The sequence below is a fragment of the Lagopus leucura genome, unplaced genomic scaffold (genome assembly GCF_019238085.1).
Source record: "Lagopus leucura isolate 7727_CA_CO unplaced genomic scaffold, USGS_WTPT01 Super-Scaffold_100001, whole genome shotgun sequence".
NCBI classification, from domain to species: domain Eukaryota; kingdom Metazoa; phylum Chordata; class Aves; order Galliformes; family Phasianidae; genus Lagopus; species Lagopus leucura.
In genome coordinates, this window is record NW_024962262.1 from 86459715 (window position 1) to 86522117 (window position 62403).

The following is a 62403-nucleotide window of genomic DNA, read 5'->3' on the forward strand; positions in this document are numbered from 1 at the left end:
TTTTTTTTTTTTTTTTTTTTTTTTTTTTTTTTTTTTTTTAATTCAGACATTCAGGACTTCTCAAAGGTTAGAAGTCTTAGCTACATTCAGAAGGACTGATAATTTAAAAATTGTTTCACATTCATATAACAGATTTCAAACAGTTTTATCAAAATTCCTACCTATTATACTTGGTTTTGAATTTATTTAATTATATTGGAATCTTTTAACTTGATGTTAAGTCACCTAGATGCTGAACTTCAATCAGAAAATCCAGAAGCTTTGTTAAGACACTGAAGAAGAAGAGGACCTACCAGAAGGCTATACTTACATTTCCACAAAGTATCTCAAAAATACACCTTTGCCAATTGCTTCTTCTGTCACATACTGCAAGAATTATGCTACTTGCTTAGGTTATAGATGAATTAGATTCTATCAGCCGAAATCACTCAAGTTGTAACTCTGTTGAAGTCAGTGGACTACAGGGAGGAAAGTTTTCACTAGCAATTAATAGGGTCAATTACATTGGAGCTAAGGAGCAGCAAGTTGATACTTTGGTGAAGTACAATTATAATAAATAGGGGGAAAAGTTTCAGAGTTTTAAAACATTCTGAAAATGACAGCAATTACAGTATATTTGATAAGTTTGTGTCCTGTTTTGAACACAGTAGTGTTAGTACCTAAGCACATCTTGTTGAATTAAACTACATTCTGCTATTATAGATAGGGTTAATATAGCAAAACTCAGCAGATTCCATATTGAAAGGCTTAGCTGATAAGCATTCCAATTTGGGATTTCATTCAGTGTAATGCAGTGATTCTAACCAGTAGCTTAATGAATTGCTGCACTGCATAAGTCATGACTTTATCTGAAGTACTAGAGCATTAATTAAAAGCTCTACTCATCACCGTGTATGGAATCATTCTGGAGTAGTTATTTCATCTTAACTGCTTTATTGTAATAATGCTTAGAAACTTGTCTTATACTGAAGAAACTTAGAGTGGTAAGTAGTCCTTTCACTAAAGAGCTTTCAGTATAAATAGGCAAAATGAATACTTTGGAAAAAAAAGTATTTTGGAAAATAACTGTGGTACTGGTTAACTTGACAAACTGTAGCTGTTTAGACCCTTTCAGAAACTGGTTCAGCTATTCCAGGCAATTGGAATCCATTTGTGTAAGAATTTAACAGTTTATATCTTCTATCAGATGTCCTTTCATTTGTGATTAAGCATCTCTGAAAATACTTCAGCAAATAGTTGTTTTATCTTACTCATACATTTAGGTAACACATAGGAAAGGTTGAAGGGTTGCTTTTGTTTTTGTACTTTTTCTTCCAAGTTGTATCTGAATCAGAGCAAATAGTAAATCAAATATCTTACCTAGATTTTGAAAGATTATCACCGGGAAATAACATTCATTCATCCAGAAGAGCAGCTTTGCACCTTTACATACCAGCTTCCATCTCTAGAGGAAAGTACAGGAAAAAATAAAAATTAAAAATTAAAAACAACTTTACATTGATTTGAAGAAACTCTGTACTCTCTTCATTTTCTTGGTAGCCTCTGGAATAGAAGGGCAATGTCAAGAATTCTTGTAGCTGGATTACTATGGACATTTGTGCTGTGCACACAGTGTTCCATAGCCTATCAGAAGCTAGAGAAAAAGTGCCACAGTTTACCAGTTTCTCCCATAGAAAGTCAAAATTTTGCAAAATATTGAGAAGATGCACATTCTGCAGCTTATTTTCTGATGTAACTATGAAAACCCAAAACATGGAGAAGAAAAAGAATACAATAAAGTTTAGTAGAGACTTTTTGTACCTTGAACTCAATTGAAGTGCTGAGATAACTTGCAGACTTTGGCATCTCGTTCAGTTGTTCACTCACGAGATGCACACACAGAATGACTCATGTTAAGTGACAGCTTTTATAGTTCGATGTGGTGTGAGTTCTGGTACAGCAGTGTTATAATTACGATGACCCTCCATCTCATTCTCAATTTAAGAAAGGCAGAGATAAAAGCAGAAAAAAGTGGAACAAATGATGATGCTGCAGGATGGAAATGCTTGAAATCACTGGCTAACCACACTACTGAAACCATCACTAAATGAAAAACTGTAACTTTTCTCAGCTGTGCAGCAGCAAGTTGCATATGACACTTTTGAGTTCTCGACTATAACTGCTTCTTTTTCCATAATTAAGACAGTGACAATGGATTCAGTCTGCCATCAGCCCAAGCCAAACACCATTTGTATGCTGCAGACCAAGTCAACGAGGGAGAAGAAAAAACATTTCAGCCTGGTTCTCCAAGGTTAAAAGCACTCTTTGAATCTATTAACCACCTGGCACAAGCTTCCCAGCTTCACTGCAAGTATCCTACAACACTAAATCAAATGTTGTTTGTGTTGTCTTTTAAATTTCACTACAGTGAACCAACGGAGATAAGATTTTTTCATGTCACCACCCAGGTTCCTTTCAGGGACAGCCAACCAATATGCTGGCTCTCGGTCAGACCTTTGTCAAGGCCTGAAGCAGAGTCATGTCAGGGCACTACTGTTGAAAATGGCTTCAAAGTTCAAAGACAGAGACAGAGACTGCACACATTTTTCCATGAATCTGTCACCATCCTTTTTCAATCTCTTTCTATTGTTGACTGCTTCAGTGACAATAAATACTGCAATCTTAACAACTCCATAGCCTCATCTATTCTGCAACAGGACTCATCCTTAGTTACTAAAACTCTGCTTGTAGATACCTCCAGCACTTCCAGTGGAATTTCTCTACAATTTTACTAGCATAGCTAAAGCACAAACTTGTTATTTTGGGCCTCAAAAACTGAGTATGCCTTATAATAGAATGCAAAATCTAGATTTAGAGAATTTTGCTTGTGTATCTCAATTCTAAACAGGCCTAAATGAAATGATTTATCTTCATACATAATCAAATTAGCAGTGGAAATTAAAATTCATGGACTTTATCAAGTTTAGGATTCTCCTTCCCTGTGATAAACCTCTGGGAGCAGCCAGTACAATTGTAGCAATGAAAATTACACATAAAACATGTATCTAATATTTTAAGCACAAGTCTGTCACAACAATATGAATTTTACTTGAGAAAGCATGAATTTTGAAATCTCATCCTTCGACTACCTTCACAGGCACTTGAACATCGACCAAAAAATAACAACCAGATAAAGAGCAACAACAACAAATGCATACTACCACTTGGTTACGCTTTTTTTTTTAAAAAAAAAAAAAAAAAGGCATTCCTAAAAGAGCTTTTAGAATGTTTAGAAAGAGATCAGAAAACCAGCGCTTACATAAATTCATTATCCATTTCAAAATTACTTTTTCAGAAGTAACAGAACAGAAACAAATCAAATGTCCCATTAGATTTCACTCTAGGGATTATATTCTCTTATATGTTTTTGACTCTAACCTTTTGACAGCTAAAATTAGAGTTGCATTACTGAAACAGATAATGAACCCTGAGTATTGTTTTCAGATATGATACAGGAAGTATTGATTTATGCATGAGGTTTACAGCAGAAACATTATTGAATATAGATTATTTTGTGTCCATGAACATTGCCAAGCTGTCCCTTAAGCTTCACTGTTTCCAGTTGCCATTTAAAATTAACTTTTTTAGCAGGGGGGTTGTAACTAGATAATCTCCAGAGATCATACCGTACTGTTCTGACTGTGCAATTTTTCTCACTGGCAGCATAAGAGTTGAAATCAATAAGCTTTGCTGGTTTGAACCCTGGGCCAATCTCCTTTGATGTGTTTCCCACATGTGAAGAGTATTCCTTTCTACTTGAAAGCAGACATCAGTATGAACAGTGACAGACTTAGCACCTGTAGTACCTGTTTCTTTCCCCATTTGTGTAGGGGAAAATGCTGGAGCCATGATACAAGGCCGAAGAAATCTTCCATTTGAGCCTGTATGCCCTCCCTGACGTTTTCAGGCTATTAGCCCTTGTGGTACTGGGAAAAGCTGTATATATACTTTCAGGTAAAAGAATGTGAAAAGCCATGTCCCAGCCAGCCATACTACAACTACAATGCTCACATTACATAACTTTCCTATAGCACAGCATGTAAAAATTTGAACAAGGACTACTATCAAAGGGGCACAAACAGTGCTGCCTCCTGTCATTACTGCTCATTTGGAGCCAGCTTGGGCTTAAAACTGTCCAGGCTTTGATATTTGGCTTTTCCCTATTAGAAATTGAAATTAGAAATTGACTGGTTCTGTATGGGAGCCAAAAGTGCATGCATGCTCTTACAACTTGCGGCAAATATCAAACCCCACCCCCAGTGCATTACATGATGTTATGGTGTGGAATACTGATGACCAAAAATCATAAAACCATGACACACAGCATCAATTCTAAGAGGATCAGAGACCTAAAGTAAAACAGGAAGCTAAAAGACAATGTAGTCACAGCATAAGGGCAGCACATCCTCAGGACAAAAGGTGAAAGGGGGAAAAGAAAGAGTAAAAACATGACAGGATAATCTGTATGATGCATACTAGTTCACAGCCTCCTGAAGGTTTTTCCAAGGTCTCCTACCAAAGGGAGAATAATTGAAGCTGACCTTATAAATTGCTCACTGGGAACAGAATTTGGGAAAGGCACGGGAGAGGCAACACATAGTTCAGAGGAAAGAAAATTGTCTAAAATTGCCTAAAAATGTAAAATAAACAACACTAAACATCCAAAGTGCAGATTTAGAAGGAAATCCATGGAAACTGAAAATATTCCTCGCAAGTCCTAATTCAGCACAGTAAGTTTTTGCATAATTCTTTTTGCTGCTCAGCCTCAAATCAAAATCATCACATTGCAAAAACACACTGGTTAAACAAGCAAAAATCCTAGACTTCTGGGAGAAGATAAGTAGACTATTGGTTTACATGCACACATGTACCTAGTAAGCATACAATAATGACCCTGCAAGGCCCAAAATACCCCCCATACACTCTACAAAGTAACGTATTGTTTATAAGAGATCAAAAATTAGGAAAAACAAACAAGATTAAAATGGCCATGCAACTAGAATTCATCTCTCCTCATTTGCTTTCAGTGGGGCATCCTTTGTTATTCTCCCCACAGAATCCTGCTACACTTTTTGGTCAAAGGGATCATGCACACTGAACAAGCAGATAGTATTGCTTTTTCTTGACTAATATTCTTTCCCCAATGCTTCATTCATCATAATTACTCACTTTCTTATGGTCCTTTTTAATGATGTTCAGAACTGTAGACTTCTTCAGAAACACAGTGAAAGCCTCTTCCCAAAACTTCATGAGCTTGTAGCACTGTTCTCGTTTTGAAGATGGAAAACACTGTCATCAGTAACTACTAACTGCATGATCTCAGCATAAGAGCGTGGCCTCAGTTGCCAGAATTTGACGGAATGCACACCACTTTATTTTCACTTAAAGAATACAGTTCCTGGATATCAGTTTTTCAAAGCAACTTTCCACTTCTGTCAATCAGACACAGCCTCTCACAAGTCAAGCATGGAAGATGACTGAGAGTGAGACAAGTTTCGCTGAACTGACTTCAGAGAGATCATCAACCTCTTTCTGACCCAGTACCACTTAAAATTCTTTTAGGACCAGCGGCAAATGTCTCATCTTGAAACCTTTATTTTCTTTTCTCTTTCTTTATATGCACTTTGATTCTACAACAAAGTAGGCAGTAGTCTGCCAAACTTCCCTTCTCTATAAAATTCTTACTTACACCCTGAACATCATCTCAAGGTTGTACAACCAAGTTTACTCTCAGTGTCTTCTCTTGATAAAGTTACTTTGCAGAACCTTCTTCCTTTCAAAAACAGCACCAATTAGAGCCCTTGGAGCCATTATCACCTCAACACACAGGTTTAATATTCTTGAACCACTAACACCACCATCTTTCACTGAGCTAATGGTATGGAAGAAAGCACCGTACAATGTAAATTGCCCCTGGGCCTATTTCTAGTAGAATATTGTTACACATTTTGTCACTGAGTGTCACAGGTGTTGGTTGATAAGTGAAAAACCTAGGGATGGTGGACACTGGGATTACTCTCCCACTTGCACGTATTCAGCATGACACATTTTTTGCACACAGCCACAAGATGTCAAAAATCATATCATACAATATAAAGCATGGGGATAATTTTGGACATTATCTTCTGAGCATAACCACTCTGAAATTCATTCGTCTCCAAGGTATTAAGTAGCAAGTCTATTTTTCTTCTTCTTACAAACTTAGAGATACAATAACTTAAAACATCATACTGCAGTATGACAGCAGTGCTGGTCCTATAAAAGCCGTCATCTTAGGAGTGGGATGTTATTTCCATGTACTCAACACTTCAAAATGTTTTCCTAAATTAGACTTTTTATCTTCTGTTACACAAACCAAGATTCCTTACAGGGGAATTTAAGTTAAATGGAGACATTAGCAACGCTAATAGATTGCAGGAAATGAAAGGGCTCATGAAAATCAACAGGATGCAAAGATACTAAATTTGCTTGACTGTATATTACTATATATTTATATAAATGCTAGTTTGACTACTTTTTTTTAATTAGTTATTGAATAGTAACACTATTGTGGTAAACAGAGTAGTACTCATTCAGAGATCTGCACACTCCTTGCAGAATACTTGCACATGTATATGTATATACATATATGTACATACATGTATATGTATATATAATATTGCACATACTCCCACAAAATACTTGCTCTGTTTGCATGACAAATATCACTGCAATGTGGGTAACAGAAGGAATATATAAAAAAGATATAAATTTTAACTTCAAAGTTAATCTTAGATTTGCAGTGAAGTTGTATACAATTCACTTAACACTGTTATTTTAAAGACTTTCTCCAAATGCATGTAATGAATAATGTTGAGGGTCTGAACAATTCCAAGAAGCAATAATATTGTGCATGATTCACTCATTCCTGACCAAAACAGGGCAGTATCAGAAGCACATAACTGTAGTACTTTTACATGTTTCTAAATTAGTTCTTACAAGTGATTTCATACTTTAGACATGTCAACAGCCAGGATTAAAATGATTACAGGAGTCATTTTGGAACATAAAATAATGAAGAAAGTACTGCATAGTTTCTAGTATAGCATTTACCTCATGTTAACTTGCTGAACTGCAATCTATTAGTAGATGATTCTAAAAAAAGATTCATTATTTTGTTTCCTTAATTTTTGTGCAGTTTGGTTTTTTATTTTCTTTCTCAAGCAATTGCCATTAATCCTTGGTGTGGAATCAGGCCATTTTGCTTGCACTCAACATACTTGAAAGTTGCCATAACTTGTAGAACAGCAGAAAATTACTACTAGTAAAGACATTAAAGCAAGAAACTACTCTTTTAGAACTATGAGTTTCCTGCTTTCCTTAGGAGATTCCTAATTTTTAAGACTTCTTTGAAGGTCCAAGGTATCAGTATCTACTAATTGAGATTTAATTCCTCTTCTTGAACTGTGGTCCAAGCACAGAAAGATGTTTTCCTCTACTAGGGGGTACCAGATTGTGGCTCATCTCTGGCAGCAAGGCTCTGAGTAAAGAGTGTATGTGGCAAAGCTGGATAAATAATTAATTTGGAAAGATATTGATATTGTTCTTATTGAATTTCAGAGCATTACATATCTTTAGGTAGGAATAAAAACCTGCATAAGGCAGGGTGGCAAAGGACTAGCTGAAGTGTGTAGAGAAGGACCCAAGGGGTCACAAGCTGAACACGAGTTAGCAATGAGCACAGTGTTAAAGAAAAAGAAATTATACTGTAATACATGAAAGAGGGGTATAAGAAAGAATTAAAAAAAAAAAAAGCCCTCTGCTGAGCTAGACTCTAATATAGTGTAACCCAGACTACTCCATTCATCTTTGAGTGCTATATTTGAGAGACAACGGCTAATTGAAAAGCACCAATGAATGAACACGGAAAAAGTCCCAAGAGCTAGAAGAAATATCAAAGAAATTACATAGAGAGTGTGAGGTGCCAGAATAGGCTGCCCGGAGAGGCTGTGGATGCCCCATCCCTGGAAGTGTTCAAGGCCAGGCTGGATGGAGCCCTGGGGCCCTTAGTATTAGATATGGAGGTTGGTGGCCCTGCCTTGGCAGGGGGGTTGGAGCTTGATGATCCTTGAGGTTCCTTCCAACCAGGCTATTCTATGATTCTATGATTCTTTAGTCTAAACAGAGAAAGCAGAGAAGAAGCACAACTGAAAGCCTAGAAGCTAATGCAGTGAGATAGGGAATACAACAGCCTCCATGTCCATCCAGAAAGCAGCATGAATGCATACATTCCAACGATGAAGTTTTAGCTAACATTTTGTGGCTGCATTGGAAGATCATGCCTAAGGCTTGCTTAATTTCTGTCACATGTGGCAAATAGAGTAGTGTAGTAGGTTAAACAAATTACTGCTCTAAACAGGTTTTCAAACATGTCACCTTGCACATATAATTTCCATATAGACAGTTTCCCCTTCACAGAAGCCTACAAGTACAACTGATATAACTGAATTCATGGCTAGTCTAAACAAGAGGATTTAAGGATTAACAAGTCTTTGAACTTTATCACCAGCAGAGACTGTCTCTCAGTAGTTATTTTCCAACTTATTTAAAATCAGCATTTTTTAATAGTCTAAAATAAAAAACAGCAAAACATAAGCTTTTCATCCTTAGAAACCTATTATCATTATTTTTCTACAAACTCAACAAATACCCAGATCTTTTATGTAATCATTTGTTCAAAAAATACTTATCAAGAATACTTACACTTCTATTTTGTCTACTTCATATCTTTCTTTTGATCCTCTCTCTAAGACTATTTGCATTTCAGCAGATTGTCTGGAGGACAAAACATCCTCAGCACATCACGCAGAGTAATAAACTACCTACCTATCTAGAGTATGCTAATGAAGTAAGCTTGGGATGCTTCAGATTAAGGGCTCATTACTGGTTTTTAGAGAATATAATTGTGCACTTGGGAAGCAGTAACTTCTTAATTACAGTCCTCTGGGGAGTGGGAGGAATCAAAGTGCTGGCATGTCTGGAAGGGACTAGACATAAGTAGCCAAAGTGGTCTAATCCTATCAGGGGAGAGAACACTTGATCTGCACTCCAGAAAGCTCATAGTCTAATTTAGGCACTCTCTAATTAAGTATTTAAAAATTGCTCTCCTCAGTGCACTACTCAGCTTCTGCTCTTCCATCAGCTCCCTCACTTAAATCATCAGCAAGGTTAACCAGCATTGATTTTTTACTCTGTACCTCATGCATGTTCTAGTTTCAGTGAAGATGGATGGGATCACAGTGAAGACATGTGGCTGGGGGTAAGAGGTGATGAATCTTGGGATTCAGTGAGACACATGCCAGGCACACATCAGGTTCTGCGTGTCTCCCATTAGGTACCACAGCTGTATGTATGTGGAAATAATGAATGCATTGTATGATTCTATAAATGCTTTATTTTTTAGAAATTAGGGTCTGAACCCTGGAAAGGTCTTATACTTGAGAACACTGTTGAAGCATATCCTGATTTTATTTCATTCAAAACCTTATTTGATTTTAAAAAAACCTAAAACATTGTCCAGCATGATGGACAAGATTGAGGGGGAAAAAAAAAAAAAAAAAAAAAAAAGGAACAGCCACACAACATCTAAAGTGTATCATTTAAAAAGCAAGTGAAATATGGATCTAGGATTTGGAGAAGAAAAAAAAAAAAACACTGATAAAACCTTTACAAAGTAGTCCAAAGTAGCTACTTATTGCAGCTGAGCGCTGCCGAGTCATACAACCACCAACAATCTGGAGACTGTTTTGTGAAGGTCTGTTCTTTCACTCACACCACACATTTCACACTGAGGAATAACTCCAGAAGTTTTCAGGGTGACTAACTGCAAGTTCATTTTCTGTCAATCCAGAAGAGCACCGTATTCATGATAGCTCACAATACCAGGCAATGTCATCCCTGGTATTGTTGTATCATCTGAATTCTTACTTGAACTTACCCTCAGCTGGAACAAGGTAGCAGATCATCATGTGGCATATCTAGGCATCTCTCTGCGGTGAACATTTTAAAGTGACCCATTTTTTATAAAGAAAAGAAATAAACAAGGATGATACACCATATAATGAATGAAGCAATCTTAAATTGCAACCCATTATTTTAATGTAAACTAAGCACCTGCAGGCAGGATCACCAAACTTCCACTGAACTTTAGCAGTAGAAAGAAACTGTATGAGGTTGGCAGCCACGGCACAGCAATTCATGAAGGAAGAAAAGGGAGAGGATGAGCTGGATCCTACTGACAAGAATATCACACTCGCTCCCCCTCAGCAGTGGGCTTTTCATGCAGCTGCACATAGGGTGGTGAGTGGCTGAACAGAGAAATTGCTGCTGCTGAGACTGAGCAAGCCACTCACTCATCAGTCTTGTGCCTTTTTGCTGCTATTCCTCTTGGTAGTAGCACACTTTTTCACTTATTAAAATATCTTCCTTTTAACCTAGTCTGGCTTGAGATGATGGAATGTATTTGTTTTGAAGGAGAAAAGATTAAATAAAATACATTGTAAATTTTGTTTGAAGAGCTGTACCAAAGTGAAATCTTATGGTTTAAAAAATATATATATATATATAAATATATAAAATATATAAATATATATATATATAAATATATAAATATTTAGCAAAGCTAGTTAAATACATGTTTCAAAGCAAATCCTACAGGTAACACTATCCAGAATATATTGCATATGCTTATCACATGCTGCACTGTCTACAGTAAGCAATAGCTTAAGGGCACTGCTTGTCCACTTTCCTATCATATAAAACAACCATTTTCACATTGGGATCTGTAAAAACTTATACAAACGACTTCTAGGAGACCCACTCAAAACAACTGGAGAGGCAAAAAACAAAAGCAACACACTATTGGAGCAGAACAGTGGAGTTGCTATATGCTATATATATTACATTTCTACTGCAAGATTCTTGACAGTCTAGAAATAAGCTGGGGAGAAAAATGTTGAGAACCACTGCAGCTGATAAATAAATCCAAGTGATATCTGTGAGGTCAATAGCAAAATACATTTTTGAGAGAGGCCACTGGAACACAGAAAGGGATGGGAATATTCACATAAAGGTATCCACTGGGGTTTTACTATCTAAGAATATTAAAATGGAAGGTCTGATGAAAATCTGAGAAGAATTGCAAGTACTTGTAGTTAGCCTTCCCTCTATATCACATTAACAAGACAAACGCAGCATAGGGTAACTAGGCAGGTACGCTATTTACAAATAGCGAAAGCTTAGTAGAGAAAAAAGACACGAAAACAAGCCAACATTTTATGCTGAGCAATTATTAATGCACCAACAGTCTGAACATTAAGTTAAGATTCTATAATGAAGCTAGCAGTCTGTGGAGCTGGTTCAGTCATAAGATTGTTCTCTGCTTAATGTGTGCCATAACCATTAAAGATGAAATAGAATATTTGGAAGACAGAAACAGACACAAAGCAGAAGAACGTCTTAACGAACAAAAGGCTAGAGTTCTATTCACACCTGAGCATTGCATAGTAAGGTAAAAAGAAAAGAAAGTTGCAGTCTTTTTCTATGTCCCACAGTCAAAACTTCTAAAAGCTACAGCAGATACACACTCTTTGCAGGGATGATCTGCAAAAGCCAGTCTTAGATTAGAGAATAAATATTTCATGGTTCTTTCTACAGTTACTGGATAGATAAATCTTCCTCACAAGAATAAATCTGACTGAAACTTGCCTGTAATTTTTCTGAATTACCTTGTAGGATACTAGATTGGAAGTGACTGTTATGACAAAAGACAGAATGTCAATCCAAAGTAGTTTGGCCATAAATTTGAGTAGTGGGCAAACATCACATGTTCAACACAGAAAAGTGAAAAGTTTTCACATGGGGAAGAGTAACCCCATGCACCTATAAAGGTCAGAAATGACATAGGCTGATTAGCTTGAAAAGATCCTGAGGTTGCACTGGATGCCAGATTAATATCATTCAATCAGTGTACTCTTGTCACAAATAAAGCGAAGGACCACATATGTCCACCACACAGGGAGGTTATCCCTCTCTAGTCAGCATTGATAACGCTACACTTCATTCACTTTTGGGATCAGGGATGTGTTCAAGAGGGATGTAGAGAATTTGCTGAGACTGTCAGGGCACAAGGCTTGCAAGGCTACGATGAGGTTAGGGTTTGCTTAGGATGGATGGGATGATCCACTTAGTGGCAGCAACTACCCGGAGAGATGTATCAAAGGCAACAGAGTCAAATGGTTTTTGAGAGTGGCAGACAATATAACAAAGGCCAACATCCACAAACAGCATACTGAGAGGTTCAGGCTAGAGACAAGAAAAAACTTCACTAAGAGTATAGCGCAGGACTCTCACCCAGAGAGGTTGTAACATATCAGCTGTGTTTTCAGAACCAGCTTACCTGGTCACCAATTTACACAGAACAGGCTGGACAGCCATTACCCCTATGATTCTTCAGCTCCCCAGAGGATTCTCACTAATAATCTGTTTAAGGAAGCAAGTGCCTCCATGCAGAATGAAACTGCATAAATTAATCTATCTTTCTGAACCTGCAAGAGCTTACAAAGCCGCATACTTCAGCCTTTCAAACAACTGTAAAAGTTAGAAAGAAAAGCACGCTGTACTTTTTCCTATTTCCCATAACCAATTAATATTACAAACGCTTCAAGGTAAGCATCTGTAGGATCACCCTCAGATTTTGCAACAGGAACAAAAAGCCTCTTACATTAACAACCTTCAGAAATTAAGCAAGTAGTTAATGGTGAAAGTAAGATAAAGCAGTAAATTTCAAAGAGCTTATTACAGGCTGGGAAAGAAACTAAGCATAGAGGTACAGTAAGAAAATAGATCAAGGCACTACATGATTAGTAACTGTAGGTCTCAAATAAGTTTTTGGCAGGCTTTTTGTTGTTTGTTGTTTTGGTTTTTTTTTAAGTCATTTTCAGTAGTGAAGTAATTTACACAAACAAGATGGGATTCTAACTGGCAAACAATCTGTTTAAGTGTCAAAAATTAAGAAAAAAATTGTAAGAATTCTGCTGATGTTTTGTTTTATCTTAAACATAGATATACACACACACAACCTTCTCTCTCCTATGGTTGCAGTTTTACATTGAGTTTGTTGAATAACATCAGAATTAAGAATGTTGCAAAATCAGTAAGAAAAAGTATTTCAAGGTATTTGACTAATCCCAAAGCAGGAATCACAATATTTGACATTCCGTAGAGAGCTTGTTATTTCGGAAAGTTTCACAAGTTCAAGAGACTTGCATACTATTCACTGGATAAACATCCAAAATTGCCAAGACTTATCTCAATAGAACTGTTTTGTGAATAGCTCAGAACTAACCACCTATACCACGTCTGAAGACTAGCTCAAGCATGGAAAAAGCCACAGATGAAATAATACATATCCCTCTCTTTGTTTCCATTTCTTTGGAGCAGTGCGGATGAAGATTTTATCAAAAAGACTGCAATAGTTTCAAAGGCAAAAAAAGGAACAAGTTGCTGTTGGTTAACCCAGCAGGCAGCTCAGCTCCACAGTCTTTCATGCACTCCTCTCCCAGTGGGATAGGGGAGATAATAGGAAAAAAAGAAGGTAAAACTTGTGCGTTGTGATAGAGACAGTTTAATAGGAAAGAAAAGGAAGGGAAAATAATAATTGTAGAATTTCTCAGGTTAGAAAAGACCTTCAAGACCATCAAGTGTAACTACAACCTAACCATACTACCCTAACAACCTTCCACTAAGTCATGTCCCTGAGCTCCACATCCAAATGTTTCTTAAACACATTCAGGGATGGTAATGATGAAAAATCATAGAAAGGGCTGGGTTGAAAAGGACCACAACCACCATCCAGTTTCAACCCCTCTGCTATGTGCAGGGTTGCCAACCAGCAGACCAGGCTGCCCAGAACCCACATCCAGCCTGGCCTTGAATGCCTCCAGGGATGGGGCATCCACAGCCTCCTTGGGCAACCTGTTTCAGTGTGTCACCAACCTCTGTGTGAAAAATTTCCTCCTAACATCTAACCTAAACCTCCCCTGTGTCTCAGTTTAAAACTATTCCCCCCTATCCTATCCCTATCCACCCATAAACAGCCGTTCCCCCTCCTGCTTATAAGCTCCCTTCAAGTACTGGAAGGCCACAATGAGTTCTCCCCAGAGCCTTCTCCAAGCTAAATAGGCCCAGTTCCCTCAACCTTTCTTCATAGGAGAGATGCTCCAGCCCTCTGATCATCTTAGTGGCCCTCCTCTGGACCCTCTCTAAGAGCTCCACGTCCTTCCTATACTGGAAGCACCCCAGGCCTGGACACAGCACTCCAGATGGGGCCTCACAGGAGCAGAGTACAGGGGCACAATCACCTCCCTCTCCCTGCTGGCCACCCCTTTTTTAATGCAGCCCAGAACATAGTTGGCCTTCTGGGCTGCAAGTGCACACTGCTGGATCATTTCCAGTGTCTTGTCCACCAGGACCCCCAAATCCTTCTGTGCAGGACTGTGGAGACTCAACCACCTTCCTGAGGAGCCTATTCCGGTGGTTAATAACCCTTTCTGTTAAGAAATTTTTCCTGCTCTCCAACCTAAACATCCCATGGCGCAACTTGAGGCCATTTCCCCTTGTCCTGTCACTGGTGGTAATGATAAAAAATAAACAAGTGATGCACAATGCAATTTCTCATCACACACTCAGAAAATGCCCAGCCAGACACCAAGCAGCAGCTGTCCTCCAAAGACAATTCTCCCCAGCTTTACTGTTGAGAATAATGCCATAGGGTATAAGACATCCCATTTGCCAGTCTGGGTCAGATGTACTGGTTCTGTCCCCACCAGCAGCTCCTTATGCACCCCCAGTCTCCTTACTGTTGAGGTAGCAAGAGAAGCTGAAAAATTCTTGATTTAGGGTAAGTATGACTCAACAACAACTGAAAAATCTATGCATTATCAACATTATTCTCATTCTAAATACAAAACACAGCACCATACCAGCTACTAGAAAGAAAGTTAATTCTATCCCAGCTGAAACCAGGACAGTTGTAAAGACCATTCCATACCACCACTGCTAAAAACCATTCTGGCATCGTCAAAAGGATCAACAGTCATTTCTAAAATTCAGAACCTCTCCCAAGAGCACATTCTGCTGAGGGGCTAGTTTGTAGCACAGTTTCCACATTCATGAGCGCCTCAGAGTAGATAGTATTTCTGAATAACATCTCAGAAGACCAGAGCTGAGTAAATCTTTCCCTGTATTTATGATCTGTACTGTTGCACGGGATGAACAAAAAAGTGACATTTCTTCCTTTCTTGGTGTTCCAATACATACAGTATGATGTGAATAAAATTAATCTTATTTACCAAATTAGAAAAGTGCTTGAATTTTTATGCGTAGTTATGTGAAAGCAGAAAAATGAGAGGTGAGTTAAAAGATTGTTATCATCATCCAAGAAATCGGTTTATAAATGAAAGGTGATCAGCAACAATTCAAAGGGCAAGAGATGGAAAGATTAATCCCCAGTAACAAGTGCAGTTTCTTGTGAATGAAAGTACAAATTACAAGTGACCAGGTGCCTCTGACACACACAGTGTAGAAGTACATGGACTTGTACACTTGAGAGAGCAACAGCTTGGAGGTGAGAAAGCTCACACATTTTAACTGAGGCGGCATAGCAGAGGGAAATAATGGGGCTGCATGGGCCAAATGGCACTGCATAGCAAGAAGCAGCATACAAACCTGGAAGGGTTTTCTGCTGAGCTAAAGCCAACACTTGCGATGCTGTCAAATGCAGACAGACATCTTAAAGTGTAAAAGAATGCCCACAGAATACATACAGCGGAGTTCGTATTTACCCTTTTTAGCATGTAAAACATTTCTTTCTAAATAATATGACTAATCTACTGCTACAGTAAAATCCTAATCTAGTTAAAATTTGAGAGACCATTACAAAGAAAAAGAACCTAAGGTGCTATAAGAGGACTTTCTAGTGATCATGAAGCGAGCACTTAAAAAATAACTTCAGCTATATGTTCTTATAATATATGATGAATAACAATAGATTATCAATCTAAATCAGGCCTAAATCCTGCCCCTAATATAAAAGAACAACTACTGAAATTATTTCTGAAAGGCATAAATGGCCTTTATGAAATTATACGGATATATTTCTGCTCATAAGAGATGAGCTATCAAGAGCACCAGAAAAATGTAAGACTCAACAGAAGTTCTGTAGGCTAGATACTGATTTACTGACAGCAGAGAGACTGATATCAACAGTATCCCCAAGAAGTATGTAGGTGTTGCATCATTGTAATTTCACAGAAATCTGGATCTTCATCCAGAAGCAGAAGCTTAGGAATAGGTCAGGAAAGCGCACACAAAATGAGACCAGTGCAGGATAAATACACCACTGAGCTATAGTCCAGCTGTCTCTCACAAACCCAAACTAACAGTACTAAAATTAGAAAAGATCAGTTTCTTTCTTGTTATTTTCTACAGAAGAATACAACCTCCACACGTTTTCCCTGCTCATGATGAAACTCAGGTCAGCTTTCTTACCCCTCCTTGCATGTTCTCTAGCTGTGAAGAAAGGATTAGCCATAGATAATATGTGTTCCAGGTCACATGAACCAAGTGCTAGAAACATTTTTTGAGCTAGAAGCTTTGTATCTGCCATTTCCTTGTGATCCCATTTTCTACAAGAGATAGATTTGTTTTGACAGCAAAGCACAAGGGAGACAATTTTAAAGTTATATTCCTATTTATTGCTTGAATTTAGTTACACTTCAGGCTTTATCACAATTTTGTTCTTTTACTCTATGCAATTTTGCAGGAATTGTTGTGCAGTGTCTAAGATCCCATTTTAACAGAATCTCTCTTGAACACAAAGGCTAAAGCAATACTCTGGATCTAAACATTGCACTCTAGATGGCTGCGATCACTATTGCATCAGAATAAGGAAATGGTTAAATACAGCTGCAGTGTCACATCACTACTTATTTGGGTAGCTATGCTTCAAAGCAAAAACATACAGAAGGGTTGCACATCTATCTGTCCTTTCCCTTGGCTTTGAACACGTTGAGATGCGGTCCCTTCAAATCTTGCCTACTGGAGCAACGTAATCGCTCATTGTCATGAGTAACATGAATTTCACAAATAACTATTGTGTAAGAAATTAGTAACTAGATTAGTTTCAAGCAACCTCCTTTTTTGTTACCTTTTGATATTCACAGGTAATGAATCTCTGATCCAGTTCTCTTAGCGTTCCCCATTCAGTGTTGTTCCCTGAACTGGGCAATTTTCATGGCCACAGCTGACTGACAACAAAGCTGAAAGGCAGACCTGTCACAGGCGACTGTTTCTTGAAACAAGAGATCACAAATAGTTTTTACTATATTGCCCCTTCCATATGTGCATTTGGGCTGCTTTCTTATTTTGCTAGTTTTTCTATGCTCCCTTGTCAGCAGCAAGTCTTAAATGAAAAGGAAGGAAATCTAGAGACCAAATTCCTATGCATTTCCATTCCCTCTCAAAGAAAGGAGGGAAGGGCGTAGGCTGGCAGAAGAAAAACCATGCATAAATGAGGCTTGTTAAGATCACATTTTAACAAAAAAAGGTTTTTCTGGGTGGCGGTGCGTGCATCTGCAGCATCTCATGGGAAAATGTTTGAGTACTTTGAGATCTTGGAGAGTTTAGTAGTGGCTGCTTTTAACAATATCTACTTTAATAAAAAAAAAAAAAATATGTGCAAGAAACAATAGGAAAAGCCAGTCTCTTTGAATAACTTAAGAACTTCCCACAAATCAAGCAGTTGTAGGTACTATACATTTTATTATAAAGTTTGAATATTAGGAGGATCTGGGCCTTCATTTCAATTACTTATTCTCTTGCCTCCAATCTATCCTTATCCTTAAGCCAACGATGAAAGCACAAGTTTTATGTATAAAATTTGTACAGTTACAGTTACCTACAGTCAGTATCAAGTCAGAATTATGCATATCCAAACCATGTAGATTTTTTTCACTAAAGAAAAGGAAATAAGTTTATAAGCAGAGATTGCATAAAAGTCTCTTCTTTTGCCTTCACTACCTTGAATGTATTAGCGTACGCCTGTAAACACACACACAATTTGAATAATACATAATCATAATCCTTGAAAGAATGATGTTACAAATAATTCTAAAAACAATACTTCCATGAAAGACTTCCAATCTTCATAAGATTTCCCTAAATTTACATGAGGGAGGAGTCCAGACGTTAAGCATATCAAATAATGTTTTCATAAAACTCTGCTTTGAATCTCTGTGGCTCAGCATCCAAATCCTTCACAGGATAATCCACCTTCTTAAGGTCACCAGATTGGTGCAAAAATTCTGTAGTTGGCAAGGTTCAAATCTCATACAGCCTCAGTTCTCTTCTTCACTGTGTGCCTTCAGACTAAAAACCGGGCAAAACTTCTAGGGTAGTCTTTTTTTCTTAAAACATCCTCCAGGGAATAGATGGGTTTCTCCCCAGCTAATTCCTTTCCTAACTCTGCTCATCATTAACTACCTTTTTTCCTTCCTTTGAAGACCTACTGTTCAATTATAAAGGGAACAAACAATTCCTGTGGATGCCTAACCATGCCATCTTCAACAGAAATTCCACAGTGACCTCACCATAACGCACATCAGGGTGACTCTTGCCCACTCAGACTATAAACACTCACATAATTCAGCAAGTTTAAAAGTACAATCCATACCCCAACCAGAAACTGTATGTCCTCTACCTTGTTCTTTTGTTGATTTATGCCAATTTAACACCCCACTTTAAGTGCAATTGTTGCTATCATTGGTCAAGGGTTTCATCAGTTTCACGTAGGTAGGAAGCTTGGCAAAACAGCATCTGGCAGAAAGGCCTTTTTACCCAGTTTTCAGTGTTTGTGCAGGGCAGTAGATACATAAGATTGCGCTGGCCTTTTTCACCATCTAGAAAATATATCAACCACACAATCAGATAAAGCCATTCAAGGAGAAGGCTGTTTGATTCATAAAAGGAAATACTTCAAAGGAAAATTCATTTGCTTCTTAGAGGTCATTAATTCTACTAAAGTCAGTGGGCAATGAAGAGGTGAAGAGATTAAAACAAGACATTATGGAATCATAAAGATTGGAAAAGATGACTAAAATCATATAGTCCAAAAATCAACACATCACCACCATGTCCACTAACTCATGTCCCTCAGAGCCACATCTCAAACACCCCCAGGGTCAGTAACTGCCATCTCCCCAAGCAGCCTGTTTCAATGCCTCACCACTCTTTCTGAGATGTTTCCAAATATCCAACCTGATATTCATCCTCCCCTGGTGCAACTTTAGGCCATTATCTCTCGCGCTATCGTAAAGACAGGTCTGCCAAACAACCCCTACAGCCCATTACTATGGAGTACTCCACTCCAAGCATCATTCAGTGAAGCCATCCCACCTTGTTTGCAAGGCCTAGATGAACAAATCTCCCCACTCTCCACAGATACAATCCGTGTAAGGAGGAGTACTGGTGCTGAAGCACACATGGCTTCTAGGACAGAGAGCAGAGCACTTGCTGAACTGTGACAATCTCCAGGTGGGTAAAAGCATTTGTTCGGTAAACTTTAAATTCCTCAGAGGAACCAAGAAATGATGCTTCCTGCTACTCCAAATTATATTCTAGGACTTTTTTTTTCCCCCCCTATCTTAAGAGCTCTGAATATGTTTTGTTCATCAGATGGATCATCTGGTCATAAGGTTCTGCCCTCTGAGCAGAATCAGGCATTGTCCAGCTCCTGGCTAAGGGAAAAAAGTGATCTCAAGCTACAGGAAAATAAAAGGTATCAAGGGATATAGCAAGGAAGTAAATCATCATTAAGACATAAATCAAGTGTTTTGGAGCTGGAGTAATCTTTCATGCCTTTGGTTTCAACTCTTCTTCAAGCATCTTAACATGGAACGGTGGTGCCCTTGCTGTAACCAGGCTGTTAACAGAGCCTTGCAGAGCTGTCAGCAAAGCAACACAGTGATGCTCCAGCTGCTTCTCAGTTGAGGTTTTTAAGAGACGCCACCCACTCTCGGGAAGGGTATCAGTCTTCATACATTGAGAGCCAGACGATCCCACTTCAGGGACCATGTCCTATACTCTTCACAGTCTGTGGTATTCTTGGCAGGATATTTTCTTATTGGAGGTGTTGGTGGCCAGAAATCAAAACACTGTAATGGACTGAGAATAAGAAATGTTGCAATGCTTTTTAATAATTGCTTGGGTCGTTTTCAACAGCAGCAACTTAAAGGCATACTTTAAGATAACCAATTTATTCTTAAAGTCTGACAGACTTCCTAGTATTCTTAGAACACGTGCAGATTGCAGTCTTCCACTTCTCTTTGTTCTGCATTACCAAAGGCTTGAAAAGTTAAAAGACTTTCACCCATTTAAGAAAAGACAGATATGTACGTTGCAGAACTGAATTTGTGGCCTTTCCATTTCTCATAGAAGATCACCATTGTTTTAGGAGCTGGACTCTATGATCATTACATGTCCCTTCCAACTCATGACATTCAGTGATTCTAGGAACAGGTTGCTTTATGCCTGAAGTTAAGCATACATTACATCCAGAACATCACTGCAGGGGAAGAAAAAAATTCACCAGGACAGAGAGTGTAAGAGACCAAATACCGCTAAGCATCAAGCATGAGTAAGCTTTAATATTTAGGAGAATGTGGAAGGGAAGAGATCCCTATGGAGCTGCATCTCATAGAATAGGTTGTGGTCTCCAGTAAGATAAAAGTTGCCTATCGCTTTTAGCAAAATCCGTCTTCTTTTTACTGACTTCTAAGGAAAGGGGCAGAAACAGGGCAGACTCCTTTTGAGAAAGCATGCTTTCCAGAAAGATTTCCTTGTTCCTCTCCCTGCACTACAGGTGTGTGTGCACAAAACCACTGTAAGTCTCACCTTCTAACTAGGAGGAACTTACTGCAAACCAAAGGGAAAGGCCAACTAGGGGGAAAAAAAGATGAGAAGACTTATCCTCTTATTCAAGCCGCTAAGCATGTCAGCATACTCACTAGAAAGCACTCCTCTGCTCTCATGTCTTTTAGAAGGCGGATTCTATGTTTGGCACTCTTAATGATGTAAACTCCTCTGCTGGAAAACACATTCCATAGGCAGGTTACAGAGTACTGCAAGGGCAAAGGGAACATCACAAGCAGAGTGCAGGCTGGCGTGAAGAAGATCTCGGTATTTGCTCTGCGCTCCTTCCTGTCCATCTCCTGCAGGAGGTAGGACAAGGCACTTAACCTTCCTATACTCACTCTCTCTCTCCCTCTCTCTCTCTCCCTCTCTCTTTCTCTCGTTGTGGTTCTTTTTGCACGTGTGTCTGTTTTGCCTTTTGCTTTTTGTTGTTTTTTTTTGTTTGTTTGTTTGTTTGTTTTTAAAGCAGAGTATAACATTAAGCTCTAACATTGAAGATTGGAGTTTAAAGGGCTTTAGCGTTAGGTTATATAAAAACACAAGTCAGAAAGTCTGACCGTTAGCCATCATTTACTAATATGCATTTATTCTGTCCAGAGAGGGACAGTAATGCCAACAGATCCACATACCAGCTGACAGTAGTTTCATCCTTTTCAGTAAGATAGAGCAGAATAACAACATACTTAAAGAGAATTATCTGTCACTCACAGTATGAGTAACATTTGTACTGTCCGTGGTTGTGAAAGCAGAGAAGTAGAGAGATAACTGACAATAGATAGCCATTCTTCAGTTTACAAACTGAAATAAGTATTTTCAAGATGCTAGCAGCATCATGTAGCTTGCCTCAGAGAGCTAAGAGCGCTCAAATTTAAGGCCTTCACATTTGGCCATTACAGAATAGAAAACTGAATCACTTGAAATAACCAGCTATCACAATTAATGATATTTAGTAAGCCAGAGATCAAAAAGTTGAGAACAGGATCATTATTGATGTTGGGAAAATAAGTCTTCTTATTTCTTATATAGCAATGAATAAAAGCACTACTCCTAGAAAAAAGACTGTTTTGAAGTGAAATATTGAGCAAGTAGTTATGTTCTCACTGCACAGACATGTTTGTTTACATTAACTGCAAGAAACAGAGTACTACACTTCATTGTTGCTTTAGGTTTCTGTAAATCAATGCTGCAAAATTAAGTTTGTCCCATAATGAACTAGATGTCATTTGGCACTTTGTTTCTTAGAGAATTTGCCAAGCAATGGCACACCTCCAGAGAGCATATCCAGAGCTTCTGATCACAGGTCTGCACCTTGAATCCTACACAGCAGCTGAAGGCATTCCATTTGGGCTCCACATTCCCAGGGTATTCTTACAGCACTGGTATTACTGGGTGATGCTAACTTCAGCTCAGCTGAATCAACCACAGGGGAACCATTAACTCCTCTCCTTGCCACTATAGGAATTGAACATACTTTTATTGCATTTTTGAAGCAATATAAAAATATTAATGAGTCCAGCAGAGCAGAACAGAATCAAAAAACTTTCATGCAGAACACTTGGGAGGAACTGAGACTGAGAACAAGGTTGTAATAGTCACCTGCTTCATTTAGAGAGGCCCTAAAACAAATCAAGTGCTGGACTGCTGTGCCCTGAGGATGGTCTGGATGCTGCCTTGCTGTAAAGCTCATTCTTCCCAATCAGAGTAGCAGTGGATATCATTGTAATTTATAGTGGCTGGCAGACTCCATGGGAAGGAGAAGGGAACACTAAATCTCTGACCTAGACTCTCACATAAACTTACCCTTCCCATTAATTAAGGTACTAGCTTGTAGCTGGCACACCCCCATTTTTTAAGGCTTGAGAGACAAGAAGGGTCCTTTTAGACAAGGCCAGCACAGCAGTAGCAAGCTTCACCGCAGCTATTGAGTAAGCCCTTCATCTGTATGTTACACAGCACATACATCTGGTCAGATAATTTTATGTCAGCAGTAATCTATTACATCACTCCAAATCTAACTATAAGACAGGGAAAACAACTAAGATTGGAGGGAGGGGGGTAGTTTTGTTTGGTTGGGTTTTTTTAAGCCTTTGTTCTTGAGCACAGGGCTGTTGAAGAATGCTGTGCTGGTCCAGAAAGCTCTGTAAGAACATCTACTGGCCCCATCTGCATTAGCCATAAATTCCAGCTATCCATAAACAAATTTGCTCCCACAAATAGAATCCATTTTCTTGTCTTTTTTTAAATCTCTGAATAAAAGAAAAAAATCTTTCTGCTTGGCTGCCAAAAATCTGTGAATAGCATAAGCCACTAAGAGTAGCTGTGAACTGAATCTTTCTTTCATCTGTAAAGTACTTTCAAGCCTCCACTTCCTTAAGCATCATTTCAACAGGTTGGCTGGTATAGGTCATTCTTCCTTCCCTGTCGTAGCTTGGCTTTTGCTGTTCGAATGACTGTCTTCCCCCTGAAGGAGTTTGCTTTCAGCTGGTCTCTGTGGAGCAATGTGCCAACCAGGAAAGCAGACCGTGAGCTCACATTGTTCTATGCACTCAGTGCTCTCTCTGACCAATTGCTACCACCTCCTGCCATGGCAGAGCACACGGTGGTAATATGTAAATATCAAAAAGAATGGAAAAGTATCTTTCTTGCTATCAGAACTTTAATAATACACTTTGCTGTACTGCTATATTTATAGAAGGTTTGAATATCTCAGACTGTTATCAGCTGAAAACTGTTTCTTTACGGAGTACACTTTTTTCAAATAGCCAAAATAGTCTTCTGGACCAAGCTTCATAGACTGTTAATAGAAATCAATCAAACAGATTTGCAGGTTCAGCTCTATCAAAACCATCCTAAAAGATGCAATTTCTTTTTTCAGAAAAAAACAAACAAACATAAGCTAACCCTTTCCTGCAACTAAAAACTACAGTTACATTCAATCTGAAGACCATCCATAAGAACGGATGGCCAACTGTCATATTTGCCTTCTAGTAAACACAGATTTTATAGAACCTGATCTTCTATTTCAAAAAAAAAAAAAAAAAAAAAACAAAAAAAAAAAACACAAACCAGGGACATTTTCCCTTACATTACTCTGAGATATTTAAGTTTGAAAAGGTATTTGTGACAAGCACCAATGGTTTTCTGGAACTAGTGCACAATGCATCAAGCAAAGAATAGCATTTCTATGGCAACTGTCTCATCACATTTCAGAGATGGAAGAACAAGAAGCACTCTGCTTCTATGTTTTCAGTTTCCTTAGTAGTATCTTGTCGTTCCATTCACCTAGAACTTCATAACCAAGGTAGGAGAAGGACACTTCAGTTGAGCTCTGTAGAAGTTGTCAAGTGCTGGGCTATTTGCTCATTAAAGCTCTGAACCAACAGTGCCACAAGATCAGTGTTGTTTCTGTCTTTGCTACAGCCAGCTATAACTTTAAGAGCTTGCCATTTGCCTAGGACATCTGGCTGCCAAGGATAACAAACTGAACACAGCCCACTTTATCTGTGCTGGAAGCGTTTCTAACAAACCCAGTCACAGCAACTTTAGGCTGGCATCTCCATCAACTGAGAAGAAAAAGTCTGGTACATACAACTTATACCAGCACAGCAGCTGCCATAGCCCCTGCCCTAATGAAAGCAGTCCAATTGTCCTCTGGCTTTCCAGCCTAACTCAGTTCCTCCCTCCCACACCTCCCCTTCACCCTCAAGGTAGCATTAGTCACATTTCTTCCTACGCTTCAGAGAAGATCCGAGCCAGCTATGTCATGCCATAAGCAGCTTGCTTACGGCAACCTTGAATCATACCTTTACCCCAAAGAATAGCATAAAGATATTGTTCACATTTGTTCTGTTCTTCTAATTGCTTCACTTCAGCGTGCCTCATGCAGAAAATGAGGTGTGAGACCTGGAGTCAGACAACCATGAAAGACCGAGGAACAGCAATAGCAGTGAGAATGGCCTTTGTGCTGCTGGCCTGCTTATTTGTACCTGCTCACTCAGACTGCTGTGATCTGAATGCAGAGTCAAGCTGCTCAATTTTAAAAATTGAGGAAGAGACAACATTTATTTTTTAGCAAGCAAAGCAGCTTTTGTATTCTGGAGAGACCTGAAAACCTCTCTTCTGTTTCTTTTTCTTCCTCAAATGGCTACCTTAATGTCCCTTAGATAGAAAAAAAAATAGCAATTTTTTTGGGTAAGGACTATAAACAGATTCAACTCATTTTGCACCTCAAACTAGATATCACAGAAAAGAGCACCATTCAACTGTTTCAGCTTTCAACATCTTTCTTGATAAATGTTTAAACTTTTACTGTGTTAAAGACTGAAATTTATCAGTCACAACCCAAATTTCTTTATGCTTTGTTCAAAACATAAAATATGTAATTTCATGTGTTAAGGAGCCGTTGCAAATTTTTCACAGAAGAAATAATTTCTGCCTTATTTCATTTTTCTTTTGTTCAAGTTCTGAGTAGTGTCAGCATGCTCAGGCTTAGAAATATTGTACTGGCATGCTCTAAAACTTAATGCGCATCGCAATGGACTTTGCTTCCAACACTTCCTTCCCTCCCCCAACCACACTATATAGTCAGAAGAGCCCAGAGCAAAACTGTGCTTAGGAGAAACTGATAGTATTTCCTAGGTAAAATTTCTTTCTAGTCCTAATGAGGATGATTCTTCAAGATACAGGGTTAGTTCTTCTATACTGCAAGCAGGATCATGTACATGAAGATGGTATTTTGGTACTTGAGCTTACTCGGCTTATTACTGAAAAGGTAATTTTAAAATAAGTTATTCCAAACATTTTCATGATACTTAACTGATTGCTAAAAATCAGTTAAGTCCAGCAAATTAATTAAAAGAAAAAAAACTTCTTCAAGCCTGTAAAACATACATACTTAATAAATTTATCTCTTCATTTGTACTTAAGGATAACTTGCACCATATATGTACACAAAGCGTTCCCAATAATCTCACTTTCCCTATCATGTAACATCAGCTATAAGCTTATGTTCATTACATTAATAAGATTGTCCATACTTTAATACTTTCCAACAAAAATTAATGTAGTCAGTCTGCCTTTCTAAAAACAGTTATATGTATTACAAAAACACATTAAGCAAATATTTATTGTAGCATTTCTACTGTTTCATGCTGTAGCATTATGTTAATCAGTAGCTGTCTTATATAAATGAGTTTTGTAGGATTCAAAATAGAACAAATAAGATAATGGAATAATTGGTATTCTGTTAACAAATTAGTGTTAGTACTGCAGAAAACCTTGCTTACTCACCCTCCACTGCAGCATGTCAGACATGATTTAGGGACCAGAAGAGTTGAAGATGATAAAGATCCTCTCTGGGCCTTAAATTCGTCAGGGTTTCATAGAAAGTGAATACAAGATCGACCCTCTTCTTGTGTAGTTATACATCACCCACTTAATTATTGGCTCACTGTGACAGTCAGCTCCAAGATTACATAAAAAAATCTGGACAGTTCAAGGGAGATTCAAACAAGGAACCATTCTCAGGTGCAGCAGGAAGGGCAGAGATGTTTCAAAATATGAAGCTTCCTATGTTTCAGGGTACAAAAGTCCTAGAAATCCCTCACAACCATTTTTAAACGTAGAGTAACTGCACAGTAACTACCATAGTTCTCCTTCCTATACACGTCATCACTGCAGTGGAGGAGCTTGGAAACATGGTACAGTATTTGAGGGCCTTATTAAGAAGATAAACATATTCAAGTTATTACTTGAAAAGTCAGAAGTCTTTTGCTTGCCAGGATTATCAAACATGACAACATGCAGTAAATACTATGTGTCTTCTATTAAAACAATGCTTCCCACTAGTTTAATAATTACACCTTTAAATCCCAATCTCTAAACCAAAAGAATAAGCCAAAAGTACAGCAATTTGGCAGACAACATTTTGAGATTGTGCAGCTGCATACAAAAAACAGCACTAATGTGATGATGAGAAAGGTGACAATTTGGTCTTTTCTAAGCAGATGTTTTTTCCAACAACCCCCTTTCCAGTGGGAAAATGGTATTATAATCTTGAATCTGCAAAGAAGAATCTTTAAACCAGTTCAAATGGACAGTTCCTGCTGATAAAGTTTTAAAATATTTCTGCATGAATTAAGTATAAATTTACAGAAACCAGTGGCTGATCTAATACATTTTATACTTTTTTAAGAAAACAAGTATAGCTGAAGTGAAAATACCAAGAAGCCAGCTAGCTGCATATGACACACACACAAAAAAAAAAAACTTTCTATGATTAATTTAAAAAAAAAAAAAGTAAAGAACAAACAAATGCTACTTCAAATAAATACAGTACAGATTAAGCAATAAAAACCTATGAAACCTATTGCGAGTACCAGCAAGTTAAATAAGTTAACATGTAAAAAGAGAGGGAAAGACACAGTGTACAAGCTTCTCATTACTGAGCCTGCACCAGCACCAGGCAGAACTGCCTATTTTAAAATAATGGTCCAAAGGACCTTCTCCAAGATATCCATGTGTTTACTTAACAGGGAGGACGCAAAAATTATTTAAAGTAACTCCTAAGAGTATCAGTGTTGGAAAAGCAATATAACCAAATCCACATTGCGAGGATAACACTGAGCCCAACACATCACAGAATCAGACCTAGCTCACGTCCAGAAGATGTTAATAATAGACTGCTATACATACAAACTCCTATTTTTCAAGTTAATAGACATAAATACAGTGTTTGCATCTATGTGTACCTCAAAGTTGCAGACAAACGCTTCATAGTTAAAGTTTCTGCCACAAAATTATAGAATGGCCTGGGTTGAAAAGTGCCTCAAAGATAACCCAGCTTCAATCTCCCTGCCATGGGCAGGGTTGCCAACCACTAGACCAGGCCGCCCAGAGCCACATCTCCCTGGTCTCCCTAGTGATCCCCAATACTCACACATCTGCTGCACTTTCCTTTGAGAAAGATTTCCAGAGGAAATTAATTAAAATACTGAGACTTTTAATTTAGGGTACTTTCTAATTAAGCTACCAATATTTAAAGCTTCCGACTTCTGAGACTCACTGTTCATTGCACAGGAGGAGAAGAGAGTAACAATTCATAGTCTTTATAGAGACATATTAAATTAAAAAAAAAAAATCTAGCAGCTTGCAGTTTCATTTCCTTGAAATTAGAAATGCTTGTGTAGCTTAAAAGAAGTAAATCACTGTACTTTGCTATGTTAGACAGCGGCTCTCAGCACATTCCACTGTCCATGGCATGTTTTAAAAAGGCGCGCTCAAGCATATAAATCCTTTGAGATTTTAATTACAGTGATGTAGACTCACTAGAAGTTCTTTAGTTCCATATACTGGGACACTGCATCACATCTAAGGTTTTCATATTCTCACTTACGATAAACTGGTTAATACAAAAAGGATAAAAGCCAAATGGTACTATATATCATTTTCTAATTAGAAGACAGAATTAGATTTTTAATGTCAAAAGGATTACAGGAAAGCACCTAGCTAATAAGCAAAGAGTTAACATGGACTGAATGAGATGAGGACTTAGATCATTACTGCCTGTCCATTGAGTTCCCCTTTACAAGGATGTAAGGGTAGATGGTGAACACCTATGGGATAAATTCCCTAGGAGAAATGGTCCCAACATTAACACTACAAATTTGCCTGTAAGCTTGTTGTGATTAGGTGGGCTTGTCATGAGAAACACTCCAGGCATGCCCTGTTGGAGAAGCATTGCAAATGTGATATCCCCATACCTTTTTAGCAGTTCTACAACCTCCTTGGACCACTGTGTAACACTACTGTAGACATGATAAATGTTCTGTTTGGAAAATTCTCTGCTAACTTCTTATTATTGGTGTACTTTGATCAGGATTCATTTCCTTTAGCCGTAGAGGTCCACGCCGCAGATTCCTATATCTGTATTAAGATTCATAGGCTCCATTTATTACTAGTCAGGAGAAATAAGCACCTTCAGACATGATTCATCTGACCAAAATGAAGCAGTTACTTTAGGATAAGAATAACTGCACCCTAAAGAAGCCCATTTCTCACTGTGTAGGGCAACAATTCTGAGTTAGATAGCTGCATTAAGTAAAATCAATCCTGCCATTTGTATTTTAAAGCAATTTTCCCCCAGCATTCTCTCCCCATTTCAACAACAGAGAACTGAAATTTTACACAATCACAAGGGGAAATTTTAAGTGATAGTATGTTAGAGAATTCACTCTCAAAAGATTTGTTCTAATTTTAAGAGCAGTTCCCAACAGAAGGAAATCACCAATTTGCTCTAATTAATGTGGTTGAACATGTGTACTAAAGTTATCTTCCTCTATTCTCCACCCTCATGTTCAATAACTTGACAGAATACTTCATGCTCTTAGGTGCCTATTTTAATTTGAAACACTCTCTGAATAGCACTTGCAGCTAATTGATTTGCTTTAATTTACTTTCAGCCTGCTATCTAATATTCCAGCTTGGTGTTTTTTAAATTCTGAATGCCTCAGAAGGTCTTTCTGTAAGAAAAGCTTCTCTGAGCTTCTCTAAGGGGTTTTCAAGTCACAGTCCATGGACAAAGACACAATGGGAGGACATGCATCTCCAGTTATGCTAGAGGTGCACAAGGCAGCTCTCATTCCCACTCATTTCCTGACCAAAAATATTTAATCCTTTTGACTAGCAGAAACAAGGAGACACAGTGCTAGTCAGTGCTTCCCCCTTTAAGATTTATAACATGGGTGACTGTTAGGGCCATTTATCTCAAGCTCTGAAATGGTCATTTCCAGACAAGAACATAAGGTGGTCAAAGTGGGAGTTAGCTGACTTTCCCAGTTCCAAATCCATCCTACAAACACAAACCTAGTTATGTTATTTCATCCAGTCACTCAAGCAAGGTATCACTATATTAGAATAAAAGTTAAACAGACATTTCTCCTGTACCAAAAGCTTAAGTCTAGGGATAGGCTTCTCTGACAAGGGGAATAAGTAAACAAATAAAAAGCCAGATTCTGGTTACTTTAATCCTCCACCCACCCTCTACCAAAATAGACAGGCTTACTAAGTGTCAAATACAGAGATAGACCTCATCCTTAGAAAGGAAGCCACCAATGTTAACAGTGCAGCCTACCAACTACTTTTGCTTCACACACATAGTTTGCTTGCTGAGACACTATATGCAATAAGAACAGCATCAGATCCCTTCAGGGCTCACCTGCAAACATCTGGCATGGATAACCTTCCCAGAACAACACTGATGGGGGTCTCTTCTCATAGAGGACAACACTCTCAGACACACACTTTGATTTTTGGGAGGTACTTTCTGGAATCAAGAGCTGGACTTGATGATCCCTGTGAGTCCAGATGAGAATATTCTATGATTCTACATCTACAAAGCCATCTCAAATGGAGAAAGGGCAGATTTCCTAGCAAAGTGCAGGCGTAACACAATGGAAAGCACAAGACAGCAAAGCAGCAAGGTCCCAAACCACAGCAAGTGAGGACCTGCTTAGACATTGCAGCAGTAGGTGTAGAACTAAGAAAAAGAAACTGTTTACCTTCAGAAAACCTATTAAGCCCTCAGGTAGTCAGGAATCTACAGGTGACCTCCTCTCCACTGCCAACCCTTAAATGAGATCTGGGAAGCTGGATCCTGGCTCCATTCCTTCCTGCCACTCAGCTGCATTGCTTGCACCTGAGCTCCCCTGGGTTGGCCCTGCCTTCCCACAAGATGCTCAATCACTACTTCAAGCTGTGACTTAGTATTTCCACTACAACAGGTTAACTTGACAAAGAGGAAAATTTGATCCTTTGAAGATTTTTTTCAGCCACACATTTGTTTCTGGAAAATTAGTTTTCTTAGTAGAGATGATAAGACTTAGAAAGAACTCTTACAAAAAAGTATCCTTCACGGGTACATCCTTAGGTTATGTCTTTTTATGAAAAAGACTTCCAACCCATATCTCTGCACCAAGGACCTTCTTCTATCTTTTTACTATTAAAGAACTCGAGTAGTACTTTCTCCAAAAAAATGTCTTACCTGCTTTTCTTGGAGAAAAATTGACAGTTGTTGACCAGCTGAATAGTTTTTAATGAAGATACTCTGTTCTTATGATCTACTAGAAACTAAGAAAATTATCACAGCCTTATTCAAGGCATGACGAATATTTTCACTTGTCGTATCTGAATTTTTATTCTTAGTAGCTTAAGGCACTTAAACTTAGATGGCCCTTCCTCAGAGGAGACATCTTTTGGCAGGATGATTGGAATGCATCAAGTTCATCATTTCATTTCAATGTACCCCGTGCATCCAAAGTTCCTAAGTACTGGTGCTTTAGGAAAGCAGACATTTTCTAGCTGTCTGAACAAATGGCGGGGCAGAAAAGTGCTTACCCCTCAACCCTAGCTTACACATTCAAAAAAATCACTTATATAGATCCATCTACAGTTCCATATCTGAGTGAAATCATAAACTCCAAGATGACAAACAGTGTGCCCTGGTGGCCAAGAAGACCAATGGCATCCTGGCTTGTATCAGGAATGGTGTGGTGAACAGGACTAGGGAAGTCATCCTGCCCCTGTACTTCGCATTGGTGAGGCCTCACCTCGAGAACTGTGTTCAGTTTTGGATACCTCAGTACACAAAGGACATTGAGATGCTGGAGCAGGTCCAAAGAAGGGCAACAAGGCTTGTGAAGGGCTTAGAGAATGTGCCCTATGAGGAGAGACTGAAGGAGCTGGGGCTGTTTAGTCTGGGGAAAAGGAGGCTGAGGGGAGAACTTATGTTCTCTTTAAATACCTGAAAGGTGATTGCAGCAAGAACAGGGTTGGTCTCTTCTCACTGGTAACAGGATGAGGGGAAATATCCTCAAGTTAGGAAAGGGTAAGTTTAATTTGGATAACAGGAAAAACTTCTTTATAGAAAGGGTTGTTAAGCACTGGAATAGGATTCCAGGGAGGTGGTTGAGTCACCATCCCTGGATGTGTTTAAAAACCCTTTGGATGTGGTGCTCAGAGACATGATTTAGCAGAGGGTTGTTAGAGTTAGGTCAGTGTGGTTAGGTTGTAGTTGGACTTGATGATCTTTAAGGTCTTCTTCAACCTGAGCATTTCCTACTATTCTGTGATTAAAAACAGTAAGTTCTTAGTATCATTCTGAATGGTAAATTCCTTATCTTTAAGAGTTTTTCAGTAACCTTAATGCCCATTACTCTTTCATTCAGTTCTACAGGTTTAATATCACAGAGTATTCCCCCTTACATTCATAGGGCAAGCATTGTGTTTTTTCCATTAAAAGAAGTCCTCAAGAAATCCAAATAAGAGCTAACAGGGACATCTGTAACATTTCAGCACATTTAGGCTGGGCTTCTACCTTGTGCTTCAGAAAAACTGTGGGGGAAAAAAAAAAAGAGAAAAAAAAGAAAGCCAAAACCTTTCTACCTGGGAAATGCATCAGGAATGATTTGCTGCTGAGCTTTCTGCTGCAGAATTAATGGACAGTGCTCATCGCTCAGACTCCTTGAAGGCTGTACAGCAATTGGCAACAGTGAGTCAGTTACCTTTCCTGTGCCTATTGGTATGGATGGGGATAGAAAGCCAGATGGGAGCATTTGGTCAAATTGCATAGAAAGACACCCTAAAAACTGTATGAAACAGAATTTTGAGGTCTTGTCTCGCCCATACAGACAGAGGGACCCAGAACTACAAATGTAGCAGTAGAGAAAAAAACAACTACTTAGTTTGCCTTGAGCAAACATTTTGTACACTGCTGTTGAATTAAAGCAAAAGACAAAAAACTTGGCTTTAACTTCAGCAGCTTCTGGCAGGGGAGTTGGGAGGGTGAAATTTCAGCTTCTTAACTGCTAGTATTATAAAAAATCTGAAAAGTTACTTTAAAAAAAATAATAATCCAAAATATCATGTGCTATTGATAATCCAGATGATCAAATGCATAAGAAATCTGGATAATTGAACATGTGTACATGTATGATTTTTCCATTGCCACTCACTATTATTACTACCGTAATTCTATGCACTGAAGGAAGGGCTACACTCCTTGTATAGAAAAGGTTCATTTCATTAACATCATATCCAAAAGTGGGAAAATTGCAGTAGTGCCTAGAGAAACAGAGGTATCATTAAGACTGAATATACAATCAAACAGAAGTATAGCTCCTGACATAGTGTTTGCAATACAGCAGATGAGGGAAATGCTATTAAATGACAGTTCTGCTAAATCTCTACAATTTGAGATACTTAAGTATAACTTATTTCCCAAGAGCAAGGTTGATAGTCCATTGCTCTAAATAATTAACCAACACTAAGTGTCCTTTAAAAATATGCAGGAAGTCAATTGGGTGTTGAAAGTCTCTCAAGAAATTGGTGGATGAGGTTCTTTATCCTGTTTCATGCAGTCTGAGACACTTTTATGAGCTTTATTCTGGTCATAAACAGAGCTTTAGGAGAAATAAGCAGTTGATTCTATGCCTTTAGGCTGAAGTTAATAAATATAGGCAGTCTTGATTGTCTTTGCAAAAAACTCGCCTATATATGACTACAGCAATAGCACTAGAAGCTTCTTTATAGGTGGTAAAACAGAACTTTTAAGCCACACAAAACTAGGTCCAGGAGGAGGTATTTGGATTCCTCAGGCCCTACCAACCGAATCATTAATTCTCTAGTGTCTGGAGCATACATATAGGAATATAAATATCACAATTGAAGAGGACACAGGATCTGAATGTGTCTTTAATGTTATGATCAAACGGTCTTAAAGGGCAGTAGACTCTTAAATGAAAAGCAAATTCTTGAAACAGCAAGAATGGCACGGACTGACATTTTTACTACAGTCAGAAGTTCCTATGCTCATCAGTCTCTTTTTTTGATAGATGAATGATCCAAATATTGCTTCTCTCAGGAGCCCCAAGCAACATTTGTGACAACCTTAAAGGCAGTTACTTTTAAGTCTATCTGCTCAGATACTACACATCAAAATGCTTAATAGAACAGCTTAAGCTTTTCAAAGGCAATTGCCTCTTATGTAAAAACAGTGAAAGGTGTGTCACAGAACTGCTTTTAAATCACAAGTGCAGCAATCATGATCCATGGTAAGTCGAGAATATTAAAAAGATATATTCCTGTATGCAAGTCATCATAATTTTTACTACTATTTTTAGTATGAATCTGCAATGCAGCCAATACATGCAGATGAAGAAGCCTGAAAAAAAATAATTGCTATTATTATTCTTACACGGTGAAAGTGAAACATTTAGTTGCAGTCAAAAAAACTAATGCTTCAGTTCCAGACTGGAAAATAGCTGTCGTGCTATGGAATTGAGCAAATAACAAGGCCCCTGCCACTGTTTTCCTAAATAGATATCTCTTCTCAACAATTACACCACAGATTTTGTTACCACAATACATTCAGGGACACAGCTGAGCTTCCTTCTAAGGCATACTTCTTACCCACACAAAAATTCAAGAGAGCACGCTCTCAGTAGATGAATAAAAGGTCACAAGTACCTCTTCCCTGCTCTTACATGTCAGCAAAAGGAAAATCTCCAAGACATCAACCCCTTGTATTTTGAAGGCTGGTCAATACCCTTCTCCTAGATATTCTGCAGTAACTGTCATAGCAGCAAAAGATATCTAATGACATTTTGCTGGGGGGAAAAAAGAAAAGCGAACAGCATTGCACTAATAAGAAACAATCACTTATTTCCTTAATAGCTTTTAAGGCTAACAGACCCTAACTCTTGGCTTAGCATGTGTTCAGCCAGGCAGGGAAAAACATGTCTAATACTGTCCATGGCACAGGGCAAGAAGCCTCAGCTGGAATGCATTTATTTTACTGGGTGGAAGCAAATCTCTGGGGAAGAAGAGCTTAGGAACATTTAACTAATTCTCAAAATGCCTGCTATATCTGAGGAATAAAATCTGTTTGCCAATGACAGATTTAGCTGTCCCACCAGGAGGGGACGAGAGGAGAAAACAGAAGGATAACTTGCTTCCTCAATGCAGTGCTGCTAATCGCAATCCCCTGAAGCTCCAGCTATTCACCTCAGGTTTGTCACAGAGAGCAAAACTTGTAATAGTAACTCATCTTTTCAAGGTTATCTAAAGCAATGTGTAAGCTTTTGTCTGTGCTAACATAACATCTTTAAACTCTGAGCATCCTTCTGAGGGTCATTAAAGACATTCCACACCACAACAGCTGAGAAACCTCTGATGAAATTAAATGGCTCCAATTGAACTGGCCCACTGTCAGATCAGAGACAGAACAACTACAGTCTATAACAAGTCATTTGAACAAGATACTTCTCAGCCTAAGCATATTTTATTCCTTACTTCAATACATCAACTCAAGGGCCATTAAAAAGCTGAAAGCTGAAAGTTTTCAGTATAGCTGTGAAGCACAAGTTTGGTGCGTCCTTTTTACATATAGAGAAAATTAAGTCATTTGTCCCAGATCTCCTGGCCTTTTTGCAGCCCTGAAGTAACAGAAGGGACCCTGTGTGACACTGCCCTGCCCCAACACCTAACTGGGAACTTTCTAAGACAGTTTTGCCACAGATATCAACTTATAATTAAATAACAGTCTCCAGCATTTAACCCAACCTACCCAATCTACTTCTAAAGTCTAAAGAGGCACACTTTGCCACAGTGCTTTGAAGCAGTGGAGGCAAGCCCAGAAAAGGGGCAGACTGGTGTAGAGTATTCTAGAGAAGGGATCTGAGGGAATAGATGACTATGCCACACCTACAGGATAGCTGCAATAAAACCATAGCATGAGACTATTGCAACATGACTATGTTGGGTGACATATAAGATCCAACCATCAGGAAAGCCTACATCTGGAAGAGAGTTGCAAGCACAAAGGAAGACACAGTATAGAGAAGTTGCTCTCCCCGAAAGAATCATACAATCACTTGAGTTGGAAGGGTGTCCAACTCCCCTGTAATGAACAGAGGCATCTACAGCTACAGCTCCATCAGGGATCTCAGAACCCTGTCCTGTCTGACCATGGATGTCCCTGGGACATCCACCACCTCTCTGGGCAACTTGTGCCAGTACTTCACCATCCCTATCGTAAAAAACTTCTTTATATCTAATCTAATCTAATTTTCCCCCTTTTTAGTTTGAAACTATTTCCCTTGTCCCATCACAACAGACTCTGCCTCCTCTTTAGATACTGAAATGCCACTCTCAGATCTCCCTGGAGTCTTCTCCAGGCTGAACAGCCTCAGCTCTCTTTCTGTTCTCATAGGAGAGGAGTTCTCATCCATTGGATCATTTTTGTTGCCACAAATGACCTACTTTCTGCCCAGACTGAAGTGCATCTTCGTCCTACCTATGGCTGACATCGTTCCATAATGATAAATACATCCTTTGTATTTATGAAACTTCTGCTAAGGAAAAGCCATGAGGTGCTGTTGGAAAGGGGCTATTCAAGGGCATGGCACTGGCTCGAGGCTTTTTTCCCCCTAGTTAATTTTCTGTGCTGCCAATGGAAAGCTGTTAACAGATTCATTGCTCTTGCTGGATATTGCTGTAGAAGCAAAGCATCATCTGCATGAAGAACATACTTTATTCTTGGCACCCAACTTCAGCACTACTCTGCACAAGAAAAAAACAATTATCTTTTAATAACCACTGAAGTCAGAAGCCAAAATATATGCAACAGATACTACAAAAACAGACCATGTCAGGTACCCTTTTATCTAAATTAAAAGTTTTATCCATTTCAGTGTAAGAAGAACATAAACCTACTGATCCCATTAAGTGTACCTGAAGCACATCTTACAGCAACACTTTTCATCATAAGGTTAATCTAATGATCCTGTACTATACTTGATGGCTATTTTATTTTTCCTGCTCAGGTTTCGTTTTGTTTTGCTTCTTACTAGAGTGTTCTGCATTTACTTTCCATGTCATGTCTCATCCACAGCTGAGATATATGAGAAGTCTTGATGTTTAAAGGTCTGCAACATCTTTTCTGCTGCTAGCTAAAAAATAACAATAAAAATGAGAGAGCAAGTATTTTCAGAGCACTTTTCCTTTCTGTGATACGACCTTAAGTCATATGTTTTTCATAGTTTATGGGGGTTTTTAATTACAATTTAAGTTTAGGCTAATTGATTCATAGATGGTTATATTTATGAGGTTTTTTTTCCATGCAGTGTTATATGCTTTGTAGTGAATTTAGAGTACTGACAGTCAACACTTAGACAAATCAGGTTGTAGTGGAATACTTAAAAATAAGTATAAGTGTAATGTTAATAAAATAATTCAGTCCAGCAGACTCAAAGATTTTTGGACAATTTTAGCTGCATTGACCTAAAATAGTTACATGAATACGCCTTCTAATGAAGAAAAAAAACCATCAGAAACAGAGAGAACAAACTGACTAGAATAAATTACTTGCAGAAGGAAAATACTGTGATTACATGCTTGGCCTAATGCAATCCACCTGAATTACCAGAAAGAATAATAGATGTTGCAGTAGAGGTGAAACACCAATAAACCCAGGAACTGCAGCTAATGCTGCTGGAACTTCTCAACCTCAAAAACTGGAGTCAAACACCTACAAAACAGTAAGGGCTTCAAACTAAAGACAGTATATTTGATTTCTTCAGATACTGGTGAATAAATCAATTTTCTATTCCAACAACTTTTCCCACCATAGTAAATTAAGCAGGCAAAAGCTTATTCATGTGCCCTGCTAGATTGACCAAGAAATTTTTTACGATGCCTTCATACCATATGCATATATACGTATATCATGTACATAACATACATATATATATATATATATATATATATGAGTGTATGCGTGTGTGTTTGTGTGTGTGTATACCCCAAACTTAGGAATGTAAACATATCACAAAGGTGCTTTGATAGAGATGGCTGCTCTGTATAAAATTAGACTGTCATCAAGTAGCAATCTGGCTATCTCTCCACAAGCTTGTTAGTTTTATTTGAAGCCATATTTTGGTCAATTGATTTGAAGACGCTTTCTAGATATAGCTAGAGCTGTATCTTTTTAAAACAGCTCCTAATCTTGGGATTATGCAGAGAAAGATTTGATATGACCAAGCAACATCTCAAAAATTAAGAATTAAGACATGGAGGTAAAAGTATCCCAGAATGTAATGCCAATATTTAGTGACAAAAAATGGGAAACACTGAAATTGGAAAAAAGAGCAAGGAAGTATACAGACATGAGGACTTGCCTGAATCTGTTCACTGCTTCTTTCCAGAAGATTTAACGTCAAAATATTCTTCAGCTTCAGAGAATAAAGAGTCATGCTAAACATTAAGAAAACAGGATTTGCAATAACTTCTTAAAATACACAACATTGAAGTGATATGCAAAAAACAGGATGCAATATTCTACATGCAATGTGAAACACTACATTTTTAATTATTTGCCAACGGTGTGGTACTGATAAAAGCTAGTATTAAATGGGGAGGTTAGTTGGCCCCGCCTGCAGCAGGGGGTTGGAGATTCATGATGCTTGAGGTCCCTTCCAACCCTGGCCATTCTGTGATTCTGTGATTCTGTAAAAGGAATTCAGCATTTGCAGAAGTGCAAAGCACAGAGATGCTCTGCTATGTAACAAAAAAGTGTTTGCCTTTGATTTTTCCAGGCTTCTTCTAGTCTCTGAAGACTGGGATATTAACCATTTTGCAACTGTCCTTTGCTAATGCTTTTTAACCATGTTATTTTGTGAAAGCTTACTTTCTTTTTCTCCCTCTCTCTCTCAGAAACTCCAGAGACCACAAAAAGCATACCATTGCTGAGAATGCACTAGAGGTTTTTGAGCTCTACTAAAGCAACTCAGAGCATTAATGCACTTTCTATGGATTTGGGCAACTGGGGGAAAAAAGTTTGATGCTTCTGTTCATTGTCAAATTAACATCATTTGTTCTCTTCTGATCCAAAAAATACATATTTTTTTTTTAAAAAAAAAAAGCACTATAAAACACCTTTTAGCAAACAGACCTTGTGAAATGTTTTGAAATATACTGCAGGTGCACAGCAATATTACAAACAAATATCACATAAAAAGGCAAATTCCATTTTGGTAGCATATAGCTTAAGGAGAAAAGAGCTGCTAAGATTCCTGCTTTTTATGTTAATATTATAATCTAAATCTAAAAGATAACACTGCTCAACTATCTTTTGAAGTTACACATTTTTTCCTTGTATAGAAAACAAAGTGCTGCAGTGCTGACTAGAAGCACCCCTAGCACAAAGTAGTATCTAAATTTATCTACAGTACTGAAGATTTTCATAATCACAAAGTTACGTTTTAAAAGATATTAGAAAAGCAGTATCATTTGATTCTGAAGGGGGGGGGGGGAGGGAGGGAGGAAAGGGGTGGGGAGAATAACAGGCTTTGAAACTTTGTTTGGAAACAATTTCTTATTGATAAAGCACTTAAGACTCTGAAATGGTAATCCTAAAAAGTTCTGGGGGTCAACTGAAGCTGGATAATCTTGTTAAACGAGGGCTGTCTGTACTGAATTCTTGGGACAACAATAACGCCATTTTTCATAATTAATTCTGATTCATCTGCTTTAATTTTAAGAAGCCATTCACAGTCATCTGTGCTGTTTGTCAAGTGTCACAGCTTCATCAGAATTATGCAAAGGAAAAAGCTGTGTGTGACAGCCCATTATTTGCCTATCAAGAATGAATACAAGTTCACAAAGTGTTAGGGAGCTTAAGACCTCATTCAGCAATGGAAGTGTCTGCAGCAGGAGACTCGACACATCCAGAAAGCTTCCTAGGGAAGCTAAATCTTCATTCTGAATTAGGAATTTGGACATATTTTAACGCTATCTTGCTGCTATTAGCTTTCTTGAAAGTGTTATAGCCCTGAGGATAGGCTCAAAGCCAAAGTCTCCCAGGAATTCTTTAACAAGCCATGATACCAGCTGTCCTTGGAGACAGACACTGCCTAACTGAAGTGGCACAGCAAGCTCTGGCCAAAGAGCCACAGACCAGCTCCAGAGCTCCTCTGGCCTGGGCACAGCACTGGGCTACTTTGCCTGCCTGCCCTCCCCACTCAGTAGATCTGCTCTCTCAAGGCAGCATGCCAGCTTGCTCAGAAGTCCTAAAGGCAAGCTTCCATGGTACTGCATGGTTGAGTTATTTGGCATCCTCACTCTTGTGAGAAGTCACTGTATCTGCATACATTCAGTGTAAGTGAACAGCACTGTGGGACATGTAAGCACGCAAGTAGTAAGCAGCAGGTGCTCTTCCCCTTCTTCAGATTTTCCCCCCAGCTTCCCTATCAGATTTCCCCTCACTGGTTCCCTCATCCCCCTAGCTCTCCTGTTCACTGTTCTTATTTTATGCAGGCTGACCCAAGGCTGACATTTTTAACGCAGATACTTCTAAAGTGAGCATGCTGTAATGCAAAAATGACATTAAGCAAAGGGAAAGGCGTGCTTGACAGCTGCAGGTTATTTGGAAGCTGTAAAAAAGAAGAAAGGACTGCTACATTGTGTGGTTTTGAGTCCACCACTTGTCTGTGTGAGCACAGTGATTCAGCCTGCCTGCCTTGGTAACATTTTAGTTACTTCTGAAATGAAAACCCATGGGCACCATCCCAGGTTGAGATTTTATCTGACATCTATACTTTCCTACACGTCTCTCAGATGCACTTACCAAAACCTCTTCAGTCTTCCAAGTAAAGAGCTAAAGAGCTCCACCTTTGGTCTCAAAGTTCACTTTTTCCAGACTGAACAGTTTCAAGGAAGATTAATGCATTATGTACCTTAGAAAGGCCATCTCTCCACTTGCTGCTTCCCAGGAGTCTACAGCATGTCAATGTTTTGTGCCGGACACAAACTCTTGTGCCATTCCCAATTGCATATTCTCCTTCACATAGTGGTGGCAGCACCCTCTAACTAAAGCTTCCCAAAGCATCCTCTAAATGAAACTTCCCAGAGCATCCCTTAGAGAAAGCTTTCAACACATCCTGTCTGTTTTTCTGGAAGCATATAGACCCTTCTTCTCTTGTTCTTTTCCAGGGAGACTGGGTAGAAAATACTTTGAATTCCACTTCTACTTTGAGACTTCTACATTTGCTCACATTTCCCAAGCCATCAATTTAAGGATTGATTCTATTTGTTTTACTTAAAATACCTCTCAGCCAGAACTCCATGTGCACCACTCAGAGGAACTAGTCCAAATTGTAGCAGTTTATCCTGGTTAAGAGGACATTAGAGAACTGCTGCTCAGCACAAACCCAGCACACGCTTCGCTGAGTGATAGGCCTATTCAATCACAAAAGGGTAACACAGCCTAGGGAAAGACCCTTGATCTTGAGATTATTAGATAAGAACCAGAATAGAGATGACATTGTAACAAGAAGTATGAGGCAAAATACTGGGAAGTATGCACTAAGACAGGAAAGACAGATGGAAAGGCAGACGGAAAGACAAAAAAATACAGGCAAAGGGCAGGGATAAGATTGCAGATTATGTGAATATTGGCATCTCTCCAAACTGAAGCAATTAACCAGATATTACTAATGTTCTTTTTGCTGTGCAGAATCCCTGCAGCAGAGGATAACTCCAACCTGTCACGTTCACTCCTCTTCCAGCAAACTCTTCTGAGGCCAGTTCTTCTTGAGAGCTGTCTCGGTGAGCACACAGCAGAAAAACAAATGTACTACAGGTTTGAAAATGATGTTTTCTTGTTCTCCAACTTGAAATAGAGATCTGTTCCAGATATATTTGAAGATAGGTTGCATTATTACTGTCCTGGAGAAAATAAGGCCATTTCTTTCGGCACAATAAAAGATTTCAAAGTTTTTATAATACAAAACATGCTAGATAAAACCAACTTTTCTACCACTACTGGAAAAGGCTGACAGAACACATTATAGAATCAGAAACTCCTGTGATCTACAAGTGACTAACCTGACTAATTGAATTAGGACCAACATCCAAGGAAGCGAGACAAAAGGTGCACACATTATCCAAGCCAGGTAACACAGGAAGCATTCAACCAAAATGCTTCTTAACCAAAGTGCACCATTATTATTATTATTTAATAAAAGCACAAGATTATTGCCAGATTTTTCAGTTTGACAGGCCTTTAGTAGACCTTTTCCCTCAAAGCTGAAGCCCTTCTTATAATAGACTTTCAGAGGTAGGTGTATCTATTAGAAAGGATTTTTACTTACAGCTGTGCCTGCACGTGTTTTCATAGGGCTGTCAAACAACACTTGGCCCTTAAGCATACGGATGAGTGGGAAGTGGGAGAAACAAGGCTGCATTTTATCACCATACAAAGGAAGTAATGCTACCTCTCGACCTCTTTGCTCCAACACAGCTTTATCATTCCTGCAGGTTTCAAGTTCTTGTCCAAAGGGCAGTGATTTGAAACATACACAAAGCAATTCTGTACTTTCTGTATACTTTTTTATATTATATATATAAAATATATATTATATATATATAAAATATTTACATTATACTTCTGCATAATTCTGTACTTTGTGGTATAAATTTAGTTGATAAACACGAAAGCAAATCACTCCTGCACAGTACAAAATTAGCTGTACAAATTGCAGAGATGGGTGAATAATCACTTTGATTCATTGTCAAAGCAAACAGAAAAAAAAAAAAAAAAAAAAAAAAAAAAAAGAAAAAAAAAACCACAAAATTTGGAACAAAATTAAAAAAATATTTGCAATACTTGCTTTTTCTTTCTCTTCCAGCTCTATGGAGGAAAAATTTTTAAACATCCTTTCCTAATACAGAAAATTTTTGGTTAAAAAGAAGATTTCAGACTGTAAAACACAAACTAAACTAAAGATCTGGAGGGTCCAAGCTTAGATCCTGACCACCCACACAAGGGGATATGTACTTCTACGGATTTAACGCAGAGACCATTCCACTCACACAGGGGGATGGGATGCCAACACACAACTTTGTTTCTCACAGACACTTATTCACACAGCACCCACAGGCACTGTTTTCCAGGACAACTACACCCAGACCACTGTCCTGAGAGGTCTAAACTGTGGATTCTGATCAGCCTCAAACTGGAAGGGGATCTGAGTTTTGTGATCCAATGAACTACAGAGATGAATCACTGCTATCTCCCCTTGCAATATTAAGAATGTCTGAATGTTTCCCTTTCTCCACTCAAAACGTTCAAATTCAAAACAGGTTCACTGTCCATTTACCCAACAACTGAAACCACATTTGGGAGGCATTCTTACTGTTTTATGTAAGCAATCCTGTCATGCTGTGAACTCTGCCATTCTCGCTGCTCCTCCTTCCTGCCTCTAGCGCTGGCTAGGGGACTGTCTTCCCCTTCCTCTTTCCTTCCCCATCCTCTTCAGTTAGATTAAAATAGATGGCAGAGGAATACAAAATAAAGAGCAAACACAGATGAGTGACTAATTTTCTGAAAGGAGCCAAGAAAAAAAAATGCACAGCAACAAACCCTCAACTTCATCATTAGAAGCATCAGCAAGGAATGCATAATTACTTTCTGAACATCATTCTTCCATATAAGTAAATGCAGAGGTTGCTACAGACTTGATGACAGTAAGTAGGGAAGGTATCCCCTGAGCACAAGCAAGTTGACAAGCAGCGATGGAGTATGCTGCAACCCAACAGATCTAAGCAGAGAACATGGCAGATGAAGAAAGGAGAGCATCATAGACTAACCCCCCACAACACAGCAGCCCTGCTGACCATGCAGGTTTTACTGAGCACTGTACTCAGTCACCAGGCGGAGCTGAAAGACAGCTCTGGTGGTACCTCTGCAGGAACTACCCCTGGAACAGAACTCCCCTGATCTCCTGTTATCTGGGTTTATCACACTCAGGACTGAAGTATCTGGTGTTTTGCAGGCTGGAAAACACAGAGTGTCTGGTAATGCTGGCGGGGTAGCACAGGAAGAACCACAGCCTTCTGCAGGGAGATGTGCCAAAGGAACCACAGCCAGCACGCCGAATTCATGTGGCCTCAGTAGGAAACATGAAGGTGAGTTGATTACAGCAGGGAGGTGAGGACAGGAGCTATTTTTGCACTCTGCCCATTTGCCAGAGGTTAACAACTTCACACTGCTTCTCACAATACTCTAACAGTACCCAGCATCACAAGGCAAGTTCTCCTTCCCCGGCAGCACGAGTGATCCCTCGGATTCTGCATTTCAGCTGCTTCGGAGGAAGGAGAACCTTCCACCTCTCGATTTTGCTCCAAGTGCAATAACATGGCAGTAGAGACATCTGCAGTGGTAACTTTCTGGGCTAAGCCTGTCAGAGTTTGTCATTTTAACCATTTGGAACTATTTCTGTTGGCTGAAAGAATTTGAAGCACTGCCCAAAAATTAAAAGCAAGCATCATCTTTGTAGCACCTGATTGAAAACATACTGCAGTGTATCATTTTACAACACAGGGACTTTTAGATTGGTAACATGACTAAGAAAAGCAGGTTTGCTACACAATTGTGCCTTGCATTCAAGGCACAGAAATGGACCTTTTTATTTATTTATTTACTTATTTTACCATTCTGTAACAAATCAAAGTCTCTGTGTTCAGGCAATAAATGGATTTGTGCATTTCTAAGCTGGAAGCACGTATTCTCTAGGACTCTGAAATTTGTTTCCATCATGTGTTATATTGATATTCATGGCATGCTTCAAAGCATATCTATTTGCCCAGGCTGCTCCTGAGAGGGTGCTTGTTAGGCAGAATTCTGTATTATCTTCAGTTGTTATTAGCTCAATTGATTTATCTGTAATTTTGCAGTAATTTATGGTATGCGTTTCTAGAAATAGGTCTGTTGTGACCTTCTGTGATAAATAACTTCAGTTAACAGGGACTTGAACTGCAAAACCATTTTATGAGTTATTCCTCCACCCCCAGTACATTTCAGATCCAGAATGTGCCCAGTCCCATAGAGCCATGCTCCTTGGTATGCACACAGTGAATGCTCCAGGCACCAGCTTCTGGGGTTCTGAAGGTCCTAACACTCCACATAGGAAAAGGGTGTACTTCCAGATGGCTACCTTTACAAAGCAGGTTACATCCTGTAAACAGAAGAGCCCGGCACAAATATCTATAAAACAGCAGCAATGAATACTTGGGTGGCAGTCTTCAATTCTGTTGAGGGTCCATGCTATCAGCCTGAATGAAATCAGAACACACTCGCTAACAATCTAACAGAGAGAACCACATGGCAAGTAAGAGCACTGCTGTCACTGTACTTACAAAGAGCCTCCAAATCTTTGCATTACTAAGGAAACCTACTTATTCCTACACACCATTTCTGTGAACACACTATTTTCCTTACTCTGTATTATCAGAATGAATAATCTTTCAAAAACTATTAATCAGCTTTCATTATAAATTCCATTCTAAATTGCTTTTTGCTTGCTTGCAATTAAAACTAATATTTAAAGAGCCAGAAATTTATATGGTAATTAACAGTAATGAGTAACTGTTCTGAAATATGATCAACTGCTGGATATCAACAGAAGACTTAGTTTTTCCCAACAACAGCCTTTTTTTTTTTTTTTAAACAAGCAGGAAGATGAAGTTGTTTTGTTTTTTTTTTAGCAGAGGTTGAACATTCACTAGATAATACTATATCTGCCTGTTCCTTCACTGGAAGGCAGTTATCTATGGACAAAAATATCTGCAACCTAGCAATTACTGTGAATTCAGAAGGTTTTAAGGTGACACTGACATGACAAAAGATATATTTTTATACATGTGATGTATATTGCAAGTTCAAAAAGAGGGGCATGGAGAGAGAAAAAGAGCACGCGCATGCTGTAATCAGCTCATGTACAGGACAAGATTCTGCTCAATGTTTGGACATAACACAAAATAAAATGTATTTCCTGTCCTTGTCCTTCCATACAGTTAATGGTTGGGGTCAAGCAATGATAAAAACCTTTGTAAGTAGCCCAGCAGCACATTAAGCATTGTCCTGGTTAGAATATCAAACAAAATTCAACCAAAGAACTAAAGGTTATTTACAATATATGAGTTTTTTAAAGCCATTTCAGCACAATACAAAAAGGCTGCAGTTATGCTAATGAGGCCCATTTTTCCTGGGGGGGGGGGGGGGGGGGGGAAGTCACCTATTTAGTTTTTTCCTCTTCTTGAGCACCCAGTGCAACAGAAGCACAACTCACTCACCATACTCCAGAATTGGACAGAGGAAACGCCACCAAGGGGTTTGTCCAGTAGAAGTTCTGTGCACAAGAAACTGTACACTAGAACTCATGAGAGTATGAAACCCAACCTGACCTTCTTCCTGTGAGTTACAAGTTCTAGTCCAAAAAAGTTAGGAACTCCTACTTCAGTTCCTACTACAGAGTGCTCAGAAATCCTTTTTTGATGAGAACATAGGGTAAAACAGCACATTCCCAGAACATAATCTGGAGTTCATCTTATCAATATTTCCCTGCCTTTTACTTTCTGCAGAGCCATGCAGGGGCTGTACTGTTTCCATAGAGATAACCACTACAGAAACAGCCAGCATTCAAGTTCTGGACAGTTTACTATGGCAGCAGCCACAGAAAAGCAAAACCTGAGGAAAAGTAATGACATCCTTAGGAGTCTAATCAACATATATTTCAGTTAGACAGTAAGTCATTCATCTGAAACTTGAAGACATATTCAGCTGTTGCTGTTTAATTTTAGGGCTGCACGAGAAAATAGAAATTTTCAACACATAATTGTTCTATTTCCTACTTGTACTACAATTTTTCACTTTTCTGTTTCCTCTTGAAAACAATGTCCGAGGTGAAAGAGTCTATGCTTCTCTATACAAGTCACATACTGATAGGAAAAAGTTAATTGATATAGAGAGAATTATTTCACTAACTTTCTGGGAATTAAGGTTTTCAATGGTATTTACATTGCTTAGCAGTATAGACTGCACTAGCCTAGAAGAAATATTAGTACTTACCTTAGGATGAGATTGCCCATGTTTAATCAGTTTCAAGAACCCACTACAATTTATCTGGAGTAAGCAATTAGCAGGATGCCTGACTCTGCAACCGGGGGCTTCACTGATGTCAGTGTCTTGCTTTAAGGACAGACATGGTTGTCCCCTACAGTGGTTTGCATCACCCCGCAGGGCAGTGCCATCTCAGGACCCTGCATTCTTCTCTCCCCTGTCTTTCAAATGTGACATTCACTTCAGCATGACCAAGGACAAAGAAGAGGCAGAGCATCATCCCACACAGCAGTAGCCAAGAACATCACTGTCTGGAGCTAGAATCATTTCTAACAATAAGTTTGAGTTTCCTGTAAGCTTGGAGCCTATAATCTTTTAAGATGACAAATTCAAGATTCTCTGCAAACTGAAGACGCATGTTTTTACTTTTTCAACAGGTAATTTCTACTGGTAAAGATCACCTTTAAAAGGGAACATGGATTTAATAAACTCAACAGAACAAAACAGTACATCAGAAGAACTATTCAAGTGGGTGACATCCAAGATTCTCATTTCCATTACCCTGTCTGTGCTTGCGCTAATGACAACGGCCATCAATTCTCTGGTGATGACTGCAATAATTGTGACAAGAAAACTCCACCACCCCGCCAACTATTTGATCTGCTCTCTCGCAGTGACTGATTTCCTTGTGGCAGTCCTAGTGATGCCCTTCAGCATTGTCTACATTGTAAAGGAGACTTGGATCATGGGGCAAGTAGTGTGTGACATTTGGCTGAGTGTGGACATTACATGTTGCACGTGTTCCATCCTGCATCTCTCTGCCATTGCTTTGGATCGTTACAGAGCAATCACAGATGCTGTGGAATACGCACGGAAAAGGACACCAAAGCATGCTGGTATCATGATTGCAGTGGTATGGATCATATCCATTTTTATCTCCATGCCGCCTTTGTTTTGGCGGCACCAGACAACCAGCAGGGATGATGAATGCATCATCAAACATGACCACATTGTTTCCACCATTTACTCTACATTTGGCGCCTTCTATATCCCCCTGGCCTTGATTCTGATCCTTTATTACAAGATATACAAGGCAGCAAAGACCTTTCACAGAAGAAGTGTCAGCAGGATAGTCAGGGAGGAGGTAAATGGACAAGTCCTTTTGGACGCAGGTGAGAGAAGCACCAAATTGACTTCAATGCCCAGCACAATGGAGAAGACATCAGATCCACTGGTGGACTGTGATAAAATCAACGTCAGCATACGAAGCCCCAGATCTGAATCTAAGCATGAGAAGTCTTGGAAAAAACAGAGAATCTCTAGTACAAGAGAACGAAAGGCAGCAACTACTCTGGGTCTGATCCTGGGAGCTTTTGTGATCTGCTGGCTCCCTTTTTTTGTAAAAGAAGTAGTTGTGAACACCTGTGAAAGATGTCACATTTCAGAAGACATGTCTAATTTCCTAGCATGGCTGGGATATATTAATTCCCTTATTAACCCTCTAATCTACACAATCTTTAATGAAGATTTCAAGAAAGCCTTCCAGAAGCTCGTGCGGTGTAGGCAATATCTTTAAGAGCTTTTGTTCATATAAGCAAAACATACTCATTGCTTTTTTTAACGTGTATAAATTTATATAACTGAGAACACATTTGTTGTAATTAAGGAAAAGCACCAAGACTCTGCATTCACATTATGACTCTTTTATATAAGTAGCACTGGGAGCACAAATTGCCCAAGTTTTAAAGAGATGGATCTTCCAGGATTGGTTTTGCTCTGAAGAAAGAGGTAGCATATATTCATTGAGACCCTGACCGTGCTGGCATTTGCAGAGCTGCTTAGTTTGAAGCATATAGGTATTACATTAAATATGAAGGAAATACACACTCTTGAAGTAGATAAAAGAAACAAATTTTAAAAAAGAAGAAAAAAAAAAAAGCAACCCTAAGTGACTGATGAAGTTTTAAGTAAACGACAAACAGATACTGGTCCCTGCTATCAGTAAAACGGAAAATACAACTTCATAGGCCTGCAGCACAGAGCCAAGATATTTTGAACAAAGGGTGGCAGCCTTAAATATTCCTAGCATTATGCTATATTGACTAGCTGAGTTCTGCTCCAGCCCTGCTCTTCCCCAGGACTTTCATGTGTTATGCCCTTGCAATGCCGCAGTAGTAGGCAAGACACTTTCACAGCCCAGTAGTTCATAGTGAGCCAATATTATGTGCCCTCTGCCATTGCATTCAAGACACACATTACATTCAAGACACACATAGCCATAGCCCCAAGGGAATGGTATGGTAGTCAGTGTACCTCCAGTGATTAGGGTTTCAGAGCCTGGTGCTCTGGGACTCTGTTTCGGTAGGGTCTATGGTAAAAAGCTACTGGTTGTCCTTCTACTGTTGGTAGAAACATGAGATAATCCCTGCTCATGACTTCATCTCTATCTCACATGCCTGTCCAGGCACAACTCCTCTATATTTCTGAGTACCAAACTTATCTACACAGTTTGTGCCAGGGCCCCCATATCACTGTTGATGGTGGCTGGCTTACTGAGGTTTGCTTTAGAGCCACCAAATGAAGTTTCAGCTCAGCACATGCTCCTCCACCCCCAGAAGCATAATGTTCCCCACGTCTTTTCTCAACTCTGCCTCAAGCACTAAGGCTGTGCGCCTTCTCCCCAGTCATGTTAGGAAGCAGATTCCAACCACAGTTTAGGCAGCATGGGTCTCCAGAAAAGCCTCTGCAGCCCTTCTTCAGAAAGGGCAGGGAAGTGATCTCAGTCTGTGGTACACACCTGGGGAGGGATCCCGTAGTTGGAGGATGCCTCCAAAACCCCACTTCTCCCAAAGCTTCTGGCCCTGGTCCCCAGTCCCAGAAAAGCTGAAAAGACCTTGTGTGCACTCCAGCTTGTATTTTTCCCCCAAGATACAAGCTGCCACAACAGCTGTCAAAGGTGTTTCATGAAAGATGATAAGGTTAGAGACCTGAGAAATTGAACTAATTTGTTTCTGTCACTTGAAATTTACTGTATTCTGCTTTCACATCAAGATCCAAATGAGATATTATTCACAAGTACCAGAAACCATGCGTTTGTTTTACTGTTGATTTTAACCCCTCTATGAAGCTAGTGGAAATCTTGCTTGTCACACCATAGCTCTTACTAGAGCTCTAGCTCTTACTTACTGCTGCTCTAGTGCAGCAGAAGCACAGCTAAATTTTGAAGGCACTAGGATGCGGCAGCATGTAATTTGGCTTGTATGCCACATAAAATAATGCATTTGATAACTCTGCAGTCAGAGTACAGCTGCAGCAGTCTCTGTGACCTCAGCGATGGCTATATTATGCTGAAAGAAAATAACTGTGTTCAGGATCAGCTGTGCTCTGCTGTCTCCAGAAAGCCACAGAACTCAGCTTCATCAAAGGATTACCAGATTAGCAGAAGGCCGCAAGGAAAACCGCAGTGAAACGTTTAAGTTTAAAGTACTGCATCCCTTGTTTTTTTAAGTACTAACTCTGGATATTTAAAACCAAGGCTTCCTGTCCCCCTGCTCTTCCCTACAAATCTGCTGGAGGGTAGAGTGTACTATTTTTCTCTTACACGCAAGATGTTTGACAATGTCTTGTGAAAACAAATTGGAAGAAAAAACAAGGATTGCTTTTGAGGAGAAAAGGTACTGAAGATACTCATAATAGATAAGGCTCAGAGAATAGAATAGTATGTAGATAAATAGAAAATAGCTCTCATTTATGCGCTGTCAACAATACCATACTCTGAAACTAATTAAGCTGCTAAATATTTCTCAAAATACAGGGTGGGTTTTCTTTGTAACCTTCTCACTGAGCTCTATGCACTCATCCTTCAAAACCCCAGTGGTGGAAGATGCAACTACAAGAAACCTAAGCAAGCAAGCAGGTAGTTATCTCATTAAAAGCACTTACAGATTGTGGACTATCATTTCTTGGTGTCTGAAACTTCCGTGGTGACAAACACTTACTCCATTACACATCCCCACACAGTACCATTTCATCTTTAGCATCTATCTGTGCATGTGATATGCTATGAAAACCTCTAATTTTCTCCTTCAAGACACACAATAGCTAAGGTTTCTGCTGGATGCAGCTTTTCCTTCCCCAAAAGATACACAGGCACCAACTGGAGCTCAGCATTGAATTAAAAAAGCAAGAGAAAGACTGCAAGATTTTATGCACTGGAATTAAGACTTGTTTTTTACAATTAGCTCTTTACCCTGTAGGAGTTCAGTCCTCCAAATAGAAAAAGGAAAAAAAAAAAAAAAAAAAAAAAAAAAAGTCTGCTTTCTTAACTCTATTTTTCAGAAGAGAGCATATGTATTGGAGGAAAGGGTTTTCCATCTACCTCTGCTTTGGACAAAGCTCCCTGGACCCCTATCGCTGCAGCAGCTGCCCTCCTAGTTGCTGCTTACTGCCCAACTGCCCATCCATTTAGATTGCTTCAAACACTTGGAGAACGGGATTTGGAGCAGCTGACCTATTCCCACTTCATCTTTCACAGAGGATGACTCCAGAAGTAGCTATGAAGGCTACATCCAATTCAGGTAGACATTTTTACAACAGTAAGAAGTTAAGTACACCTCATTTTCCTGTGCTTAGTCCTTCTCCTTGCCTCCCTACCAAATGGTGTCCTTTTATCTTGAGGATAGCACATTCCTACAGAAGGAATGGGGTATGAATACACTTTTGTTTTCATGACGCAGTCACACTTGTTAATGCATGACTGTACCACCCAGAAACACCCACCTCATCCAAATGTGCTTTTGGCAATCACCGCCTTCAGCTGGTGTCTAATTGTTCTTAGCATTAGGGAGGCACACAGAAATAAGTATCTGCCAAATTATTTTCTCCAGTAGTTACAAACTCAGCACATTACTTCCAGGCAAGCACACATTCCTACTTGGCCTTTGTATTTCAGATTCCTTTGCAAAAGGAAACAGAAAATCACCCCTGTAGCTATAGTAAAGGGAGGGCTTTTTAGAGCTCTGCAGATCAAAGAAAAAAAGGCTGCAGGAAAAGCAGGAAGAAACCCTTGTAGCAGACCTGTAAAGACTGAGCATAAATCTAATGCTTGCAAGCATTTCAGAGCCACAAGAAGTGAGATTTACCTACTGTTTTCTCTCCTATTCCTCTTCTGAAAAGTACTGATACACTACAGGGACAGTACTACCAATATCAGAACTTAAAAATACCAGCAATATGTTGCTATCTCCCCTCCCATGCACAATCCTGAAATTAATTAAGCAGAATTTTTCTTAAGGATTTTCTATTTGTCTTCTGAAGAGCTTAATTTCTAATTTGTTGTCTAATTTGAAGAATAAACCTTTAAAATAAAAATAAACATTTCTATGACCTAGGGCTTCTGGATACTATTTAGTAAATAAATAGATAAGTAAATAGATCAAAACCTTGGTGATACAGAGCTTGGCTAAGAAGATAAAGACTACAGAGTACAGAACAGGCAGAAGTCAGCAGCATTGGCATAAACAGTTAAGTTTACCAATTTAATCCAGCACAGCCCTTCAAGTGTCAAAACCCTCTCACAACAGACAGCAATGACTGAAAGAAACCTTATATCCTCAAGAAATTGCTGAACTCTAAATTTTCTAAAATCCACTTGTTTACTTCATGTTGAGTTGTTGACTTGGATGGGGCAGGGTAAAAAGGCAAGGAAAGTGTTTATTGAACACTGCCATTTCTTTATACACTAGTAGTTCAAATCAGTGGTATCCACTCTTCAAGTTACATGTTTATTTGAACTTTAGTTTTGAAGGTATGAATTCCTGTGTAACAGACATTACACAGCACTAACAAAGTTAACATCCCTTTCCATTTTAAAATGAGACAGATCCTACAAATGCACATCACTTTCTCTTGCTAAATTAAATCTTTTCCTATTCTCCCCATACACTCATTGATTTGAATTTCGGAGCAGTATATTATAGTTTGTGTTTAAAAGACGAAAAACAAATTTAATGCCAAAGTGCTAACGACAAAGGTGAAGCTAGAAAAGTGATTAATTTCCTCGCTTTCAGTTTGGATCACGAGTGGTAGTAGACATTTAATGCAATAGCTAGTTCTCTGTTGGCAGCACTCCAAGATGCAAAAGCTGTGTCTAATTTGTATGACAGCAAGCGTCTGCTAAGCAACTCACTTTCGGCTAAGCCCAGTTTTCTGCATTTCTCAGTACAAAGCTGCCTAAAATGATCCAGAGCCATGAAATAAGAAATCACTCTGTTTGCACACCTACCTTTTCTAAAATGATAGTCACTGGGAGATAACTCTTCCCAAACACTTACCATTAACCAGCAGGGACAAAGCTGTGTCTTTTATCCACAACAAAAACAGCCAGAAGCTTTCACCTCTGTTTCCTTTTTGGGAGATAGCCAAAAGGCAGCCTGACCAGACTGAGGACCAGGTGGGCTCAATGCAGACCAGCACTGCTGCCCCACCACGTGCAAAATGAGCTCTCTTCAAGGAGAATGCCACCAATAACAAGCTTACTCAGCACTAGCTAGTAACAAAAAGAAGAGCAGTCCAGTATTTGGCCTGTCTTCACTGGCTAGGAAAGTCCAGCTTGGTATTAATTGCCTTTTCAGTCAGCGGATCAGTTCCTGCCGCTTATTTTCTACCCTAACATAGCTGGGCTTTGTCAGCTGTCCTGGCACGATTTGTAAGACAGTGCTGAATCAATCGTGATCAGTGCAGGGCTTGCATGCCCTCTAATCATAAAGCTCCTCTCTCAAGGTCAGGTTTCAACTTGGGTAAATGCAAAGAGATAGGAATTTAAGATAACAAAAATTCAAGGCAAGGATTTGGTGTGGATTTTTCTTCCGCAACTACTTTGACAGCAAGTAAACTGAACCCAAACTAGTGAAACTAGTGTTCCAAACAAGTGACATATATATATAACAAGTAAGCATGACCTTAATTTTCACAGACGTGAGTTATGTTACTATTAGACTGTTTCTAACATTACTTATTGTCAGTCTTTTTTGTTAATTTCATCAGTTTTTCCCAACTTATTTTCAAAGTGCAGAAGAAATACTAATTCACTACTCATCTGCAGTAAATAGGTAGGTCTTCTCACAGTTTTACAGGTAGAAAAGCAGAAGTCAAGGGAAGTAGGCATTCAGCACTTTTCACTACGTTAAGTCCGAGAGTGCCAAAGATTCCCAGTCTACTGCTAGAATCACAGAATGGTCAAGGCTGGAACAAACATCTGGAACGTGCTTCCCAACACCATGTCTAGATAGCTTTTGAGTATCTGTAAGGATGGAGAACTCCGTAACATCTCTGTGACACCTATGCCAACGTTCAATCACTCTCATAGTGAAAAACACATTTCCTGATGTTCATATGGAAGATCATGTGCTTTAATTTATGTTCACTGCTTCTCATCCTGCCTCAGGACACCACTGAAAACAGCCTGCCTGGCTTTGTCTCCTTTATACCAGCCCTTCAAGCATTTATATACATTTCTATGGTCCCTGAGCCTTCCCTTCACTAGGCTGAAGAGTCCCAGTTCTTCAGGCCTTTCTTAATACCAGAGATTCCTTAATCACCTTGTGGTCCTTCACTTTCCTTTACATCCCTGTGTCTCTTGTATTAGGGAGCACAGAAATGGACTCAAGTGCTCTGGGTGTGGCATCACCACCACAGGGGAAGGATCACCCCTTCCAATTGCTGGCAACACTACTTCTAATGCAGCCCAGAAGCCTGTTGATCTTTGCAGCAAGTACATTGCTGGCTCATGCTTAGCTTGATGTTCATGAGGATCCCCAGGGCCTTTTCTGCAAAGCTGCATTTCACATGCTTATTCCCAAGCAAACAATGGAATACATTGGAAACAAGGGTTGTTCCATCGTAGGAGCGGAACTTCAGGATTCCTTTTGTTGAACTGTGTACTGGCCTGACAAAAGAAAACAAGATATATGGATCAAAGCAAATCAAAAAAGGGGAAGGAGTAGGAGAGCAGGAGAAGACAGACTGAGCAGTTCTCTCCCCCACAGTGCCAGGGGACCCTGAAACAAACTTGCTTGAGATGAGCTCAAGCACAATTCATTTTGAAGCTGCCTGACACATCCCATGAGCTGAGCACAGCATAGTAGAATCGTACAAGGGCTTGGGCTGAAAAGGACCTCAAAGATCATCTAGTTTCAGCACCCCTGCCATGGAAGGGTTGCCAACCACTAGACCAGGCTGCCCAGAGCCACATCCAGCCTGGCCTAGAATGCATCCAGGAATGGGGCATCCACAACCTCTCTGGGCAACCTGTTCCAGTGCGTCACCATCCTCTACGTGAAAAACTTCCTCATCACACAGAATCACACACAGAATGGCCCGGGTTGGAAGAGACCTCAAGGATCATGAATTTCCAACCTCCCTGCCACATGCAGGGCCGCCAACCTCTACATTTAATACTAGATCAGGCTGCCCACGACCCATCCAACCTGGCCTTGAACCTCCAGGGACAGGGCATCCACAACCTCTCTGGGCAGCCTGTTCCAGCACCTCACCACTCTCTTTGTAAAGACCTTTCCCCTGGCATCCAACCTAAATCTTCCCTCCTTCAACTTAAAACCATTTTCCCCTTGTTCTGCCGTTATCTACCCTTTCAAAGAGTTGACTCCCCTCTTGTTTGTAGGCTCCCTTTAGGTACTGAAAAGCTGCAGTGAGGTCACCCCAAAGCCTTCTTTTCTCCAGGCTGAACAAGCCAAGCTCTCTCAGCCTGTCTTCATAGGGGAGGTGCTCCAGTCCCCTGATCATCTTTGTGGCTCTCCTCTGGACCCTCTCCAACAGTTCTCTGTCTTTCTTGTACTGGGAGCTCCAGACCTGAACACAGTACTCCAGATGAGGCCTCACAAGAGCAGGGTAGAGGGGACAGTCACCTTCCTGTTCCCACTGGCCACTCCTCTTCTGGAGCCCAGAATTCCATTTGCTTTCCAAGTTGCAAGGGCACACTGCTGGCTCATGTTAAGTTTTTCATCCATCAGGTCCGCCGGGTCCTCTGCAGGGCTGCTCCCAAGGACTGCTCCTTCCAGTCTGCATTGATGCCTGGGATTCCTCCCAGCCCAAGAACAAAACCTTGCTCTTTGCTGTGCTGAACTTTATCAGGTTCACCTGGACCCACCTTTCAAGCCTGTTGAGGTCCCTCTGAATGTCACCCCTTCCTTCCACCGTGTCAACCGCACCACTCAGCTTGGTGTCGTCAGCAAACTTGCTGAGGGTGCACTCGATTCCGTCATCGATGTCACTGATAAAGATGTTAAAGAGCACCGGTCCCAAGACAGACCCCTGGGGGATGCCGCTCATTACTGGCCTCCACCTGGGCATAGAGCCATTGATCATCACCCTCTGTCTGCGGCCTTTCAACCAGTTTCTTACCCTTCGAGTGGTCCATCCATCGAATCCACATCCATCCAATTTGGAGATAAGGATGTGGTGGAAAAGCATGTCAAAGGCCTTGCTCAAGTCCAGGTAAATGACATTGGTCACCTTACACTTGTCCAGCAATGCCGTCACTACATCATAGAAGGTCATAAGATTTGTTAAGCATGACCTTCCCCTGGTGAAGCCGTGTGGCTGTCTTGGATCACACACTCATTCCTCATGTGATCAAGCATGTCATCCAGAATGATCTGTTCCATGATCTTCCCAGGTACAGAAGTGAGACTCACCACCCTGTAGTTCCTGGGGTCCTCCTTGCTCCCTTTCTTGTAAATGGAGTGACGTGACCCTTCCCCAATCATCCAGGACCTCAGCTGAGCCACTTGAGCTTTTCAAATATGATGAATAAGCAGCTTGGCAACCACCTCAGCCAGCTCCTTCAGAACCCTGAGATGCACGCCATCCGACCCCTTAGACTTCTACACATTCAGTCTCGTGAGGCTGTCTTGGACTTGCTCTGCCCTTACAGTGGGAGGGATTTACCACCCCAGTCCCCTCCTAGAGGTTTAGGGACACAGGGCTCAGGGACATGAGAAGTACTGGAATCCTGGCCACCAATGAAGACTGAGGCAAAGAACTCATTCAGTACCTCAGCCTTCTCTTCGTCCGTTGAAGCCAGTTCTCCTTTTACATGTACCAAAGGTGGTACATTCTTTTTGTCCTGTCTCTTCTGGCCAACGTACCTATAGAATGTCTTCCTATTGTTTTTCACATCCCTCTCCAAGTTCAGTTCTGCCTGCACCGTGCCTTTCCTGTTCCATGTCTACAAGTTCAAACAGCATCCCTGTATTCTTCCCAGGTGATACACCCTTGTTTCCAGACCTTGTATGTACCTTTCTTTGCCCTCAGTGTGCCCAGCAGGTCCTTGCCAAGCCATGCCAGTGTCCTACCTCCTGTGCTCCTCTGCTTTCTTATTCAGAGGGATGGAGAGCTCTTGTGCTCTCAGGAAGGCATCCTTGAAGTGTAGCCAGCTCTCCTCAACATCTTTGTCTTTAAGGACAGCATCCCAGGGGATCTTGGCCAGCAATCCATTGAACAGCTTAAAGTTCACTCTTCCAAAGTTCAGGGTCCTGACTCTTTGCCAGACCTACATTCCTCAAGATCACGAAATCTAATACCTAACCTAAATCTCCCCTGTCCTAGTTTAAATCCATTCCCCCTTGTCCTATCACTATCAGCACACAACACGAGAGTTCTTACTGGGTCAGTACATATCTGAGCGCATAGGAGTGAAGGCTCAAAAATCAGTGTGACAATACTAGTCAGCATTAGGCACATACAACCAGTGAGACTGGAGAACTGCAAGTACTGGGATTTTAAAAGCCACGGTCAGCAGAGAAAAAAAAAAACTGAGTATGATCAAAGCACATATTTTCAAATCTTACCTATGTTTCAACATTGTCGTCTATCCCATCCCTCTCAAAAGTCACCTTGAGGAAAGAAAGAGTGCTAAACAGAGACCCACCCCTTGCTTTAGACCTAGCCAGTGATATCTGCTCAGCTTGCTTTCTGTACCCCAAGCACAAGATATACAAAGTCAAGCCACTACCATAATTTCCACCTCTCCTTAGTGCACGCCAGTCCTCCCCACTCCTTGCCAGCCTGGCTTTCACCTGCTCCAGCTCACTGAGAATGGAGTGAAAGCCCCTTGTAACCAATTTATTCTACTGCTTCTCTTTCCTCCCTGGTCAGAGAATAACAGAAAATGGCTAAAATACCCTCCAAGTTCTAAACCTACAAACAAGCCAGGAAAATGGAGTACAATGAAGCAACCTAATTCAAGAGAAAATAAGGAAGGAATGCTTATCTGAACCATCCCTTCTAGTCACCTCACTACATAACCTGGCTGTTCTCTCCATAACACAGTGCCCACCACAAATGAAGGATGAAGTTGCTTTCAGAGGAAATTTTGGCTTATTTTATATTACTTGACAAAAGAGCTCACTTAGGGATGCTTCAGGAGCATGAGAATAAATAACGGTACCCATTCTGCCTTTCGTTTTCCTCTGCTGTACCTGGAACAGCGAAGGAGGCGTATTATTGATGAACGCGCCGGCAAGGAAGAAGAGCAGGTGAAATAACTGTCAAAGAGAAGGAGAAAAACCGGAGCAGCAGAGCAGATTCGGCATAACCCCAAACCCGAAGCTCTGCCACTACTGCGAGCAGAGCAGCATCCACCAGGCTGTCACTACAATCAACTCATCCGGGCCGGGCCGGGCCGGGCGGCTGCCATTTCCCGGGCGGGCGGTTCCCCCTAGCGGTCCTGGGGCGCGCCGCACTGCCCGAGCCGCTGCTCCTGAGGAGCATCGGAGGGGCCCCGGGGTGATTTTTTGGGATAGTAACCCAAGAGTAAACACCGAGCACACAGCTGGGAGAAGGGAAAAGAGATTAATACAACTTTCCATAGGGTTAATGCACACTTCGGTGGCAGAAGATTTCAGGGCACAAGAGGCACTAGAGTTTCCTAGGAAGGAGAAAGGGATGTGACATTTCCTCCCCCTCATTGATGCTGCAAGATTGAAATAATTTGTGCCTCTGTAACATTTTGTTAGCTGATGCAGGCTCCACGCTGTTTAAGTTTGACTAGGCTAGAGAGTTCAGCAACTTCTCTGAGACCTCCCAGGCAAAGGTCAGCTATTTGAAATGGGCTGCAGAAACATCGACCCTGTTTGAAAATGTACATGAGAAATATAGATCACGAGAGATCAGCTCCCCCAGTGAATTCCAATAATATAGAATCATAAAGATCAGAAAAGGCCTCTAAGGTCACCCAGTCCAACCACCGACCCATCCCCACCATGCCCACTACCAAGTCCCTCAGTGCCACAGCCACACAGTTCTTTAACACCTCCAGGGATGGTGACTCCATCAGCTCCCTGGGCAGCCTGTGCTGCTGCCTCACCACTCAGAAGAAATGTTTCCTAGTATCCCACGTGAAGCTCCCCTAGCACAACGTGAGACCATTCCCTCTCATCCAGTCACTGTTACACGAGCGAGTGAACCTAGAAGCATTTATGCCTTTCACTTGAAGCTGGAATTTTTACTTTTTATTTTTAAATATAGGCAGCACGCGAGTCGCTTGAGCTGCTTTGCAAAGTGAAAATGAAAGATGGCAGATTTTCTGACTTCTTTGCTTCTGTCAACATCCCTTCTCTTTTTTTTTTTTTCTGTCCCATATGTTCTCTTCTACTGTCACATAGACAAAAAAAAAAAAAAAAAAAAGTCACCAGACCTAGAATTTTTTTTCTTCTTCAAAGTTTTGTTGAATTTTAAGGATAAACAAATAAATAAATCATTCACAGAAAATGTGAGACCAGTTAGCATTACCTATGCTGCAGGTCCAAGTAAATAACACAATGGCAGTTTGAACTCATCATGTTCCCTTCTGCTGCAGGATGTATCACTCTGTTGAAGGAACTGAGACTCAGGTAGTTACAAATATCCAGACATCCTCAGAGGAGCTAGTTCTACCCAGCTAAGAGCTCACATTTCCAGACGATTTAGGAAGCTACACAAAATTAACTGTTGCAGTCAGCAGGGATATAAGGTGGTACAAACCGCATCCAATTCAGTAGCCATGGAAAATGTAGGTCAGATTGTTTTTGCCAAGTTGTGCTTCTCACAGCATTTAACATTAGTTTGATGCAGAAATATCACAGGGACTCTTTCTACTTGCAGCATTTCACCATATAATTAGCAAATACAAAGTAAACTCATCCTTTTTCCCTTGCCCCAACATATTTCTTTCTGTCACTAGATGACATACACAGATATTCTAGTGGAGGAGGTTTTCTCACTCAAACATGTCTCCAGGAGTTTCATTGCTGGAACAGGCAAGAAGATCAAATGATATCAGCAACATTGTAGGAGATCACAGATACGAAATAATCTCTCTACATTAACAAGGTATCTGTCATAACCCCTGAACTAAAGCAAATCAAGTTAGATGAGACCTTCCCCAGGGCCCAGAAAATAAAGTGAAGACTGATGGCGAAACAGACAGCTGACGTGGCTTGCAGCACACCCAAAAGGGGTGAAATCCACTCTCTAGCACCTAGAAATTTGCCCACCTTGCCAACAGGTCTCTTTCTATACAAATGAGCTCATGCCTCCTCTGCCTGCGGCTGCATAAACATAAGGTAGGGACATGCCAGCCCACGGCAGTGTGCTAGCCCTCAAATTCACAGGGCTGAGGTCATTGCAAGGAGCAAAAGGCAAGCTCACACACACAAAGCCAGGGAAGTTGCCAGACCTTTTATCTCTGCAGTGTGTCAATGTAAATGCAAGTGTTGTCTACTATAAAGGCTGCTGTCATTAAGCTGTGTTAAGGTACAGGCAATCCTGAGCCTCATGAGGGCTTTTTAGTGCAAGGAAAATTCCCCCCTGACCAATTAGTATAGTTTTCCTTTTGCTTAGCATTATGCTGCTAGAACCACAGATCAGCCCAGCATGAATATGCTCCAGAAGGCTCTGGTCTTTGTAACCAGGAAGAGAATTTGCTACAGCATCCATTGCCTTCTCTGTGCTGTTCACAGACCTGGGATGTTCAGAGAGTTAGTTCATCAATTCTGTTATTTTGTTTGCTGGTTAATCCTATGGGATCTATACTGAAGTAAATCATCACTGCTGGGTACTTTACAGAAACCAGCAGTCTGCTTGTATTAAAGGAAAGTGTCAGCATTTTCTGCACAAATCATTTCAACATTTCTCTGCTTGTCTCAACCAGCCATGAGTCCAAACTGCAGGATAGAGTACGACTTCTTTGCAGTTAGTGTCATTTGCTCAGTGAGTACATCCATAAATTAAAAAAAATCAATAGAGCATTGTCCAAATCCCATTCTGATCCAACTCTGGAATCTCCAGAAACTGCATGGATCTGACAACTATGCCTTCCAAATCTTCTCTAAAAAATAGTTTGGAAGTTCTGTAACTGAAAGTTTGCACTCATCCAACATTAATCCAGCTGTCCTTGCCTTGCATCACATCTTCACTCTGAAGTTGCACAGAATTTTATGGGATTGCCTTTGTCGAATCCATGGAGATATTGCCAAATGCTGACTTTAGCCTAGTGAGTTAGATTTCCTCTAAGATCTCTTCAGGTGGTGGAAAGAAAGAGGTTCTTTGAGAGACGGGTTCAGAATAACTATAACAGGCTGCAGACATTAGCTGCAGTATCTGAATGTTATCTTCCTTGTCACATCCTAGGCAGACAGAGCAGACTTCAAACAGTCCTTAAGCATACCTGTCAGGATTTGGAAGAAGACTGCTACACGGACCCTGTATCCTCTACTTATTCTTTTAATAGTCCCTGGGGGAAAAAAAAATAAAAATAAAAACACAGCAACCTGCCAAGATGAATGCAATGAAGGAAACCCCCAGCAACTGAAGTCAGATGTTTACATTCACCTTTAGCTTGTTTCTTCTGTCTGAGAAAAAAATAGACCCTGCAGAACACTGGATATAGTCTGATTTTACTAATCTCTGCAGACAGACAATCAACATGAGGTATTTTATTGCCATAAGTTAAGGAAGCTTTATTTAAGAGGAAGTACCTTCCCATAATACTACAGCTAACTTACTCTATGCATTTACTTTAGCTTCACTTTGACAGCATACGGTTTTAAAATAAGTAGCATAATCTGAGATGTACCACAAAGAACCTAACCTAACATAAAGCTAAGCTATGCCAACTCCTGGTGTCCCCAGAAATGATAACATTCCTGTTAACTACAGAAGGTTAGAAGGTTATCCAACGTTTTGGCATAGTATAAAAATACAGTTTGTTCTGAATTCTTTTTCTTACAGTATCCTGCTCTTCTAGGCTACCCAGTTATCTAGATGTTCACTATCCAAAATCGTAAATGTAGAAAGCTAGATTTGGCTTTAAGACTATCTTCGATTCACCATTTAAGAAGGGTTGTAGA

At 39.8% G+C, this 62403-nt stretch overlaps 1 protein-coding gene and 1 long non-coding RNA gene across 2 annotated transcripts; one reads left to right on the forward strand and one right to left on the reverse strand.

Annotated features, from left to right (window-relative positions):
* Positions 1-20238: 20238 nt before the first annotated feature.
* Positions 20239-30628, reverse strand: LOC122177354. Its single transcript, XR_006178062.1, has 3 exons — positions 30603-30628; positions 30260-30396; positions 20239-20298 (listed from the first exon to the last, which is right to left on the reverse strand). It is a non-coding gene; the product is annotated as an uncharacterized LOC122177354 (long non-coding RNA).
* A 16843-nt stretch (positions 30629-47471) lies between these two features.
* Positions 47472-48572, forward strand: HTR1F (5-hydroxytryptamine receptor 1F). Its single transcript, XM_042867955.1, has one exon. It carries the CDS (start codon positions 47472-47474, stop codon positions 48570-48572), a length of 1101 nt encoding a protein of 366 aa, XP_042723889.1.
* Positions 48573-62403: the final 13831 nt, after the last annotated feature.

Excerpts from the sequence above, each read along its gene's own strand:
- HTR1F (XM_042867955.1), top strand. The coding sequence starts at position 47,472 with ATGGATTTAATAAACTCAACAGAACAAAACAGTACATCAGAAGAACTA.